At 47.3% G+C, this 70,075-nt stretch overlaps 2 protein-coding genes, 1 long non-coding RNA gene and 1 other non-coding gene across 5 annotated transcripts in view; 2 read left to right on the top strand and 2 right to left on the bottom strand.

Annotated features, from left to right (window-relative positions):
- Positions 1 to 5,535, bottom strand: part of Srsf3 (serine and arginine rich splicing factor 3) — a 7,864-nt gene extending 2,329 nt beyond the window's left edge. Inside the window, exons 1-3 of the mRNA XM_021633464.2 lie at positions 5,380 to 5,535; positions 2,120 to 2,327; positions 541 to 675 (exon numbers count right to left, since the gene is read on the bottom strand). Coding sequence (XP_021489139.1) covers positions 541 to 675; positions 2,120 to 2,325 — 341 coding nt within the window. The 5' untranslated portion in view covers positions 2,326 to 2,327; positions 5,380 to 5,535. The remainder of the gene's footprint in view (positions 1 to 540; positions 676 to 2,119; positions 2,328 to 5,379) is intronic.
- Positions 5,536 to 29,784: 24,249 nt separating this feature from the next.
- On the top strand, positions 29,785 to 68,339 carry Stk38 (serine/threonine kinase 38). 2 transcript variants are annotated; one of them, XM_021633440.2, is made up of 14 exons: positions 29,785 to 30,013; positions 35,704 to 35,836; positions 43,587 to 43,638; positions 44,725 to 44,847; positions 48,758 to 48,841; positions 53,495 to 53,618; positions 55,502 to 55,656; positions 58,007 to 58,109; positions 59,703 to 59,764; positions 63,030 to 63,147; positions 64,238 to 64,361; positions 64,529 to 64,624; positions 65,987 to 66,081; positions 66,497 to 68,339. In XM_021633440.2, exons 2-14 carry the CDS (start codon positions 35,706 to 35,708, stop codon positions 66,625 to 66,627), a joined length of 1,398 nt encoding a protein of 465 aa, XP_021489115.1. In that variant the 5' UTR covers positions 29,785 to 30,013; positions 35,704 to 35,705; the 3' UTR covers positions 66,628 to 68,339. The 2 variants fall into 2 exon arrangements, with proteins under 2 accessions (XP_021489115.1, XP_021489114.1); XM_021633439.2 differs by having other exon boundaries at positions 35,701 to 35,836.
- LOC132648323 (uncharacterized) lies at positions 30,197 to 44,729 on the bottom strand. The gene is made up of 3 exons (XR_009586694.1): positions 44,101 to 44,729; positions 39,454 to 39,564; positions 30,197 to 30,943 (listed from the first exon to the last, which is right to left on the bottom strand). It is a non-coding gene; the product is annotated as an uncharacterized LOC132648323 (long non-coding RNA).
- Positions 46,262 to 46,451, top strand: LOC132648453 (U2 spliceosomal RNA). The gene has a single exon (XR_009586852.1). It is a non-coding gene; the product is annotated as a U2 spliceosomal RNA (small nuclear RNA).
- Positions 68,340 to 70,075: the final 1,736 nt, after the last annotated feature.

Raw genomic sequence — 70,075 nt, 5'->3', positions numbered from 1 at the left:
TGGTCCAAGAATGATGTCATTTCAATCATAAAAAAAACTGAATTCTCTCCTATTTGGGAGTCAAGAACGGATGACTGGGAATACTTTTAGCCCCCTTTATTGGTCAGTGATTTAAGTTTTGTTTCAGAAAGATTTCTACTTTACCAGTTGTAACATTAAAACAGCTGTCTGTTTTGATAAATATTACAATTGTGCTAGTAGAAAACACATTTGTGAAGAGCTAGTTGAATGTAATGTTGATCATTATGGAGTCAAGAAATGGAAAAAGGCCTAAATTGAAGGGAAGACTTGGAAAGATGCAACTAGAAGATGAACTAGAAGACAGATCCAAGATAGAAGTTACTAACTACCAACATGAATACACCTACAGACAAAAGCCAACACTCAGCACAACTCACGTACCCCAAACTACACCCAGCAAATGTTTGTAGCAACCTCCGATGTTCAGTTAAAACCCACCAACAACCTTAGGAAGAAATACCTGCTCCTACTAGCTACTCCATTACACCAATGCCTTTCTCTAAGTGCTCTCTCAAGTACCTGCGCCGAGGTGGAGGACTCCTCCTACGGTAATCATCTCGAGGGCGACGACCCCAAGAGGGAGGTGGGCCACGATTTCGACTTCTTTTTTCCCCATTCGACAGTTCCACTCTTACACGGCAGCCACATAGTGTTCTAAGGAAAAGGGACACCAATCACAAAATTGCTGATGGCAGGAATAGTGATACAGGGAGCCAAGTCAAATGGAATCTAATTTGACAGTCTCAAGAGTTTTCCAGGCCTGTTTGTTCTAAGTTGTTAAATCTGTTAAAGTCTTTACAAAGTTTAAAAAAAAAAAAAAACCCAATCTTCTCAAATGTCACTTTTAAATGCAAGAAAATAATTTCACTATACATATGAACCAGTCTAGCTGGGTATGTTGACATATACCTTTAATTCCAGCACCAGGGAGTCAGAGGAAGCCTCTCTTGACTACAAGTTACAACAGTTAAAAAATCATTGGCTGCTCTTGCAGAGGGCCCAGGTTAGATTCCCAGTATGATGCCTCACAACCACCCGTTCCAGGGGATCACACCTTCTAGCCTGAGACTAGCAGGAATGTGCAAGTGCAAACAGACAGGTAAAACACACAAAGTTTTGTGTTGTTTTTTTTTTTTTTACACTGGGTTTCTCTGTGTAGCCCTGGCTATCTTGGAACTCAATTCTGTAGACTTAAATCCACCTGCCTCTGCCTCCCAAGTGGTGGATTAAAGGTGTGGCCACCATCTGACTATAAACTATACCAAGCCTGTCTCAAAACAGCAAAACAATTCTAAACCACCTTTCCTTAAAGAGCTTTAAAGTTTAAAAAATTTCTGTGTAGAAATGTTTTGCTTGCATATAAAGGCCATGTGCCACATTATATGAGGGAGGTCAGAAAAAGGCATCAGATACCCTGGGCTATGAACCACCATGAACGAGCTGGGAACTAAGCCCAGGTCCACCGAGGTATCTCAGGAGTAGGCCCCAAACCACTCTTTTTATTTATTTTTTTATTTTAAATTTATTTATTTATTATATATTTGAGTGCTCTGTCTTCATGCATACCAGAAGAGGGAATCAGATCCCATTACAGATGGTTGTGAGCCACCATGTGGTGCTGGGAATTGAACTCAGGACTTCTGGAAGAGCAGCCAAGTGCTCTTAACCACTGAGCCATTTCTTCAGCCCCTCTTTTTATTTATTTATACAATGTTCTATGTGTAGACCTGCACACCAGAAGAGGGCACCAGCTCTCATGGATGGTTATGAGCCACCATGTGGTTGCTAGGATTTGAACAACCGGCGTTCTTAACCTCTGAACCACCTCTCCTGTCCTTCCAAACCACTCATAATTCAAGTATTAAGGATTATTCTTCCCTTCAACTTGCTAGGTAAGAAAGCCTTGAACTCAAGTGCTTGGACTTGGTAGAAACAGGAATGCTGTGGCACCACTGTCAGCTAGCTGGTAGGGCTCCAGTATATAGCTGGCCATTGAGTAAACAAAACCCAAAAGCCATTCTCAGCGCATGGACCTAAAACACCAAAAAGCCACACCTCCTAGATGATTTAAACACTGGAAAGCAGGCTAACTATTTACCTTCCATCTAGCTCCCGGACAGCATCAGCAGCATCTCGGGGATCCTCAAATTCAACGAAAGCAAAGCCAGGAGGGTTTCTTGCAACCCACACACTCCGGAGTGGTCCATAATAGCCAAAAGCCCGTTCTAATTCAGTCTTGTTCCCATTGTTTCCAAGATTACCTACATAAACCTTACAGTCCAATGGACAGGAATCACGATGCATTTCTGTAATAAAAAAATAGTAATTTATTCAAGTAATCTACAGTTAAAAACAGCCTAGCACACATAACCTATTTTAAACAGCAACAAAAAGCTAAAAATGCCAGGAGAAAAAACAAAACAAAACAAAAACTACAAGCACTGCTCAATGAATGTATTCTGCCCCCCCACCCCCACTTTCCATTTATAATCCTCAGGAAACCAACATATTTTCTAAAAAGCCAGCAGGCATGAAACAAACAAAAACCCAAGGCAAGCCTACATAAGCCCCAGGCCAAGCCATGTGTGGTGACATATGCTTTAACCCCAGCACTCAAGTGTGCAGGCAGATCTGAGTTTGAGGCTAGCTTGGCCAGCCAGGGCTACAGAGACCAATACTTGGAAGACAGGCGGATCTGAGTCAGATGCCAGCCTGGCCTCATCTTCTAGGCCAGCAAGGGCTACACAATGAGACCTTTAAACAATTTTTTAAAAATTGATGAGGCTTAATACCCTGTTTAACCTCAAATCCAGTTTAATAACCCGTGCGTGCTCAGAGGTGGAAGTAGGAGAAATTACAAGACTGACACATGAAACCATCTAAAACATCAATAACCAGGGGCTGGAGATGGCTCAGTGGTTAAGAGCACTGTCTGCTCTTCCAAAAGGACCTGAGTTCAATTCCCTGCACCCACATGGCAGCTCACAACTGTCTCCAATTCTATGGATTCTGACACCTTCATACCAATGCAAAGAATAAAATTACATAAATTATTTTTTAAAAAACAACAACAACAACAAAAAAAAAGCAACCACATATGACTGTCTTTCTCCCCTCTAAGACAAGGCAACCATTTTGGCCATTTTACATTGTTTCCTCCCATGATCACACAATTAGAGCAGAAACTGAAAGATGGATGTACCTTCCTTCATTCACTCATAAAGTCCTAAGTGTGGATAAACTACCACACTTGGACCAGACAACTAATGTCTCCATATGCCAAAACTCACTACCTTCAATTAAGGTGCAAAATGTTCGCTACAAGCTTCCTTAGGGGGACTGCAGGCTAAAGGCACAAAGAACCACGTCCACCTTAGTTGAGCCACACACACTGTGGGAGAAAAACTTGTATAAATCATCTTCTGACCTATTATTATGGTGTATATACCACTCCAAACACAAAATAAACCAAAACGTTTTTTTTACAAGGCTTCCTTCCTTGTGCTGGACCTAGTCTTGAAGGTACATTCATTAAGATCACAAGTTGGAGGCCAGGCAGAGCTATAGTAAAGATCCCATCACAACACCTTCCAGGATAGACCGTCACAAAAACCACTGCCAGAATTCTACTAATACCACCTTTCCAAAAGACTTAAGACTTCCTCATGCAGTTAAAATTCTTCAAATGTGTGGTGTTGCCTAGCATGCATCTAAGACTTAATTCCCAGCAGTACAGACCCATCCAAAAAACGTAAAAGCCTACATATCTTACTACTCACAATAGTGAAAGCTGTGCCAATCTAAATGACTGCCAGGAAATGGATAGCCAAAAAGTGGCACAGCAATCAGGAATATACTGACAGATACTAAAACCAGAAAAGGGCATCACAATTAGTCCCCTGCATATGAAATGTCCCAAAAATATCTAGACTAGTGAGCTACTACCAGGAAGGGCTGTTTGTGAACTGGAAAACAGTACTTAGGTTAAGGACATCTTTAAGATGGGAGAATTTGTCGTGGTAATCCCAAGGAGAGAGGGGCAGGTGGCTTGATTACCACAGCATAGCTTGGGCTGCATAAGACCCTGTCTCAAAACACAAAAATATCAGAAGGGTGGCAGGGCATGTGGGGAGGTGGGGGGACAACTGATCTCAGTTCCAGGCCAGCCTGGTCTAAATGAGTTCCAGGCCAGCCAGAGGAATGACAGTGAAGTCAGACAGACCCCATCTTGAAACAAAACAAACCAAAACAACAACAACAACAAAAAGGGCGTGGTGGTGCATGCCTTTGATCCCAACACTGAGGGAGAAACAGGCTGCGAATTGATTGATGTTAGTTCGAGGCCAGTCTGTTCTACAAACCGAGTCCAGGACAGTCAAGGGTATATACAGAAAACATGTCTCGGGGGGGAAAAAATAAAAAAGCTACACTCAAAAATAAAGGCTGGGAAGATACAGCACAGCTACAGAATGCTTGCTTAGCACACAAAATGCCAGGAGTACGATCGCTGGCCTAAAATTTTTCCCTTAAAGTTATTTAAATAAATTTTATACAAGAATATACAGGAAACCTTAGGATACACCCAGTAAGCCTTCAACTTCACACTTCCAAAAAGGAAAAAATAAAAATAAAAAACTATAAATAGTCTTTCCTACTATATGCGCACCATAGTGTTCTAAACGCCGCTAATATCTAACTAAAATATTCGGCCCGGGCACATCCTATTTTGACATGACCCCACCCTGAGGCCAAGACATTCTGTGATAATTATAAAAGGGAGAAAGAAACGAATCCACCCACCCCCGTTTTTCACACCTGTTAACAGCAAGCGTGTCGAAGAAAAATCCGACTCAACTTGAACCACAACTCGCATCAGTGAAGAAACAAAACCTATTTACATAGGAGCTTTAGACCCAAAACCCAATCGTCGTTAGGAAACTGGAAGAGACCGCAGCGGGGTTCATTCAGCACGTGCCGAAAGGGCTGCTCTGGGTTCGCGATTGAAGAGCAAAGGAACCTTAAGGCCCTTTCCCTCCCAGGGCACGAAGGGAAAAGGAAAAGGCGCCATCACATTTGAGGCCGCGGCGCGGAGCTTTCGGTTGGAGATCAACCCCCACCTCCGCACCCCAGCCCGGAGCGACCCCCCGCCTGGGCATCCCCCGCTGGAAGGACGAAAGGCCCCGACCCGGAGGCCCGGGGGGGCTCGGGCACGGCCCGGTGGCCCCGCCGCCGCCGGGGACCGAACGTCACAAAATGGCGGCGGCGCCCCTTTGTCTCAGCCTGGCGCCGCCATCGCGCCCGGCCCCACCTCGGCCCCGAGAAGCTCCGCCTCCCTCCCTCCGCTCGCCGCTCGCTCACCGAGACCCTGGGTTCAACAAGCCGAAGCTCAAACCCCAACGCTCCGACAGGCCGCCCCGCTCGCCTCCGGCTCCGCTCCGGACGGTGCGAGATACCTCACGGCGTCCACGAAATGGCGGACCACCGCCGTCCCCTCGCCCCGCTTTATAGGGTTCCGTCGCGTCACGTGACCCACCGCGCTCGCCCAATCGGAGGCGGCGGGGGCCGTGACGTCACGGCCACAAACGCTGCGAGAAACCGCGGTTGCTGGGAGCGCGCGCCGGCCGTTCGGCCGGGTGGGTGGGGGCGCGCGCCGGCGCGAGCTCGCCGCCGCGTGCCCGCCGGGTCCGGGGGCGCCGCGCTGGGCTCGGCCGCCCTCCCCGACGCCCCTGGCCCTCACTTCCGCCCGGGCTGCGGCCGAACCGACACGCCGGGCCGCCGCCGCCGCAGGCTCGGGTCGGGGTCGAGCGTGCGTGCTTGCTCCCTCGCTGTCGGGGCCGCGGGTCCCAGCGTCGCGCCGAAGAAGGGGCCCGAGGGTCGCCCTCAAGGTCACCGAGCTGTGGGCGACCCCACGGTAGCCCAGGTTGGCCCCTCCCGGCCCCTGGGCGGGGAAGAGGCTGCAGAGTTTGCCCAGCTCTCGGTTTCCCGCCTCTCTCCCCGAGCCGCGCGCGCGGGCTCGCGGCCAAGGCGACCTGGGGAGGCGTTCTGAGAACCGCGGCAGACGGGCGCCGGGATCGCGTCCACGCGAGGACGGGGAGCGCCCGGGCCGGCTTGGCGTGTAAGCCGAGCAGATGCCCGGGGGCCGCCTGCAGCCTTTCGTTAGTTAGCGCTCTGCTCTGGCTGGCAGGCCGCCGGCTGCCCCTGGGCCTCTGCACGCGGACCCAGCAGTGTCCGGGTAGCGAAGGAGAAACCGGGTTGGGATAAGAGATCACGTCCCCGACCTACTGCGGAAATTTCGTTATTTCTGCTTCCAAGAAAAATTTAAAAAAGGAAAACCAGTGTTTGAGGCACGTAGAACGAAGGCACGCCTCAGTTCCCTCGCTGGTATGGGGTGGGAGGTCCTATGCCACAGGGAAGGTGCGGCCGTGCAGGCCACAGTTGTTAAACCAGTTTGTGTTGCGGTGTTTTATCTCATTTCCTTCTGAATTTTTTTCCTCCTGAGTTAGACACAACAGACCTCTCTGTTCTCCCTGCCCCATGCCTGTAATCTCAGCACTTGGCAGCAGGGAAGTTCAAGGTTATTGTCACACATTGAGTGAGTTCCAGACCAGAATGAACTTCAGGAGATCCTCTCTGAAAACAAAATGAACACATCTGATATATCTAAATGACTTGTCATAACTCTGCTCCAAAACTTTGTTTATTAACCAAGCAAGGTAGGCAATGGCTGGCTTTAATCCCAGCATTTAGGAGGTAGAAAGCAGGTGGATCTCTGTGAGTTTGAGGCCAGCCTCATCTACACAGTGAGTTCCAGAACACCCAGAGCTACATAGTCCTTGTCTCAAAAAAAAGTAAAAAATTAAAAATAAAGAATATTTATTGCTATTGTGTAGGCGTATGTATGAGAACAGAGGACAAGTTTGTTTTCTCCAACCTTCAGGGTTTCTCCGTGTAGCCCAGCCTGACCTGGAACTCTGCCTCCTGAGTGCTGGGATTAAAGGCGTGTGTCATCATGCTCAGCAAGATTTAATATTTAAATATCATGATTTCAGTAAAGCAAAAACCTAATAGCATGAACCATAACAGCACTTTCTTGACTACTGATTCAATCGAGGTATGTACTGAGAGGGTTAGCCATAAAAGGGATTATTTACAACAGTCTGAGGCCTGGTTAAGGGACCTGAGGACCAGGTCCCTTTGGGCTCTATGGCATAAAGAAGGCAGCAGGGTCACCCAAACAGAGCAGGAGATGAACTATAGAGGCTCAGTTTCCGAGGAGTAGGGGACTGGAATTACTCTTCTGCACTGCTCAGCTCACAAGGCCAAGGGCTCTCCCCTGGGGACTCCAGCCCTTCCTAATCCCATCTCTTCATGGTAACTTCTTTCAGACTACACCAGAGAAGCCCTCAGGCCTGAGATCTGGGTGATGCAACAGCCTCCCAGGATACGAAGCAGAGATGGCCTGGGAATTGTTTCAGGGCTGTACTATCTCACGCAATAACCATTAAGCACCCATGGCTCTTTGGTCTCAATTGAGATGTTCTGTAAATGTTAAAGGAAAAAAAAGAAATGAAAAAACTTGATTTTTGAAGGCAGCAAGAAAAAAGATGTCTTAATTTTATACTGACTCCCTGCTAGAGGAAAAGAGGTTTGAGGGATGTTTTGCTGTTTTGAGGTTTATAATTTAATTTTATTTTTTGAGACATGGTCTCACTGTGTAGCCCTGGCTGTCCCAAAACTCACTCTGTAGACCAGGCTGGCCTCACTCAGATCCCCCTGCCTCTGCCTCCCGAGTGCTGGGATTAAAGATGTGCGCAAAGCCTGGCATAGCTTGGGTTTGGGCTCTTGCTTTTGGAAATCGGCCCTTGCTATATAGCCAGCCAGTCTGGGCTACAAAAGGTACAAATAAAAGAAAGTAAAAATGTCAACTGGATATTGATTGTAAGGGTTCGAAAAGCAGGAGAGCCTGTGCCAGGGCCACGGGCTTCACCATTTCCCTGGCTTCCGAGGTGTGCTGACACCCTCCTGACGAATCTTCCCACAGCAGCAAGTAGGACAGAGGCTCTCAGAAAACCATCTGAGGCTCCTGCGTGGACAGCAGGAGCCTGAGCAGCAGCCCCCAACCAACCAGCTGCCAGGTTGCCTTTTTCTATATTGGCTGGGCTTGATTTTTTTTTTTAATGAATTTGTTTTTCATGTGTGGGTATTTTGCTTACACGTCTCTGAAATGTGTGGTTGACGTTTGTTGAAGCTCCTGGAAGTTACAGACAGTTGTGAGCTGCCGTGTTTGTGATGAGAATTGAACTGAGGTCCTCTGGAAGAACAGCCAGTGCTCTCAATAGCTGAGCCAGCTCTCCAGCACCTAATTTTTTTAATTTTTTTAAAAAGATTTATTATTTATACAACATTCTGCCTGCACACCAGATCTTACTATAGATGGTTATGAGCCACCATCACATGGGGTTGCTGGGAACTGAACTCAGGACCTTTGGAAGAACAGCTGGTGTTCTTAACCTCTGAGCCATCTCTCCAGCTTTTTTTTTTAATTGTTGAGGGGGCGTTTCAGACAGGAGGGGAAAGTGCTGCTGCACATACCAGCTTACCTATAACTTTCAACACACTTGAAGAGCCAAGGTCACGGATGTGAACAATCACATCAGGTTTGTTTTATAGTATTTTTTCATTTATTATGTATACACTTCTGCCTGCATGTACACCCGCACGACAGATCTCATTATAGATGGTTGTGAGCCACCATGTGGTTGGTGGGAATTGAACTCGGGACCTCTGGAAATCAGCCAGTGCTCTTAACCTCTGAGCCATGTCTCCAACCCCAAAGCCTTTTTATTTGTTCTTAATTTTTTTAAGCCAGCCATGGTGGCGCACGCCTTTAATCCCAGCACTTGGGAGGCAAGGCAGGTGAATGTCTGTGAGTTCGAGGCCAGGCTGGTCTACAAAGCAGGTCCAGGACAGCCAGGGCGACCTAGAAAAACCCTGTCTCGAAGAAAAAGCCAGTGCTCTTAATCACTGAGCCATCTTTCCAGAACTTTATTTGTATTTGTGTGTGTGAGTGTGTGTGTAACAAAGTTGGAATTTATTAAAATGTATATCAGGAGCATGGTGGGAGCGCCTCAGCTGAGAGTCACTCAGTCTTTTTATTTTTTTATTTTTTTATTTTTTTTTTTTATGCTGAGAAGGTGGATCTCCAGGTTTGAGGACAGCCTGATCTGCAAAGTAATTTTTTTTAAGTTGGGCATGGTGGTACATGCCTTTGATCCCAGCACTTAGAAGGCAAAGGCAAAAAGGCAGGAGGAACGCTGGAAGTTTGAGGCCACAAAGCAAGTTCCAGGCTAGCTAGGGCTGCCTAATGAGCTCCTGTCTCGAAACAGACAAAACCCCCCAACAAACCATTAAGTTCACCTGTCACTGCTGTCCATTTCCTCTCCTTTCATCATTTGGAACTGAAACTCTATGAGCATTAGGCAACAGCTTCCCCCTCCTCCCTGCAGCCTCCCAGGCAAGCAGTCTCCTGTGATTTTTGACTGTAAAGTGCCTCGCGTTTGTGGACTCACTCAATGCCTGTCTTTATTTCCATATAGTATAGTCCCTAGGGCCCATTTATGCTGTAGCACTCTGTGCATTTTTTAACTGTGTGTGTGTTTTTTTTTAAGATTTATTTATTATTTGTACAGCATTCTGCCCATAAACACCAGATCTCACTATAGATGGTTGTAAGCCACCATGTGGTTTGCTGGGAATTGAACTCAGGACGTTTGGAAGAACAGCGAGTGTTCTTAACCTCTGAGCCATCTCTCCAACCCCCACACTGTGCATTTTCACATGGTTTCCTTAAGCAGTGTTTGTTTTTGTCTTGGACCTTGTTACAGAGTTGACAATCATCAACCGAAGATCTACTTAAATTAGGTACTTTCTCCAGACACTTGGATGCGTTGGGGGAGTAAAATGGTCAAGAGACAGCGTCAGCCTTAGGGCTGTACCCACAGAGAGATGGAGAAGTGAAAGGGTTATACAGAAGGAGTTGTGAAATTAACCATGTGGAAAAATGGCGCAAGGGGGTTGGAAACCATGCCTACAGAACACAGAGAAAGCCAGGCATGGAGAATCAGAAGTTCACAGCCAGCATCACCTACAGTGCAGGTTTCCCATCAGCCCGGACTGTACCTCAGAAGCAGATCAGTGAACAAGAAGTGCTTGGGGCTGGAGAGAGGAGTTTGTGGCTAAGAGTACATACTCTTGCAGAGGACCTGAGGTTGGGTCCCAGCACCCACAGAGGTTAAAACGACTATCTTGGGACCACCAACTCACATACTAAGACACAGAGACTTTCTGTTATTATTAATAAAGCTCGGCCCTAGCTTAGACTTGTTCTCAAACAGCTCTTAAACTGCCCTCTTTACAGTGATGTACTTCCTGTCATGTGGGTCATCAGCTTTCCTCAGTTTCCTACCTGTTTCTTCCTCTGTGTCTGGCTGGTGACTGTTCCTGCCTGATTCTTTCCCAGCGTTCCTGTGTCTTCCCGGAAGTCCCTGCCTTCTTCTTCATCCAGTCGGCTCTTTATTAAACCAATCAGAAGGTATTGGAAAGAGTGTTTACAAAATATGATGCAAAGTCCGGCCTGTAGTCAGATCGCTGCCGGAACAAAAATCAGCATTTGAATATACTGAGACAATATTTACACAAGGCATAAAAAGGTCAGCTCAGCTTTAGATGGCTCATAATCACCTGTCACTCTAGGGTCTGGGAATCCAATGCCCTTTCTGGCCTCTGTGGGCATCTACATGTATGTGCTAGACACACACATGAGTAAAAATAAAAAGGTTTGTGGCTTTTTTTTTAATTTTTTGTATTGATTCTTTGTGAATTTCACATCATGCATTTATTTTGTGTAGCCCTGATTGCCCTAGAACTCAGAGATCCACCAGTCTGGATTAAAGTTTTACAGCCACCACCCAGCTTAAAAGTATTTTTTAAAGGGTTGGGCCCTTAACACTTTAAAACCAAAGCTGGCCTTCAGCTCCTGATACAAGTGAGTTTGTGGTCACACTTTCTACTTTCTGTCTTGCTGTCTGCTTCCCTGTGGGCTTATACTTGCTCTCTGAATTGAACACAAGGCTCCCAAGGCTCCACACACAGCAAACACAGTCTCTTCCACTGAGCAATCTCTCAGCCCCTGTACCGTTCTGTCTTCACAATGGGAATTAGCGTAGGTTCCTTCCGAGGAAGTAGGGAGCCAAACACCTAATACATGACCTCATCTTTTCCTTTGAAATGGTTTTGAGAGGGCTGGAGAAATGACTCTGAGGTTAGGAGCACTGACTGCTTTTCCTACAGGTCCTGAGTTCAGTTCCCAGCAACCACATGATGGCTCACAACCATCTATAATGAGATCTGGTGCCCTCTGCTGGTGCACATGTGTCCGTGCACATAGAGCACTCATTTACATTAAATAAATAAATCTTAAAAAAGAAAAGAAAAAAGGAAAATTGTTTTGAGGTTTCAAATCATTGTTCAGTAATGATCTGTTTTTTCCTGGTCTGGTGTCTCCAGTCTGTGAGTTTTCTGAAATGTTTTGAGTAATTCCACAGTCTTTGCCTCACCCCCCACTATCACATTTCCTCAGGCATAACCCCACCCCACCCCATACAACTAAATTTTTGTTTTTGTTTTGTTGTTTTTGTTTTTCAAGACAGGGCTTCTCTGTATAGCCTTGGCTGTCCTAGACTGGAGTTGCACACCAGGCTGGCCTCAGAGTCACAGAGATCCACCTGCCTCTGCCTCCCGGATTGCTGGGATTACAGGCGTGTGCCAGTGCACCCGGCTATACAACTAATTTTTAACCAAGTTTTTTCCTTGGATCTACTTGATCAGTAAAATGGAGCTGTCACAGTTGACTCCATAATACTCAAAGCCCAAGCCAGGTTGCAAAACTACTGATTCATGGAGGAGTCAAGAGCATTGTGATTCACCCTCTCTGCGGCCCAGACACCACCGCACCCCGATTCCTAGAGGGAACCTGAAGGAGCACAGGGCCTTCCTCTGCTTGGCCCCCTGAGGCTGCTTAGTTCTGGACTCTCCTAAGACTTCCGTGAGTATTGGGCTATATAACGTTTATCGTTAACCCTAAGGTTATCACGGCAGCATTATTTAACCCACTGTCATAAATAATAAGACACAGACACCTGTTAGATTTTATAATTGCCTTATTTACCTTGGACAGGGCAGATATTTCACCTCTGCTGGCTCAACTCACCATCCATCTCCCAGCCCCCACCCAATGCCATCCGCCTTAATCCTCCTCATCTGGTCTACTTTCCATCCATAATCCCAAGGTGCTTGCCTTTTCACGCCATGAGTGGAGTCCCTTTCACGCCATGAGTGGGCCTTTTCACGCCATGAGTGGAGTCCTTCCTCCCGGCCCACGAGGTGGTTCCTTTTCCACACTACCCATTGTGGTGTCCTCCTCCTTCCTCTGTCCAGTCTGTCCGTCTGTCTTCCGTGATTCTCTTGAACCCAAAGCCTGGGAACCTTAGCCTACCCCATTCTGCCCTGCCCAGGGATAGGCCGTTTAATCAACCGATCAGGCATGTCTTGGGCAGGTTTACACAACAAGGAGAGGTGTAACCAGATCCAGAGGGCCAGCGTTAGAACAATCCCCAACAATCTATTTATTGGTTTTTCAAGACAGGGTTTCTCCGTGTAGTCCTGGCTGTCATGGGACTCACTTTGTACACCAGGTCAGCTTCAGACTCACAGATATCCTCCTGCCTCTGCCTACCAAGTCCTGGGACTAAAGGTGAGCGCCTCCACCGCCCAGCTCTAACCCCTTCTCTATAGCGGAAAAGCCGTCAGCAGAGAGTGACAGCTGCTTTCTTTTTAATTTATACTCACAGGGAGTGCTGGAATTATACACAGTGACTTATAGGACAGCCTAGGCTACTTAATGAGACCTTGTCTATACATACACGCATACATACATGTACATACATGCCTCAAACTAGGTGGTACGGTGGACATCTGTAGTCCCAGCTGCTTGGGAGGCTAAGGCAAGAGGATTACGTGAGGCCAGGAGCTGAAGACAAGCCTGGGTTATACAGTAAGACCCTGTCCCCCAAACAAAACCAAGCCAACCCACAAAGAGCTGGGAAGGTACTTCAGTGGTAAAGTTTTTGTCTATGATGCACAAAGACCTGGGTGTGAGTTATTTAATTTAATTAAAATAAAATTGGGTTTCTCCATTTACAAGATGGGGAAACAGAGGGAGGTACAAAAGGTTAAGTCATTTGCCCGAGGTCAGAGATCTGAAAATCCCAAGAGCCGCTTCCACCTACTGCATTCAGGTAGCTGGACCACAGGCCATGGTGGGGTGGTCCTGAGGCCCAGCTAAGTGTCCTCCGTCCCTCCCTCCCTAAGGCTTGCCAGCTGGTTCCCCTCCTCCTTATCTGTTGCTGGCTCCCAGCTCCCAATCTCTCAGCTCTCTGGCTGGCTGTGCCAGTGTCTTCCCCTGCTGCCTGCTACTGTAGGACCCTCAAGGCTCCCCCCTGGAGCTCTTCCCAGCTGACCTGTATAGGTCACGGGTCTCAGTTCCTGCTTTATCTCTGTCTCTTGCCTCCTCAGGCTAGCCCATATACATACTTCTCTCCTTTCTTGGAAATATTTTGTGGGGAGGTCTCCTCTCATGTAGCTCAGGCTGGCCTTGAACTCAGTGTGTAACTGAGGATGACTTTGAACTCCTAAGGCTAAGATTTTGGAAAAGAGCTAATGGTCAGTTTCCTTCCTTCCTTCCTTCCTTCCTTCCTTCCTTCCTTCCTTCCTTCCTTCCTTCCTTCCTTCCTTGAGACAGGCCTTCCCTATGTAGCTCAGCTGTCTTGAAGTTGACAGATCATACTGTCTCGTTGAATAATCCTCACTATTAACGTGACTGCACCTCAGTGCCAGGTGGTAGCTGCATGACTTTGATCCCAGCACTCGGTAGGCAGAGGCAGGTAGACAGATCTTTGTGAGTTTGAGGCCAGCCCAGTCTACACGGCGAGTTCTACACAGAACTATACAGAAAGATCCCTGTCCATAAATGAACAAACAAATAAATAAATAAATAATAGGGTCACCTCAGAGAGGCGGGAAGGCAGCTCCATGGTAAGGTGCCTTCCTACTGGGTTCAATCCCAACCCAAGGATAAATATGTAAATAAGTCAAAAATATGTTTACAAATCACCTGGAAGGACACCTCAGTGAGTGTCTATAAGGCTAGATGTAGAAGCCCTGCTGAATGCAGTGCTGCCCATCCTGTGGGCTGGGGGCCCGGTACAGTAAAGGGGGAAAGCTGGCAGAGCCCGCACCCCACTCGCCCTTTTCTCTGCCTCCTGCCTGCCGAGAGCAGCTCCCTGGCAAACACTCCCATCACCAGGATACTCTGCCTCACAGGCCCAGAAACGTGCAGCCAAACTTTCAGCCAATTTAAATACGGCCTCCCTTAAACTAGAAAATCTACAGAGGAGGCTCTCGTGGGCCTGACGGAGCAGCTCTCCACCAAGAACACAGCAGCATTTGATGATTTTTAACCCTTCCCTCTGGTCCCAGGGCTGGCCAGCAGAGCACCAGCCCGCCCAAGTCTCAGCTTCCTCCTGTCTCTTCACTGTCTCCCTTTCAGATCCTCTGTTGTGGTTGCCGTTCTGGTGTTCCATTTCCTTCTGTTTTTCTGCCACTTGCTACTTTCTTCCCTGCCCTTGCTTGGAAAAGACCTGCCTAATGGTTTTCATTTCTAAAAGAAAAACCACCAAAGGAATTCCAGAAGGGTTGTGTCCTTAGTAAAGGCCTGTTGCTTCTCAGTCTTGCCTTGCCTTGTTCAGCTCCTGCCTTGCCCCTGGGTGTGCTGGGGAAGGGCGGCCAGCAGGCAGCAGCCAGAACTGCCAGCAACTTGCCAAAGGATGCTTAGCACTCACTCCAGCCACATTGCCTCTTGGGAGGTTAGAAGGTTAGCCCTTGTCGCAGTCTTAGGTTGCTGGCTGGGACAGAGACCTGGAGTGACTTCCTTATGCTCCTCATTGGAGAGGAGAGGAGTAAGATGCTTACCTGAGAATCTGTGAGAGGATGAAAACAGTGTTTTGAAAGCTGGTGATTAGCTGGGGGGTGCACCCCTGTCATCCCAGCACTCAAGAGGCAGAGGCAGGTGGATCTCTGTGAGTTCAAGGCCACTTTGGTCTATAGAGTGAATCCAGGACAGAGAAATCCTGTCTTGAAAAACAAAAACAAAAGAGAGAGAGAGAAAGAAAGAAAGAAAGAGAAAGAACGAACGAGCTGGTAATTAAAAAGAAACATTAATTCTAAAGCCCAGGGGGTGTGAGAGCTGGAGTAATGGCAGTCTCTGGGGAGGGAGAGGGAAGTCTTGAAGAGTTCCAAGCCGTTAGTGTGGAAATAATAACAGAAATATAAAACCAGGGGCAGGATGAAGTTTGTTGGCAGAGCCTGGCACACACAGGGTGTGTACTTGTGATCTCATCGCTTGTCAGTCATGAAGTTCAAGACCATTCTCTGATAGAACATGCTTGGAAAGGCAGCTTAGGTCACAGCAAGACCCTGTGAAAGGGATGGGGAGGACGGGAGGTAGCTCTCTAAAGAAAGGGGCTTGCTGCCAAACCCAGCACCCGGAATGTCAGAAGGAGAGAACCAGCCAAATGCCACCATTAGTCCTTCGACATACAAAAATGTAAGGTTCTTGATTAAAAAGAAAAGAGAGAGGACCCTAGAGAGATGGCTCAGCTGTTAGGAGCACTTGCTGCTTTTGCAGAGGACCTGGGTTCTAGTCCCGGCCCCGCATCGGACCGCTGACAACCATCTGTGACTGCAGCTCCAGCGGTCCTCCAGTCTCTCAAATAGGGATGAGGAAAGGGCTGGGGAGACGTTGGAGTGAGTGAGACCCTCTGCCATGAAACCACAGAAAAGCCCAGTGTGGCCACAAGTGCGGTAAGCCCAGAGCAGAAACACATGGAGTTCAAGAGCGCCCTGGCCACCCAGCCTGGCTGCAATAGTGAACTCTAGGCTCAAGGGAAGGAGGTAGAGAATGATAGAGAAGGGCACCTGTTGTTTTCCTCTGGCTGCACCTCCACACACAAACGTTAAATGTCACAAGTGGGGTAATGATTATGGGTGGGTTTCTGTTGTTCTGTTATGTCCAAGTCTCCAGGGCCCCAAAGACCACCAAGGAGCCGATTCCGATGCAAATGTAATAGTAGGGTCTTTTATTACAAGCTCAAGCTCAGGCCCACACTGTCACTGACCCAGCGGTTCTCAAGTGTAGAGCCCTGAGCCCAGGGAGAGAAGGGTTTTTATTTAGGGTAACACCAAGGTTCTGGGAATTCCAGCTTGGCAGTTCTACGACTGATTGACTTTTGGCAAATATAGGGCGTCTGTCTGGAAGGCGGGCCAGACCATGATTGTTTTACTCATCCTATTGTAAAGAACACCGGGATAAACTTCAGGTATTCACTGATGAGCCGTTGCTAGGGGTGATGGTTAAATATTACTGGCTTTTCTCCAGGCTATTCTTGAGTAGGGGACTCCATTGTCTTCTTCCCAGAATTGGTGACCTATGGCCTGATTCCTGGAACTGGTGACTTTTGGGGTGGGAGGGTCTGGCCTGGTTCTCTCAGTTCATTCCTTTCATTTTTATTTTTGAGACAGGGTCTCCCTATGTAACCCTGGACCTCTCCGTCCTGGAAATCTATGTGTAGAACAGGCTGGCCTCAAACCCACAGAGATCTGCCTGCCTCTGCCTCTGCCTCTGCCTCTGCCTCCACAGCACTAGCCTCAAAGGTGTGAGCTACCGGGTTTAGATTCCTGTTTTGTTGTTGTTGTTGTTATGGTAGGCAGAAGATTAAGGCTGGCTGTGGTGGCACAGGCCCATAATCCCAGCACAGTGAGGGGAAAGCAAGTGAGTCTCTTCTGAGTTCGTGTTCATCATGTGGCTAAAAAGTCATGCCCCCACCCCTGTTACAAGCAGGTTTTTTTTTTCTATTTATTTAATTAATTTATTTAATGTATATGAACACTCTGTTTTCATGCACACCAGAAGAGAAAATCAGATTCCATTGCAGATGGTTGTAAGCCACCATGTGGTTGCTGGGAATTGAACTCAGGACCTCTGGAAGAGCAGCCAGTGCTCTTAACCTCTGAGCCATCTCTCCAGCCCTACAAGCAGGTTTTTAAGTAAGGTTCTGCAATTAGAACTGTGAGCTGGGAGTGGTGGTACAGGCCTGCCTCAAATGCCAATGCTCTGAGGCAGAGGCAGGTGGATCCCTGTGAGTTAAAGGCCAGCTTGATTTACACAGTGAGTGCCAGGACAGCCAGGGCTATGTAGAGAGACCCTGTCTCAAAACCAGACAGAAGACAGACAAACAAAAGTAAAAAAGGCAGGAGAAGAAATCACTATGCAGAACAGGTTGTGGTTTTTGTTTTTTTTTTTTTTTTTTTTTGTCAGTTTGTTTATGACTTCTCCCAGCAACTCTCCTCTCCCCAGACTCCAATTATTTTGGTTTCCCTGTAGCTCTCTCTCCGGGGAGCAGACTGGCAAGAATAAGGTAACCGAGACTCCAAGGCAGATCTAAGGAGAAGCGCAGGAGCGAGCTGTCCCCGGGACCTCCCGCCACACCTGCGCTGGGCTTGGCGGTCCGGAGGGAAGGCTTTCACCTCTGCGCCACCCTGGTTCCGCGCCATCCGCCTGCTCGCCCTGTTTGTTCTGCTCTGTCCTGAGGGATGCTGTGAAAGCCCCAGGCCACTGGGAGGCAGCAGCATCTGCAGCACCCCGGGCTCCTTAGCCTCCTTCCTGCATCTTCCACCCCTCCCAGGGATTGAGACGGGGGGGGGGGGGGGGGGGGCGGGACGATGCTTCCATTTAAACAAACAAAACCCCAGGATCCTGAGTATTCCAGGTCAACCTCAAACTCACTAGATAGCTGAAAACAACCTTGAATTTCTGATCGTGGTGCCTCAGCCTCCTGCGTGCTGGGCTTCAGGCCCGGACCCCCACGCTCACCCAAAATGGAGGTATCTTCTCTTCTTCTTTCTTTTTTATTTATTTCTTTGAGAAGGCGTCCCACTGTGTACCTCTGGCTGGCCTCGAGCTCACAGAGATCTGCCTCTGCCTCTGAAGTGCTGGAATTAAAGGCAGGTGCCCTACCACCACCCAAGCTCCGAGCTTGATTATCTTTCTGGAACCTATGGCTTCTCCCAGCCCAGTTATCCGTGGGCTTTTGTTTGGGAAAACTGTTCTGTTTTATTTACATAAGCAACAATAAATGGGAATCGGAGGCACAGGAAGGGTCAAAAGACAGTAGGAGGCAATTAGACTAATTAGGCAGTGAAAGGGGCGGTGTAGGCAGTTATCCTCGGGGTTGCTAGCTGAGTTTAGGCAGAAGTGTGAGTCGTATTTTTGTTTAATATTACACATGACTCACAGGCTTCCCTCGACAGAACCTCCAGAATTTCACTCAGACATTCCTCTCCGTGAGGCTGAAAAACACTCAGGCCCTCTGCTTCTGCCTTCTGGCAAAAGGAGAGAGAGAGACCTCCCCCCCCCATTATACCTACTTGTCTGCCTCCTAATGAAAACCTGGTAGTTTTTGGATTCTTCTGTTGTCTTCAAACCTACATTTCCCTGGCTTCTTGGTTGGTGTCCCTGGGGCTGTGTCAGGAAGCTGCAGAAGGGTCTCCTGTAGCCCAGGCTGGCCTTAGACTTGATACATAGCTAAAGCTGGCCTTGGACTCCTGACCCTCCTGCCTGGAATTCCCAAGAGTTGGGATTACAGGCATGTGTCATCATGCCGGGCTCCTTCTGCGATTTAACTAATGGTTTTTGTCCCCAGGATTGTATTCTCTTTATGCGGCCCCCCCCTCAGGTAAATTGCCTCCATTTAGAGAGGCCTGCGCTGCGCAGGTGAGGCCTTTTCCGGCTTTTGTGCCGTGACTCCGAGGGGGGACCAGGCATGTGTTATAGAGATCACATGAGGCGCCACAGAATCCCCATCACCTCCGCATAAGCCTGGCCCATAACTGAGGAGGGGCTGCCTGGAGAATGCTGAACTGTGGGTTTCCCAGGCCCAGGCTGCTGCCCCCATAACCAGGCCGTCTGAGGTGGGAGTCAGGGATGCCGGCGAGAGCAGTTCCTGGCAACTGTCATCTTCAGGGATTCTCGGGAGAATGCTGCACAGAGGCCGCTGCTGAGTTGGGCACGATGGTCATGTCTGTAATCCCAGCTTTTGAGAGCGCTGAGGCAGAAGGTTTGCTCTAAGTTTTGTGGGGTTTTTGTTTTTAAGTCAGGCCGGGATACGTAGCAGGTTCCAGGCCAGCACAAGCCTTGTCTCAAAAATGCAAATGGGCTGGAGACGTAGCTGAGAAGTCGACACTGCTTCCTGGGCAATCTTTTGGTTCTAAGTTCAAACCCCCACACCCATGTAACAAGCCAGTTGTCCCCCAGAGGCCTGCAGACCCAGCTCCTGCAGGGGTTGGAAAGAAGAGCATCCTGGGCCTGCTGAGTTCAAGCCCTGCATTCAGGGAGAGGCCTGAACCTAAGCCTCTGACCCTCCCTCACGCTCAGAGACAGTGGAGGAGGACACCCAAGGCTCTCCTGTGGCTCTACTTACACACACAGGCATACACACACACAGGCATACACACACACATACACACAGGTACATGCACACACATACATGCACACACAAATAAACTAGTTTCTTTTTAAGATTTAATATTATGATTTTTAATCATGCGTGTGTATCCATGTGTAGGTATGTGCAGGTACCTGAAGAGGCCAGAGGGGTCGAATCCCCCGGAGCTGGAATTACTGATGGTTGTGAATCATCTGATGTGGGTGCTGGGAATTGAACTTGGGTCCTCTGGAAGAGCCATGCGTGTTCTTAACTGCTGAGCCGTCTCTCCAGCTTCCATAAATAAAAATCTTCAAACCAGGGTCGGGGGACTAGCTCAGTGGCAGTGTTTGCCTATTGGGTACGACGAGTCCCTGAGGCTCAATGTCCAGTAGGGGGGGCTGGACACTCAGAAACTGGGGCCTGCTTTTGGCGGCCCTGGTGTGTGGCATCAGACCCAAGGCCCAAAGCCACCTGCAGCTCCGCGTCGCTGCTCTCATGATCTTCGCAGATCACATTTGGTAATGTCCAGAAAGACAACTATTAAAAAAAAAAAGGGAAGGGAACGTTGTGGGTCCCTCTAACACACACCCGAGCAGGGAGCACTCAGCGCGCTGTGCTCCAACCCGCAGAGCAGATGGCATTCTGGGGCAGAAAGCCACCTCCCCTGTGTCTTGCACCGCAGAGCCCCCAAGGCATTCCGCACAAGCCGGGGAGTGGCCTGGGAGTTCGGCTTGCCCCCAGCGCGTCTAATTGCAATCTGCGGTAATTGCTGCCGCGCCAGGGGCCTGCGCGGACGGGTCTGCAGGGCGGAGGAAGGTAAATCAGAGGTAAGTACCGTGTTTTTCAGTGGAAAGAAAATCCAGTCCCTGGGCTAGCGATCACCAGCTGAGACATCCGGAACCATTTGCCACCGTCACCAGGAAGATGACAGCCAACGTCTGCCCACATGTGGCAAACAAACAGAAGAGGAATCCATCAGCTACCGTGGAGGGTTTTGATTCTGACTTTGTCTCGAGCAGTTGGAGGCTGGGGCGTTAAGGAGAACAATAAAAGGAAGGTGTAGTGGCACAAGCCTCCGATTCCCAGCCAGCACTTGGGAGGCAGAAACAGGCAGATTTGTGAGTTCAAGGCCAGCCTGGTCTATGGAATGCATTCCAGGCCAGAGAGAGATCTTGTCTCAAGAAACTAAAAAAAAAAAAAAAAAACCACAACACAAGAGAGCTGGGACTAAAGAAGGTGAATAAATGGAATAAATGGCTGTGGCCGGAGGAGAAAGGAGCAGCTGCTGGGGAGAGAGGCTTTAAGACGGGAGCCTCTGAAGTCCCAGAAGCATTGACAGGAAGGCGAACGGAGAGAGGTTGGGACACCCAGGAAGGATGGAGGCCCTGAGGAGCCAGGAAACGAGAAACCGAAACTGAGGATTGGCCTCAGTGGGAGAAGAGAGTACGTGGACATGGAAGCGGGCATCCATCCGCACACAGATGGCGGAAGGTGAAGGGATGGATGGACGCTCTCTGGCTCTGATTTCTGAGTGGGAGGTGAGAGGGTCACTGTTTGTGTAGGGGGCAGAGGAGCTGGGATGGCTGAGAAAGGCTGGCAGGCACCAAAGAGAGGTGAAAAACGTAGGAACGCTGACTCCATAAGACGGGTGCCAGGAGGATGATTGTCAACCAGGCGTTTCAGCCAGTTTATGAGACATGGCCGGTGGGGGCAGGCTCTGGAGCGCAGAGGAGCGTCTTATCTGAACAACAGTAATTTGTCTCTGGGGTCCTGGGAAGTTCTGACTTGTCTCAGAGAGAAACAGAAGAAGCTGGAGAGCCAAACTTGGAAGCAAAACCAAACCAAAGCCTCAGCGTCTAAAGGCCCTTGTGGAGGAAGAAGACTTGGTGATGGAGAGCTGGAAGGTAGGAAGCAGAACAGGAGAGCATGACAAGGAGAGAGAGAGGCCTTGGAAGTGCCTTGGATGGTAAAAGCTGGAGAAGGGTTCAAGGTTATCCCTAAGTACATAGTGTATTAAGGTCTACCCGGACTCTATCAGAACCTATCTAAAATAGTAGTAATAATAACAATAATGTGTGTGTGTGTGTGTGTGTGCGCGCGCGCGCATGAGCGAGTTCTTGTAGAGAATCTGAGTCCAGTTCTCAGCATCTATAAGGTGGCTCCCAACTGCCAGTACCGTCAGGATCTGGCGCCCTCTTCTGGTGTGCACCAAAAGCCTGTGGTACGCAGACAAACATGGCGCCAAAACACCCACACACATAAAGCAAAAATGAAGATTCAAAATACACACAACCCGCCAGGCGCAGTGGGTGGCGTACGTCTGTGATCCCTGTTCTCGGGGAGGCAGAGGCAGGCGGATCTCTGTGAGTTCCAGGCCAGCCTGGTCTACAGAGTGAGTCCAGGACAGCCAGGGCTACACAGAGAAACCCTGTCTCAAAGGAAAAGCAAACAAAAGCAAACTCATCCACCTTGATCTCCAGCCGCAGAGCCTCCCTCCCAAGAGTCTGTTCTGGAACTGGTTTCTTAGGCATCTTTCTGTATTCTTTGCATATACAAGCACACCCTGCTGTAATCTCCTTTTGAAAGCACCATCTGAGAAAAAAGACAGGCCTGGTCACTCCAATCCCACTGCGGAGGCTAAAGCAGAATTTCCAAGTGTGAGGTCAGCCCCAGCTACATAATGAGGTCCAGACCAGATGAGGTACAGCAGGGCCTCATCTCAAAAACAGAGAGAGGGAGGGGTGGGAGAGAATGTGAAGTGCTTTTAACTCGTGTCAGTACATATATATATATATTTGTGTTTATTTGTTAATTTTGTGTATGTGTGTGTTTGTGTTTGTACAGGTATACACCCGACCGGCAGAGGACAACTTGTTAGGAGTCAGTTTTTTTTCCTTCCCCGTGTGGAAGCCAGGGATTACACTCAGGTCACCAAGTTTGACAGCAAGTACCCATCTCCATCCACTGAGTCACCTCACCAGCCCTGAATTATATTTTTTAGTGTCTGTGTGTGCCTTATCAGTGTGCCTGCAGTGGCCAAAGGGAGTCAGGTCTCTAATTGAATTCAGGTCTTCAGGCTTTTAAGGGCTCAGCCATCTTGCCATCTTTTTTTTTTTTTTTTTTTTTTCCCCCTGATAGGGTCCCACGGAGCCCAGGCTGACCTTGAACCATCCAAGGATAATCTTGAACTCCTGACCCTCTTCCTTCCAGGAGCTGGAGTTACATCAGGTGCTAGCATGTTTACCTAGGTGGATCTACATTGCTTTACTATTTTAAATTTGTACCACATTTAAGTACTATTTAATTAATAAATAAATCCCAGCAGAGGCAAAGCATTACCCCTGAGTTCCAGGCCAACATGGGTGAATTAAAACAAAAAACAAAACAAAACAAAAACACTGTGTTTGTGTGTACGTGTGAGTTAATACGTTTTTAAAAACCTTTAAATGAGTCATTTTTGCAAGGTTCATTTGTAACACAAGCAGCCACTCCCTAATTTGCTTTGGAAATGTTGACATTTGCTTACCGGATTTTCTTAAATCATGAAAGACCAACATCTGCGAACCACACCCTGAACGCTTAAGTTTGCCGCTGACAAAACCAGCCAAGCAAGTGTGAGGTTGGGAAACAAAGCCACAAAGGTAGCCCAGAGAGGCTGAGCAGCTTGGGGGAGGGAAAGAAGGAGACACCACACCCCCAGCCTCCAAGAAGGGGCTGTGGAGCACTTCATAAATTTCTTTCTCCTTTCTTCATAAATCAGAAAACTAGCACCCAAGCCTAAGAAAAGATGGGATCATGCCTTTTTTTTTTTTTGTCAAAAAAAGGGGAGAATAGGCCTGGAGAGCTGGTTTAGGGGTTAAGAGCGCTTGCTGTTCTTGCAGAGGATGCGGTTGAATTCCCAGCACCCACATCTCTCATAACTGCCTTAGTTCCAGGGGATCTGACACTCTCTGGCCTCCACAAGCCCCTGCATGGACACAGTACACATTAACTCACACAAGTGCACACAAATGCATATACAAATAAACAAAACCTTTAATTAAAAAGGGGGACATGAGTTTCTATACCCAGTTATTGCTTCCATCTGCACAAAGATGAACAACGTACTAATTCATTCGCTAACTCCGTGGAAGGGGAAGAAAGGGATGAGGGAATGAGCCTGGCCTCGCTGGCTTATACATCCTTAGAATCCCAATACCTGGGAAATGGAGGCAGGATGATCAGGGGTTCAAAGCCAACCTCGATACATAGTGAATCCAAGGCCAGCCTGGGCTACATTAGACTTTTTCTCAAAAAAAAACAAAAACAAAAACAAAAAAACAGAAAATAACAAAAAAGTGGAGGGGGGGGAAGATTGGACAAAAGAGGTAGGAGTATGAATTTTACTTAAATTTTTTTATAATCATTAATCTATTATTTAAACAAAACAAAGGTTTTAGAAGAAGAGATGGGGGCTAGCTTCAGTTCTGTAGTAGAGCTCCTGCCTGGCATGGGCAGTGTGGCCAGCATCTGTGTCCTAGGCAAGCACCGGAGGGAGAGAGAAAGGCAGAGCACACAGCTCATCTGTATGACCTACAAACACCCCTAGGAAGGGGTGCGCTCCGTGGCTCACACCTGTAATCTCAGCGCTCAGGAAGCAGAGGTAAGCGGATCTCTGTGAGTTCGAGGCCAGCCTGGTCTTACAGAGCTAGTTCTAGGACAGCCCCGGCTACACAGAGAAACCCTGCCTGGAAAAACAAACAGACAAACAAACAAACAGGCTGGTAGGAGTGTGGCTCAGTGGTTCCCTATACATACACACAATTAAAACTGAATCTCAAAAAGAAAAGGAGCAGGATGAGGATGTCGTTCAGTTGATGAAACGTTCCTCCAGCATGTGTGTAGGCCTGTGTTCAATTACCAGCATAGCCAGGCTCTCTCCTTTAGTGCAGCACTCAAGAGGCAGAGGCAGTCTGATCTCTGTGAGTTCTAAGCCAGCTAGTGCTATGTACATAGTGAGACCCAATTTGAATAAATAAATACAGAAACAGAATGGAAGGTGGTTTTATAGATGGTTGTGAGCCACCCTGTTGTTGCTGGGAATTGAACTCCGGACCTTTGGAAGAGCAGCCAGTGCTCTTAACCTCTGAGCCATTTCTCCAGCCCCCTGGAAGGTGATTTAAAAAAAAAAAAAGATTTCTTTTTATTTATACAGTAATTCTGCCAGCATCCCAGCAGAGGACATCAGCTCTCATTGTAGGTAGCTGTAAGCCACCATGTGGTTGCTGGGAATTGAACTCTGGACCTTTGGAAGAACAGCCAGTGCTCTTAACCTGAGTTTTGTCTCCCACCCAAGAAGATGGTTTTTAAAGTCCCAGTGACAAGAAATTTCTCTTCCCCATAGGCTGGTACCCAGAGGGCCACAGTGCCTGCACTGTTTAGCATAGCTTTACCCCAATTCCTTATCCTATTGGTTCAGGACACAGAGCTTCCTTTAATTAATATTCCAGAGGGCTCAAGATTCTCCTGTCTGATCATGAGCTCAGTCCCATAGACAACTGACTGCAACTTTTCAGCTGGGAGAGCTCTGAGCTGAGCTGGGGCTTGCTGTCAACTGTGCAGGAGAGTGGCCTGGAGCCTGTCACTCACTTGTGACTCTTTGGTCTATTTTCAGTATTTGGTACACTTGTAGCTCCTTGAAAACCAGGCTTTTGAAGCCATACGAAGTCAATCAGGTGACCTTTTTGGCCCTGGTGTGTCTCCTAAACCCACATCGTGACCGTGGTCATGGTTGCCAGAGCACACATTTAGGGGAATTTTCTAAGAAAGAATTTGTTTTATTTTTCAATTATGTGTAAGTGTGTTTGTCTTATGTGTGGGTATGGACACACAAGTGCAGGTACCCACGGTGGCCAGAAGGTGGTGCTGGAGCTGAAGTTACAGAAAGTGGTGAGGTCCTTTGCAAGAGCAGTTCTTGCTCTTAACGGCTGAGCCGTCTCTCCAGCTCCTACTTTTAGAGAAATGGTAATCTCTACCAACCCTCTCAAATGAATTTTGGAAAATCCTGTGCAGTATGTGACTCTGATGAAAAGTCACAGGGCTATTAAAGGTTCTGAGAAGTCCTGCGACAAGGAAACTCACATGACTTTACTCAGCCCACCGCTTTGCTTCACCTTAGACACGGGATACACGGAGCCAAAACAGCTGTCTGTAGGGAAAGTATGAATCATTCATCAGCTGGCAGTGAAAATCGTCTCTGGTCTCTGAAAATCTGGGAAAATTTAGACGTCTTCCCCCCCAAGGAGCTGGAGGGCCTCATGATTCACACGGCTCTCCACCCCTCCATTCGAAAGCCTCAGCAACTCCCTTGTCTCCCGGGGAGGTTCCCAGCCAATAGTGAGGTCAGTGGACATCCTATCCTCTTCATTTCTGGCTTCTAGATTTCTTTTTTCTCCCGGGGACTTGTTTCCTCACTCTTCTTATTCACCAGCTAGAATTCTTTTCTTCTCTTCACTCCGAGTCCTGCAGGCTAACAATGTTGGCGTATTTCCCTCCTTCTTGTTTGTTTGAAGACAGGGTTTCTCAGTGTAGCCCTGGCTGTCCTGGAACTTGCTCTGCAGACCAGGCTGGCCTAGAACTCAAGAGATCCACCTGCCTCTGCCTCCTGAGTGCTGAGGTTAAAGGCATCTGCCACCACTTCTGGCTTAAGTTTATTTATTTTTTGAGACAAGGTTTCACTGTGTAGCCCTGGTTGGCCTGGATCTCAGTATATAAAACATTCTGCCTTTGAACTCACACACACACCCTCTCCCAACATCTCAGTCCCCACCTGCATCAGGCTACAGAACACGTCCCTCTGAACAGTGGGGTAAGCTTTCTCTCTCTTTAATGACTGTGAAATTCAGTTTCTATTCAAATCTATTCCCAATACATCCTGGTACAGGGTGTGTGTATGTAATCCAGTCCGAACTGGTTTTGGATTCCTGCCCAGTCAAACAAAATTGTCTCACCCAGTGAGCTTATAGGGAGAACCTCCTATTTACCATCCAATGTCTATACACAACCAGGGGTGCATAGGCGCCAACCCAGACGCATCATGGGAAGGGGTTTGTGCAGTAGGAAAAAAAATGGTTATATGAGCTTATCTGTCAATCAGAACAGAAAGCCACCTTCACCACACCTAGAGTGAACATTCTTCTACTGAACCTCATGAAAGAGAATCCCAGACAGTCACCATGACCCTGATCCCTTGAAGGGTTGTAGGATCTGTTATGTCCCTTTGCTGTAAGGGGTTTCCTTTCCTGCTACTCTAGCATATCCAAGTAAGAGACCAAGAACTTGGGCGCTCCCAGTTCTAACCTCATATACCAGTGACACTCCCAGGCTGGACTCGATCTAACTCAGAGATCTGTTTGCCTATGTCCCCAGTTCTGGGTTATAGGCATGAACCACCATGTCTGCTTAGGCATCCCCTTAACCCGTCCCTACCTCCAAGGCCCTATACCCCGCCCCCCACTTTAATATCTTAGAGACCTCGATTGAGGAAAATTCAGGATTCATGGCTTTGGTGTTGAAAATAATTTCAGGACTACCAGCTTGTATAAAGCAGAGTTGAGGTTTTATTAAAAATTGAAAGGTTGTTGGGGTGGTGGTGAACGTCTTTAATCTCCGCTCTCAAGAGGCAGAGGCAGGGGGATTTCTGTGAGTCTGAGACTGGTTTGGTCTCAGAGTGAGTTCCAGGACAGCCAGGGTGATACAGTGAAACACACACACGTAGGAGAGAAAGAGAAAGAAAGAAAGAAAGAAAGAGAGAGAGAGAGAGAGAGAGAGAGAGAGAGAAAGGAAGGAAGGAAGGAAGAAGGAAGGAAGGAAGGAAAAAAGAAAGAAAGAAAGAAAGGGTACTGGGTGTGGTGGCGCACACATTTAACCTCAGCCCTCTGGAGGCAGAGGCAGGGGGATCCCTGAGTTCAAAGCCAACAGGGTCTACACAGTGAGTTCTGCCAGAGTTCTCAGTTCCCAGCACCCATGTCTGGTTGCTCACAGCTGCTCCAGCCCTTGCATACAAGTGGCAAACACCTCCCCCCCCACACCCCTCCCCCCCACCACAATCACATCCATATGTCATCCCACATCAGCATCTCCCTAGCTGTGGTCTTGGCAGAGACCTAGGGCTGCTGTCCTGCTTGCTGCTCCGAGGTGGTATCTGCTGCAGCAGCATGTCCTGAGGGCCGGTGAGAAAGGCAGGGCCTGGCTTCTACCCGACCTCTGAACTAGATTCTATTTTTCCTCCTGGTGAAGTTAATCAGACCCATGCGGGGCCAGCATTCTGCCTCTGAGTTACATAACCCAGCCCCTAGAATTTGCTTGTTTTTAGAAAGAAAAATATCTTTAATTAGATCTAGTTATGTGTGTGCATGTGTGTGTGTGTGTGTGTGTGTGTGTGCGCATGCGTGTGCGTGCGTGCCCAGATAGAGGACCTGCCCAGGTTATGGACAGTTATGAGATTGTCTGCCATGGATGTTGGGAACTAAAGTTGGGTCCCCCGCACAAGCAATTTGTACTCTTAAACACTGAGCTCTCCATCTGGCCCTGTTTTGCTCCTCTCACTTATTTTTCAATTTATATGTATGGGTGTTTTGCTTGTGCATTACATGTCGGCATTGCTGGAGGAGGCCGGAGGAGAGCGTTCAGGTCTCCTGTGGACTAGAGTCACAGATGGTTGGGAGCCATCATGTGCATGCTAGGAACTGAACTTGGGTCCTCTGCAGGAGTGATATATGTATTTAACTGCTGAGCCCTCTCTCCAGCCCTGGTTGGCTTTTTTAAAAACCAGTTTTAGGGAAGTATTTGCATGCACACCAGAGTCTGAGAAGCACCAGGCTGCCTTCCTGAGCTGTTAAGGAAAGAGCATTCCGAGTGGGCTGATAGAGCTGCCTCTGTGGGTGGGGCACCGGTGTTGGGGCTTCGGCGTCTGTCCTATGAGCTCCAGCTGGTGTAGTAACCACATGTGGGTTTGAGGAGGAAGCAGGTGATGGCTGTAGGACAAGGAATGACAGGGGACAGCATTGGAAGAGAAAGTAGGCCAAGAGGTTAGAAACTGACGGGCAGATGGAGAGGACAAGCGTTAGCCAAGAAACCCTAGTCCATTGGGGGCTGAGACTCCAACCGGGTCCTCTGGAAGAGCAGCCAGTCTTCAGTCCTGTTTTTGTTTCTGATTTTTTGGACTAAAGGAGACTTGGCATTTGAAGAAGACACAGTCAAGTCTCTCTCAGACCATGAAGGAAATAAAGTCTGGGATTTCATCCTTGAAGAAAGCGAAATCCTATCATCTTGCTGGTTAAAAAAGGGTGAATCAGAACACAAAATGCTCAGGGAGTGAGTAACAGAAGGAGTGCGTTTCTGTTGCTCCCAGAGGGTCCCTTTGCACGGAGGCTGGGACCTCGTGTTACTCATTGTTTTAGGAGTTAAACCTTTCCAATCCAGGACAGCGTGCTCGGTTCTCTGGGAATGAATGAGAGCCTTTCAGGTAAGTTCTGTGCACAATGGAGAGGTCTAACGTCTGAGAGCTCACCTGATCCCAAGCAAAGCGCCTTAATCCAAAAATAGGTAGGACCAAGGGTTCCAACAGACCTGTGGCCACAATGATCTGAGGTCAAGGAGGATGGGGAAAAAGTCTGATTGAATTTCACAGAACTAAAGACATCCTCACACGCGTGCATGCCAAAAGCTACACCCCAGTCACGGTACTTGATTGCACTGGTGTAGTTGAAAAAGAGCCAAAGTCAATTTCCGGGTGTTGAGATGCCTGTCTTATGTAAGACATTGAGGGAAGCTGGGTGGGGGCTGGTTTTTACGGAACTTCACTGTTTTCATTTTGTAACTTCTGGTGAGTCTATAATTATTCCCCCTCCCCCCCCAAAAAAAGTAACAAAACAAAGGCTTACTAGCCCAGCCCAGCCCAAATACCCGGTGCCCGCCTCACATGGCTCGCCCCTGGCCTCTCTAAGACTCCCCGGCTGGGCGCAGCCCCGCCAGGGGTGAAGATGTGGGCGGGGCGCCGGCGCGCACGCGCAGCCCTGCCGCCGGGGAGGGAGGGGGAGCGCCGCCGGCGGGTGGCGCATGCGCAGTCCCGGCCGCCGCGTCCCCTCGCCGCGGTCTGAGGGGTACCGGGGAGCCTTGGCCCCTCCGCGCTGCCGTCCCTTCCGGCAGTTGGGCTTCTTCCTGTTGTCGTCTCCCGTCGCTGCTCGGCGGCCGCGCTCCCTCGGGGACCCCGGCGCTTGGCGGTCGCTGTCGGGCGGCCCGCACGCCGCGTCTGCGCCGTCGCCGCCCGCCCCGCGCCCCGTCCCCCGGGTCTGGTGAGTGTCCCCGCCGCGCGCCCGGTCCCCGCGTCCTCGCCCCAGCCTCCCGGCAGCGCCCCCTTGGCGGTCCCCCCTCTCCCCGTCTCGGTCCGCGCCGGCCGTGCAGCCGGGACGGGCAGCCGCTGTCTCTCGCCGCCAGCTTTGTGCGCCGGCTGCCGCCCGCCCGTCCCCCCTGGGACCTCGGGCGGACCCCGTTCTTCACCTTGGCCTCCCCTCCCGGGATGCGGGAAGCCGAGGGTGTGTGAAGTTCCAGGTCTCCTGGGTAGGTGTGGGACCTTGGGGGCTGTCCCCCTGATTCGCGGTTAGTTTAGCGGGCACTGGGCTACCCCGTCACCTTAAGGTCACCCCAGATGGCCTGAGGACTGTCAAGAACTGGGAGAAGGCACCGAGCTGGAGGACAGGAAAAAATGGCTTTTAAGAGCTAGAGAAGTGTGCCAGAAGGCGCATAACGGCTGCCAGCGGCGCCCCGCAGAGGACCCAGGGACACGGGAGAATCTTGTTGTTCCTCGAAGTGACGAGGAAGGTCAGCGTGAAGTAGACCCACTGCTTCCTCTTCCTTCGGCTCACCTTGGCGGTGAACTAGCCAGTACATGCGGGTTTCCCTAAACAAAAAAACCCCACAAGAGTGGCCCCCGCCCCGCCCCAAACATCAGATAGATACCGGCTTCCTTCATCAGGACAGCTCTGTCCTCCGGCTCTGCGCACCACAGCATCATGCGCCCACCAACCAACCAGCCTGGTTTTGAGACCGGGTCTCACTGTGTAAGTATGGGAGGTCTGGAATTCGATGTGTAGACCAAGGTGGCCTCGAACTCACAGAGGTCCTCCTGCCTCCTCCTCCCGAGTTGCTGGGATTGAAACCAAATGCCACTTGTGACTCCATTGTTGCGGCCTCCGCTTGAACTGTCCAGTGAAAGATCTGTTGACCTTTGGGTCACAAAGAAATGAAATGTCGGTGAAATGGTGCTATAGAGATGGCAGTGCCATTGCCAAGTCAACCAGCCAGGCCTAACTCTATGGTGGATAAACTGGTTCTCGCTTGAGCTCATTCAGAGTCCACAGTCCTTAATAGTGAGTTTTATGAAGAGTGTGTATCCTTTGCTAATTAAAAAACAAAAACCAATAACCTTCCAGACTTTCCTGCCCAACCTTCCCTAACTTTGCAGAGTGGAAGGAGACAATGAGATAGGACTCCGGTGGTGGCTTGTGGGTCAGGGCAGGAAGCTTGAATTATGGAAAGCAGTAGGGAAAGCCCTCTCTCATAAGATGCACTTGGTTGACCCAGTAAACCCGGAAATTACTATTGGGCAATATTAATTGTATCTTTTGATCAAAGGTTATTAGAATTAGGCTAAACCATTTACGAGTGGCGGTAGAGAGAAGGGTTTGAACAAAGGTCAGAAGGGCCAGGTGTGGTGGTACACACCATCACTAGGGAAGCAGAGGCAGGCTGATCTCTGAGTTCCAAGGCCACCTTGGTTTACATAGTGAGGCCAAAGGGAAAGGACAGTGGAGTCCTTAGTGTTGCATTAGGTGTTGGGGGAAAAATAGAGAAGGTTTTGTTGACTAGAATATTTGGCATCTTTGCATGTACAAAATGTCCTATTGACCTCATCTTTTAGTTTTTTCAAGATTGGGTCTCATTATGTAGCTCTGGCTATTGTAGAACTCACTCTGTAGACCAGGTGGCCTTGAACTCACAGAGACCTGCCTGTCTCTGTCTCCCAAGTAAGTGCTGGGATGAAAGGTGTGCCTCATGATGCCTAGCTTCCTGTGGGTCTTTTTATTTTATTGATTGATTGTTTTTTGTTTTTTTTTGGAGACAGGGTTTCTCTGTGTAGCCGTGGCTGTCCTGGAACTTCACCACCCGCCCTATGGATCTTTTTAAAGTGTAGGGAGTAATGTGGGTGACTTGTACCCCCCCTTTTTTTTTCTGTTTTGGGATAGCACCCAGGCCTTTGTGCATGCTGGGCAGGCACTAGTCAAATGAACAACTTCACTAGCCCAAGCCAGAGCTTTGTTGTCCAGGCCTTTATATACTGGTCTGTAAATGTTCTCTTCCTTTCCACAGCCTTGTTGACAACTAGAAATCAGGAGCTTGCTCAGCTCAGACTTACTGAGTACTCACTGTAGGAAGGCATTGCCTGACGGCGTGCCTGTCATCTTTCTCTTCTAACTCTGAGCTGGATCTTCAACCCGTACATAATCTTAGTTGTTAAAATGTAGAGCTGGATGTGGTGGCTCATGCTTGAGGATTGCCGTGAGTTCAGTGCCAGCTTGGTTCACCAAGTGAAATTGTCTTGCACTTCCTGTGTGCACGCACATGCACATACATACACATACACAGTAACTGTGTGTATGTAGACTCTCCAGAAAATTTGAGACACCTTTCACCTTATTTAAAATTTTTATTTTGTATGTGCCAGGGTGGGGTTGTTTAGAGTGAGGTGGCTTTCCATGGCAAGTGTGTGGAGGCCAAAGGGCAACTTGTGGGAGTTGGTTTTCTCCAATGCCCCTGTGGGTCCTAAGCATTGAACTCACGTCTTTAGGCTTGGTGGCAAACACTTCTAACCTGATGCCATTTTACTGCCCGTTTTTTTTTTTTCTTGGTCTGGTTTTAAGTATTCTCCCCAAGCATACTTAGAGTGCATGTGGTTTTCATTGTGGGTGGAGGGTATGCAGGCTGACAAACAAGAAACCACACCCAGACTTTATAAACCAGACGGTTTTTTTCCCCCTCTGCCGTTATTTTAAAAGCAGCATGCTTCAGTATTGGTAAGAACTTCCCTGTTAAAAAACAATGTGATATTTTAAGGTACTATTTTTAAGTAATTCAGTGTTTTGGATTTATGAATACTTAAACTTTTGCTGTCTGGATCAAAATGTTTGGCACTAAAGTAGATTGTTGATTTTGAATCTCTGAATGCATTATTGCTTATATAGTTTTTGTCTGAAAAAAACAAAAACAAAAACAAAAAAACAACAACCCCCCCAAAACCAAAAAACTACTGCCTTGTTGACAGCCAGCACTCAAACGAGACCAAGGCAGATGGGCCACTGTGAGGCCAATCAGGCCTGCTTCTGCAGTGCCAGGCCGGCCAGGGCTTCATAGCAGGGCTCTGTCCCAGAAAAACAGAACAACCCCCAAACCAAGGAAACACAAACAGCTACAGATGCGTTATTAAGCCTTCCTTTCCCCCCTCTTAATAATAACAAGTGTCTTTACATTCTTTACAAGCCTTAGTCTAATCCACGAGACAGTTGTCCAGGGAGGACCTTCAAATGTGTTTTCATAAAATGTGCCTTCTTGGAAAATGGCTTCCCGCTCCTCCCGAATTCTGCTGTGCTTTCTGTTGGGGTGAAAGGATAGAATTGGGATCACTTGGCATGGTGGTGCACACCTGTAGTCCCAGCCCATGGATGGTGAAGGATAGTGAGTTCCTGGCCAGCCTTGGTTATGTAGTGATACCCTATCAAAAAACTCCAGGACTCCAGGAGAGGGAGGGGAAAGAAGGAAATAAATCAGTTATACATCAAGAAAGCCGGCAAAGGGTAAACTGTTGAGTGCTGTTGCCCACGCTGGAACAGTCCATTAACAGTTTGGTGGAGTATGGTAATAGAGGTTATTTGGTGGGAATTGAGATTTTAAATTTAAGAGAGAAAACATTTTATGGACTTTTAGACCTGTAGAGTTTTGTTGTGTTTTAAAGTGTAAAACAAGGAAGTTGGGATTGCTGATTTTAAGGAATCTTTGAGCACTAGAGTTGTGATACAGTTTTCCTCTTTGTACTAGTGTTTTTTAAATTGTCGTAATTAAACGTTACAAAATCAAGTAGTAAACATTTATCAAATACCTATAGGTGAGTCAGAGCACATACATATCTACAGACCAGCATTTTAGTCATAAAGTCTTTTAATCGTAGAAATCAAAAATCTAAGAATACCTGGTATATCACAGAAAAATATAGTCTAGAATAAAATCATCTCATTTCCTGCAGTTAAACCACTAATAACACTGACTTCTTGTGCGTTTCTATAGCCCAGGCTGGCCTCTAACTCATGTGAGCTGAAGATGGCCTTGAACTCCAGAGCCTCCTGCATCCACCTCCCAGGACAGCAAGCCTATGCACACCTGGCCTCCTTCCTTTAAATAACTGAATAGATTTTGCCAGGGCTTTTCATACTTTAAGTCAGTTCTGTTATGTATTTATTCATATTATTTCTAGTTTTCCCGTGTAATTCAAATGTTTTATTGAGCTGGACAGTGGCTAGTCCCAGCACTGGGAGGCAGAGGCAGGTGGATCTCAGAGTTCGAGCTCAGCCTGGTTTAGAGATCAAATTCCAGGACAGCCAAGACTACACAGAGAAACTCTGTCTTAGGAAAAAAAAAAAGTTTCATGGAACTAAATATAGGAATTTTTTTTTTAAACACATGAATCTTTATGAATTGTCATTTCAAGGTAGTTTTCTAGTTGGGAAGAATGGAATTATGTATAATTGTGTGTATATATGTATATACACTTTTTGCTTGCTTTGAAATAGTGTGTTTTTTGTTTTTTGTTTTTGTCAACTTGGTACAAGTTAGAATCACCTAAGAAGAGGGAACTTGAGTTGAGAAAACACTTATCAGATTGGCCTGTGTGCAGGCTGGTGGGGAATTCTTGAATGATGATTGATGTGGAGAGGCCCAGGTCACGGTGGGCAGTGCAAGCCCTAGGTTCTGGGTATGCAAGCAAGCAAGCTCAGTAAGCCACAGCAGGCGAGCCAGTAAGCAGCGCTGCTCCATGGCTTCTGCTCTCGTCCCTGCCTCCAGGCTCTTGCCTTGAGTTCCGTCCTCACTCAGTGTGACATGGGATATGTAAGCCAAATAAACCCTTTTCTCTCCAAGTTGCTTTTGGTTTTGGTCTTTATCAGAGCAGCAGAAGCTCACAAAACCGGTGTCATGTGCCAGGATCTCTTGAGTGCTGGGATTACCGGCATCCGACACCGTGCCTGGTGACTTCGTTTTGTTTCCTTTTGCTGCGATAAAATGCCCTGACAGAAACAACTCGAGGGAGAAAGAGTGTATCTGGGTCACAATTCCATCACTGTGGCGGTTACGGAAGAACGGACTTGAAGCAGCTGTTCACTTCACACCCACTAGAGAGCCTCGAATTAAAGCTGTCTGCCGGCGCTCAGCCCCCTTCTTCAGTCTTTAAAAAGAAAAAAGCGTTCGTGTGTGGAGTGCACAGATGTGTATGTGCAGCAGGTGTAGACCCGGATAGGGTGTCAGGTTCCCTGGAGCTGGACTTCAGGTGGATTTGAGTTGTCTTATGTGAGTGCTGAGACCTGAGCTCTGGTCCTCTGCAGGAGCAAGTTCTCTGAACTGCTGAGCCATCTCTGGCTGTCTGGTGCCACCCACAGTGGGCAGTTCTTGCCACAGCAGCACAGTAATAATAATAATAATAATAATAATCCCTAGAGACATGTTCACAAGCCAACCCAGTCTAGACGTCTGTCGCTGAGATTCCTTCCCAGGCAGTTCTTGCGTTAAGCCGACAGTTACAATTAACCACCGCGCCGCCTTGCTTGCCTGGCTCTTGATTTGTATTGTTTGTCCTCCAGAAAGAGCGTACCAATTTATGTCTGTACCAAGGGGCAGGGGGTGTTGATTGTTGCCTACTGACACCTCTCTGTCCTTCTAGCAGCCATGGCAATGACAGGATCCACACCTTGCTCATCCATGAGTAATCATACGAAGGAAAGGGTGACAATGACCAAAGTGACACTGGAGAACTTTTATAGCAACCTTATCGCTCAACATGAAGAACGAGAAATGAGGTAAAGAGTTTTGCTTGAAAACATTGTATTTTGGGGCTGGGGATGTTGCTCAGTGGTAGAGTGCATACCTGTCACATACAAGGCAAAACCCCAAACAGAAACAGTGGTGAAAAACTTGCTGCGGTTACATGTTGTAGGGTCATATCTATTATATAAAAGGAGACCAGGGTAGCTATATTGTAGCCTATTTGTTACAGTGGGATGACAGTGTGACAGATTTCTAAATCTTTTCTATTACAACTTATCTGCTGCTCAATAACCCAGAATTCTATTACATTATAAAGGAAATAATTTGGTCGTCTCACTGTGCTCATCATTAAAGCAGTGTGCTCTCAGGGAGTAGCCTCTTGGGACTTTGAGCCCTGTCTTATGAGTAGCAGCTGTATGAGGCTGGAGCTTGTTTGTGAAGGTCTTTTTGGCGTGTGAGCTCCCTCACCAGGAAAGTGGGGATAACACTGTCTGGAGGGACTGCTAGGGAATTAGCGCTAACATGTGAGTACTTGACATTTTACTCACAGTGAATGATGATAGTGATAGCTGAGAGTTGTTTAAAAAAACAACCCACAAAGCCTGCTAGCTCTCACTGTGCAGCCCTGGCTGTCCTGAAAGTTCCCTTGTAGACCAGGCTGCCCTTGAATTTACAAAGATGCACCTTCCTCTGCCTCCTGAGTGCTGGGATTAGAGTCATGTACCCCCACTCCCAGCTTTACCCCAGTTAAAATACCAGCTTGACTTTTTTTTTTTTTTTTTTTTTTTTGAGACAGACTTTCTCTGTGTAGCCCTGTCTGTCCTGGAACTCAGTTTGTAAACCAGGCTGGCTTTGAACTCAGAGATCTACCTGCTTCTGCCTCCTGAGTGTAGGGATTAAAGGTTTGTGTCACCACAAGCTGTTGTCTTGACTGGTAGTGAGTTTCAGGAGTTTTTTATGTACTCCATATACGGTTTTTGTCCTGTGTTCTATAAACACTCTCCCAGTGTCTGGCTTTCCCATCATTTTCGTAACTATATCTTTATGTGAGCAGACATTTAAATTTTTTGATGAAGCCAATTTGCCTTTTTTTTTTAATTAAGATTTTATTTTTCATTTTTTAAATTTGTGTTCCTATGGGTATATACCACGTGTTTTCAGGTGCTGAGGAAGACAGGAGTTACAAGTGGTTGTGGGCCTCCTGGTGTGTGTGCTAGGAATTGAAAGTGTCCTCCACAAGGGTAGCAAATGGTTTTAACTTTTGAGCCATCCCTCCAGCTCCATTATTTTCTTAAAAAATTTTGCGTTGCATTTGTTATTTTTGTTTGAGAGCTGAACATGCATGTTCATATCATGGCATGTGTGAGGAGGTCGATGTCCTGGGTCGGCTCTAACCTTCCACCATGCATGTTGGTCCTGGGGATTAGACTCAGGCCTCACGGTGCCTCTACCCACTGAACTATCTTGAAGAGGCTGAGCCTCACAGATTTAGTTCCACGATCATAATAAATTAGTGTGTGAATAAGGGTATGTGCATGCTGTGGCTCATGTGTGGAAGTCCGATGACAACGCTCAGGGCTCCGTTCTCTCTTTCCATCTTTCCATGGCTTCTGGGCTCAGACTCAAACTGTGTTGGCCAGCTTGTACAGCAAACACTTCTACCTACTGAGCTACCTTGTCCTCCTGTAGGTGTGCATTGTATTAGGTGAGATTTGAGGTGTAATTCTTCCTTGTGGGTATAGAGTTATTTCCACCTAAGATTGTTTTTGGACATTGTAAATTCTTCACAGTTTTTTTTTTTTTTTTTTAAAGAAATTTATTTGGCTTGTCAGAGTATACAGAAAATCCAGAGATTATGATTGGAGTTATATTGAATCTGCATATCACTTTGGGATGATTGTTGTTGTGACAATGCTGAAGTTTCTGGTTCATCAACATCATATACTTGTCCACTTTATAAATCTTTTTGGGGGGCTAATGAGATGACTAAAGGGTTAAGAGTGCCTGTTGCTTTTGGAGGACCTGTGTTCAGTTCTCAGCACCTACATGGTGGCCAGCAACTTTTAACTACAGTTTCAGAGGATCCAGCTCCTTCTGGCCTCCATGGATATCAGCCATGCACATGGCGCACTGACGTTCATGCAGGCAAAAAACCCATAACTACCACATAAAGTGAAAATAAATCCTTTTTAAAAAACAAACAAAAAAACAAGATCTCTCCATGTAGTCCTGGCTGTTCTGGAACTCAGTATGTAGACCAGACTAGCCTGGAACTCACAGAGAGCTGTCTCTACCCCCATCTCCCAAGTACTAGGATTAAAGACAACACCACCACCCTCAGCCTGAAAATACATCTAAAGAGACTTTTTTTTTTTTTTAACTTTCTCAAAGCAGTGTTTAGTGTGTAGTTTCTACATATTAATTGCTTTTCTACATCTGGTATTTTTATACAGTTGCAAATATTTAGAATCTTAGCCAGGCAGTGGTGATGCATACCTTTAATCCCAGCACTTAGAAGGCAGAGTCAGGCAGATCTCTTGAGTTCGAGGCCAGCCTGGCATACCAAGTGAGTTCCAGGACAGCCAGGGCTACACAGGGAAACCCTGTATCAAAAAACCAACAAAGCAAGACAAACAGACAAATCAGAGTGCTGTCGCCCAGCCACTTGCTGCTGCCGTTTTATTGTCACTAGGCGACAGCACATCCTAAATTCCCTAAATTCGTTCATGTGCCCCAAGTTGCAGAAGTTTCAGCCCCATGCTCAGCTATGGAGAGTGGCTCTCATGGAAAACAGCAAAGTAGTGACAGGGAAGGGCGTGGGCAAGAAGCAGCGCCAGGAGCACGTCCCCAGAGCCCACCACAGTTCCTAGACCTCCTAAGAGGTAGTTCAGACCTTGAGTGCATTCTTGGAGTAGACAGTCGTTGGGTTAGAGCCCTCAGGATTTGTGGCAAATCTCTGGGCACGGTACAGACACGTAGACAGTGTCTTAAAAATCACTCTCTCCTTATAAATCTTTTTGATGACATGTTCTTCTTCTTTTTTTTAATCCAATAGTGGGTTTGGTTAGTGAGTTTTATGTTTTTGCTTGAAATAACAGTGATTGGCAAGGGCTCCCCTCAGCGAGTAACTAAGGTGACCTTGTTAGAAATGACTTTTTAACCTTTTGAGAGTAGAGGAGAATTACTACATTTTAGTGACAGTTGATAATGAGTTATTTTGAGAATACATACTTTGAGAGTACACCTAGTAATATATAAGATGGAGTTTTGAAATACTGAGTTTTGGACCAATAAATTTTGAGAGCAAATAATACAATTTTCCCTTCATACTTTGTTCCTTATCTGATACGAAAATTTAATTAATTTATAATTAACATTAATTTTGACCACTCAAATGTAATTTTTGTACTGTTTCATTTTAATAGAACACTAAGGTTTATGTTATTTCATTTATTTATTTGATACAATCTCACAGGTACCCTTGGCGGGGCTTTTGTCAATCCCCTGTCTCAGCTTCCAGAGTGATGGCATTATAGGCATGTGCTATCCCGTCCTGCTAAGGTTTTACTTTAAACAAAGAACTTACTGCATGGGGAGATATGTCTAAACTCTGGAGACAAAGGGCGAATAAAACTCATTTGGGAATTACCTCTTGTATACAAGTGAAATAGGAGTTGAGCCACTTCATGGAAATACTGTGGCAAGTTCCACAGGTTGGTCCGGAACAGTTCACTTTCTGGGCATGGTGGCCCACTGCCACCTGAGAGATAGAGGCAAGAGGGTCAGAAAGTCAAGGGCAGCCTCAGCTAAGTGCTGATTTAAGGTTTGTCTGACTACACGAGACCCTGTCTATACCAGCAAAACAAGAGTTAGCGTGTTACACTGTGCCCTGTGGGCTTCCTGGCCGCCTGCCACAGGTGCTCTGTCGTTCCTGTCGGTTGTTTGCCTCCTCTAGCCCCTTGGCTTCCAGCCTTCTCTAGAGCAGTTACGACCCTGCTCTCTCTGTGTACAGTAAGTGCCCAGCAAGTATTGGACAAGAATAGTCTGGATAATTTATAGCCATCTAATTAAAACCAAGGAAACAGGCATTTCCTCTGACAAAACATTGTCTGTTTTTTCTTCCTGAAGACTGTTGTGGGGGATTAACTAAAGCCACAAACGTAACTTAATGTAATAATGGTTGCCCATCTCCACTGAAGTGGTACTTTGCTGTCTGGGAGGGTATCTGTGCTGCAGTATCACAGAGTCTTACCCATGAACTCTCAGGGTAGTCAGTGGTAGAGCACTTGTTTAGTGCGTGCACGGCCTGGAGTTCAATCCCCAGGACTGACAGAGGAGAAGACATGAGGAACAAAGGGAAAAGAAGGAAGAGAGGAGGAGGAGAGGAAGAGGAAAAGTGGAGAGAAGAAAAACTGTTTTCTCAGGACAACTATTTTTTTCTTAAAGATGCAGTGTTTCATGTGATCTGAATCTCAGTAGAATATTAATGAAGATTCATAATCCAGGGTCACTTCTATTTAAGTCCTAGGATGTGAAGTCCAGCCCTTCTAGTGGTCTCTACTGACTAAATATCAAACTAGGGTTTGGGTCTGAAGAACTAATATATTTACATTTTCAACAGTTGCATGATATTAACTTTCAGGGGCTTTCTTAGGCATTTCCCAGTGTTGATCATGGAGATACAATCAAATTATTTTAATACTACTTTTCTTGTTTTTATCTGTCTCATCAACAGAAATTAGAAATGTATTTGTTCAGCTTTTGTAGAGTTGACCAACCCTCTTTTATCCTTACTAGCTTTGAATGGGGCTGTGCCAGGAAGGGAGCCTAGTTAGATAAAGGGAGCAGGTTATAAGTCACAAATGTGTCTGCACACTGTTGTATAATTGAGGTCCTTAAAAAGTACCCTAGAGGGGCTGGAGAGATGGCTCAGAGGTTAAGAGCACTGCTTGCTCTTCTAGAGGTCCTGAGTTCAATTCCCAGCAACCACATGGTGGCTCACAACCATCTATAATGAGATCTGGTGCCCTCTTCCGGCGTCCAGGTGTACATGGAGGTGGAACATTGTATACATAATAAAATAAAAAAACTCTTAAAAGAAAAAAAGTACCCTGGAGGTGACTCAGAGGTTGAAAGTACTGGCTGCTTTTGCAGAGGACCTGGGTTTGGTGCCCAGTGTCACATGGTGGTTCATAACCAACAGTTACTCCAGTTCCAGGTGATCCGATGTTTTTGTTGTTTTGACCTCTGAGGGCACTAGGCACATATGCAGTGCACAGACATACATCAGGGAAAACACACTCACACACATAAGTCTAAGAATTGTAATAATGCCTTAAAGAACTATCTTTATAAAGCACCACTTCTGTTGGAGATGGGCCTCCAGATGTACTCCTTTCCCTTCAAGAAACTTTATTTTTATTTGTTTGTTTGTTTGTTTGTTTATTCGAGGCAGGGTTTCTCTGTGTAGCCGTGGCTGTCCTGTACTTGATTTGTAGACCAGGCTGGCCTCAAATTCACAGCCATCCACCTGCCTCTGCCTCCCTGCGCGCTGGGATCAAAGTTGTGCGCCACCACTACCAGCTCCCCTGCAAGAAGCTTACAGTCTTCTAGAGGAATGAGCACACGTGTGTGTGAAAACCTGGAGTTCACACCTCTTGGCGAGGGCTGAGGGATCCCTGCCTGGGAAGTGGCCTGGGCTCTTGCAGGTTCTGGTTGGAACTCTGCAGCTGAGGGGAGAGTGGCTGTGAAGGCCGGGAAGCCGCCAACCTGGTGCTGCCACACAGGAGTCCTTTCTCAAGCCTCTGAGCCAGTAGGTTTCGGGAAAGCAGAGCCTTCGTGTGGTGTCTGAAGTGCTTTATCAGCTGCTCTAGACTGGATGCTCTTGCATACATCTGTTTATTTAAAAATGTTTAATTTAGTGTGTACAGCTGTTTTGTCTGCATGTATGCGTGTACCTATTGCCTGTCTGGTGTCTGCAGAGGTCAGAAGAGGAGGACATCCTAACCCCTGGTTCTGGAGTACAGGCAGTTGTGAACTGCAGTGTAGGTGCTGGGAATTGAACCTGGTCTTCCACAAGAGTAGTCAGTGCTCTGAACTGTTATTTTCAATATGAAAAAAAAATCCCAAATCAGCTGGGCAAGGTGGCGTACGCCTGTGATCCCAGTACTGTGGGAGGCAGATCTCTATAAGTTCGAGGCCAGCTTGGTGTACAAAGTTAGTCGAACAACCAAGGCTACACAGAGAAACCCTGTCTCAAGAAAGAAAGAAAGAAAGAAAGGAAAAAAAAATTCTTACATTGTTTGATTTTACCAGTGAAGACTCAGGAGCTGGGGTGAAAACCTGCTAGCTCAGAGAGGCAGAGAAAAGCAAACACCAAAATCTAAAATCTAAAATGCTTATTAGCTCAGCTGACGCCCATGAGGAAAAAGCCAAAAGCCAAAAGCTTTCTTCTTCCCCACACTGTCTTAATACTCTGCTCAAAGTTTCTCCTTTCTGCTTAGGCCCCTGTCATCTGGTTCTTGCTCTGCCTCTTGACCTAGGGTCAACTTTATTAAATCCTGTGTATAGAAGGCTCTTGGATTAAAGGTGTGTGCTAGGGCTGTGCCACAGCAAACAAGGAACAGGTTTTTACAGGTCAAAATTTCGGGGTTCACAGTGGGATCAGATATTCTGCAACTTAACCACTGCGCCCTACTCATCACTACTCTCTGCTTTTATTCTTGCTGTACTCAAGTTGCCTGCTTGTCTAAATTACTGATTGCAGCTTGTGTGCTTTCCTTCATCTTGCTGAAAACAGGATCTATAGAGTTGGTTATTAGGAATTTTACTTGGTTATTTTAGTTTTATCAAATCATTATGAAGCTGTAGTTTAAAAAAATTCTTGGGTGGATCGTGGGGTATGAGTTGTCCTGATCTCTTGATACCCAGAAGAAAAAGAAGAAGAAAATAAATCTTGGATAACTCTCTTTTTCTCTGTGTGTGTTGTTTTGTTTCTTAAATTTGAGGTAACAGAGCCAGACAGTGGTGGCACACGCCTTTAATCTCAGCACTCAGGAAGCAGAGGCAGGCAGAACTCTGTGAGCTCAGGCTAGCCTACTCTGCAGAGTGAGTTTCAGGATGTTAAGGTTAGAAACCCAGTCCAAAAAAAAAAGAGAGAATAAGAAGAAAGAGAAAAAAAATGGAGATAACAGTCTCTAAGGGCAGACTGGTCTTGAACTTACTGAGTAGGTGAGGCTGGCCTTGAACACCTGATCCTCCTTGTTTTCTCCTCCTAAGTGCTTATATTACAGTTGTGCACTACTCTCTGCCTACTTTGTTAATTTAGTCTCTTATACAGTCTTTTTAAAAATGTAGACCTAACAAAGAATGAAATTTTTTACTTGTTTAAAAATAGGAATTAAAACATTTATTAGTAGAATTGTGGGTGCATGTGTGCATGCATTGTGCCATGGCATAAGTAGAAGTCAGAGGACAGCTTTCAGGAAACAGTGCCCTTTCCATCTTGTTGGTTTTAGGGATCAAACTCAAGTCCTCAGGCTTGGTGGCAAGCACCTTAACCCAGTAAGCCGTCTTGCTAGCCCTGATTTCATTTATGAACACTAAATTCTGTCTCGTGATTATGTTTCTTGTTTATCTATGTGGTTTTTCTTAAGTACATTATAAAAATGTATTTCATGACCTTTTATCTAAATGAATACTTACAAGTGGCTAACAATTATGTTCATATAGGCTTGTCAGAATACTAATGCTGTTTTATATATCTTTTCTCATTTATTTTAGACAAAAGAAGTTAGAAAAAGTGATGGAAGAAGAAGGCCTGAAAGATGAAGAGGTGATTTATGAGGGAGATTTTCTTCTTGGGTCCCATTGTGAAAGGTGGTTTTCTTTGTCAAGTTAGCTTGGGTGCCAGGGAAGTGTTTGGCTCAGTGACAGGAATTGAGGGATTCAGTTACTCAGGCAGAGGAAGAAGTTAATTAAATACTCCTCAGGAGAGGGAGATCTCTCTAGTCACAGTTATGTAATTAATTAGCTGTAGAATTCTAAGAAAAGCTGGGTGTGGTGGAACACGATTGTAACCCGATCATTCGGGGAGAGAAAAGCAGGCAGATCTTTGTGAGGTAGAGGCCAGGCTGGTCTACAGGGTGAGTTCCAGGACAGCCAAGGCTACCCAGAGAAACCCTGACATGGGAAGGGGGGAAAAATAGAATTATAAGAAAAGATGAAATTAGGAAAACTAAATTAAAATTTAAAAGAACAAGGTAAGCATTTTTGCCAAGTTCGTGGTGCTTCGTACCTGTAACCTCAGCACTTGGAAGTTGAGGCAGAAGGATTCCTGCAAGACTGAGGCCAACCTGCAGCACAGAGAGCTCGTCTGTAGATGATGCGTGAATTCGCTGAAAAGGGTCGGTGGAAGAACAGTGCTGCTTCAGCCCTCTGCACACTGCCTACAGATGCCAGGCAACACAGCCAGTGAGCGATGATGCAGGCAGCCAAACAGCCCTGGAAATGCCTTCAGAAGCCAAGTGACACAGTCCGGGACAGCGACGGCAAATGCCCAGCCTGTGCAGGAAAAGCCGTGCTGAGGAGTGAACGCTAGTTTTGCTGGTCTCGGAGGAACTAGACACACACACTTACCCGAAGAAGGGCTTGAGGAGAACATGGATCTGTTTCTTTTCACTAGTAATGCTAGAGCTGTGGATTGTTGACGTAGTTTAATCAGAGGCCTCAGGCGAGCCCCACCCTCTTCAGTGTGCCAGCCAGGGAAGGGAGCAGACACGGCTGAAGTTAGCCTGCGAGGTGCTGTCGCGAGATTGTGGTAGACTAGTGTGGCCCTGCTCCCGGCTGTGCAAGGCAGCTAGGACGGGCTTTCAGAGTTGCAGAATTTCATCTTTCCTCCCTTTTCTTTTTTAAACACCAGAAACGTCTCAGGAGGTCAGCACATGCTCGGAAGGAAACAGAGTTTCTTCGATTAAAGAGAACAAGGCTTGGACTAGAAGATTTTGAGTCTTTAAAAGTCATAGGCCGAGGAGCATTTGGTGAGGTAAAAAAATATCCCAGACCCTCAAAGCTTCTAACACCCCAGGATCTCCTGATCGTGTTACCCAGCTTGAGTATCTGGGGTTCAGTGGCTTCACTTCTCTTGTCTTCTCTCTTTCCTCCCTGATTCACTGCCCAGATCACTTCTCTCTCTCATCAGAGATGACACTGGCACTTCCTTTTTTTGGACAGAGTCCCATTATGTAGCCCAGTTCGGCATCAACTCTATGACCCCCACCGTAGTGCCCAGAGTGTTGGGGTTATAGGCATGTGCCTCTGTGCAAGCTCCTGATGTCAGTGTATTCACTCAGCAGTTCTGTAATCATGACAGGAACCCATTTCATAGATGGTGAAGGTGAGCCTGAAGATGCACAGTGTCACACAGCTGTTGAGCAGGAGACCAGAGGCTACCCAGAGGCCTCTGCTTTAAAGCCGCTGATTTCTGGGCTGGAGAGATGGCTCAGGGGTTAAGAGCATTGGCTGCTCTTCCGGAGGACCCGAGTTCAATTCCCAGCACCCACATGGTGGCTCACAACCATGTATAGTGAGATCTGTTGCCCTCTTCTGGTGTGCAGGCACAATGCTATATAAATAATAAATAAGTAACTCTTAAAAAGAAAAGAAATAAACCCTTAAAAGAGAAGAAGAAGAGGAAGAAGAAAAAAAGCTGTGGCTTTTCCAGGGCCACAGCACTGCAAGGGAGACTGATGCTGTCTCTTCACTCCCTCCCAGGTGCTCACAGCTCTAAAGAGACGTGGTAAGCTTGTCGGCAGTCTTAGAGCTCTAGGGGCCAAGGCCAGGTTAGCTAGTCAGAGCCTGGCTTTAAAAAAAAACGTGAGCCTGGAGGTGGCAGCACAGGGCATGCCTTTGATCTTAGCCCTTGGGAGGCAGAGGCAGGTGGAACTCGAGTTGAGGCCAACTTTATCTACAAAGTGAGTCCAGTGAGTCTGCAGTTGTAGGGGTTGAATGTAGTCAGGTGACCCCTCAGCTGCATCCCAGCTCCTTAGCCTGGATCTCTACAAATGAATCCTGCTCCATCAAAAAGAGCAGTTTCTCAGGGAACGCTTGAAAGAGCCCATGCAAGGTCATTCTCATTGATGAAAAGCATCCGAAAAAACAACTACTGAGGCAGTAATTACATGGTCTTTTTCTAGAAGGAGAAGCATGATAGCCTCTTGAGAATAAGAACATGCTTTTCAAAATACTCTCCATTCAGGAAAAATGGACATGGTACTTGGTTAGAGAAACATGCAGGAGCCTGGCGCACGCCTGTGATCCTAGCACTCTGGGAGGCAGAGGCAGGCAGGTCTCCATGAGTTCGAGGCCAGCCTGGAATCAAGAACAGCAAGGCTACACAGAGAAACCCTGTCTCAAAAGAAAGAAAAAAAAAAGAAAAATATGCAGAAATACAGGGGGAAAAACACTCTTGGCCTTTTGACTCAGATCAAGTGTAGTATCTGCTCTTATCAGTTTAATATCTGATATGTCCTCCTTCTGAGGACAGTAAATAAATAAAATGACTTTCTGGAGGTGGGAGATGGAGCAGAAGCTTGTTCCATCCACTCTGCCTTCAACCTGACCTGGTAGTCTAATCAGGAAAAAAACTTAGCATCTTGGGGGATGCTAAGGATATTCACAAACTTGCCAGGTTTTTCATTTGTTAATATAGCATTAATTTTCTTTTCACAATTGTCTCATTAAAAGATTTGGAAAGAGCCAGATCTAGTGGCACATGCTTCCCAGCACACAGGAGGCAGTCAGGCGGATCCCTGTGAGTTCGAGGCCAGCCTAGTCTACAGCGTGAGTCCAGGATATCCAAGGCTGTTACACAGAGAAATCTTGTCCAAAAAAAAAAAAAAAAAGGCATTAGAAAATAGGGCCAGGGAGATAGCTTATTGATTAAAAGCTCTTCCTGCATTTTCAGAAGACCTGAGCTCAGTTCCCATCACCCATTTGGGCAGCTCATAACTGTGTGTAACTCCAGGGCATCCACCACTGATCTCTGGGGACATCTCAGTTTCCGAGCAAATAGCCACATCTAGACACACACACACACACACACACACACACACACACATAATTAAGAATAATTAAATTCTTCTTAAAAATTAGGAAGCAAGCTGGGCATAGTGGCCCAGGTCTTAATTCCAGCACTTGGTTAACCAGAGGCAGATGGATCTCTGTGAGTTTGGGTCCCTGTCTGCATAGTAAGTTCCAGGACTCCATAGAGAGACTCTGTCCTAAAAAAAAAAAAAAAAAAAAAAAACAAAAAAAAAAAAAGAAAGAAAGAAAGAAAGAAAATAGAAAGGAAACTTCTTTATCTAATAAAACATTTTAGAAAGAATTCAACAGCCTGAAAGTTGGCTCAGTGGTTAAGCATACATACTGCTGATTGCAGAGGACCCAATTAAGTTCAGTTTCCAGCACCCACATCAGGGGGCTCAAAACTGCCTGTCACCCCAGCTCCAGGAGAACTTCTTTTGGACTCCTTGGATAGCTGCACTCAAACATGTACATATGTAGATAGACAAACATATAAAATAAAAGAAACAGGTAACCTGAGCATGTGGCACATCTTTAACTTAAGCACTTAGGAGGCAGAGGCAGGCAGATCTCTGAATCTGAGACCAGCTAGGGCTACAGAGTGAGACTCTTGCCTCAGGGGTTCATAAGAACGCTCAGTTTTCCTTCAGAATTCCCACTGTCCACATGTCAGTCCACACTGCCTGTAACTCCAGTACTTGGGGATCCAGTGTCCTCTCCTGGCTTCCTCAGGCACTGTTTACATGCGGTGCACTGACATACTTGTATTCACAACACCCACACACATGTAAATTAATTAAAATGAATGATAAAAGAATGCTGGGTTAGTTTTTTCCTACTTTTTTACATTTTCTCCAAGAATAAGGTTTTACTCATGTTTTTTGTTTTGTTTTTGTTTTTTGACAAAGGGTCTTGTAGTGAGAATTCTGGAATTTTGGTTTTCTTTAAAAAAAAAAAAACACAAATATTATAAGAATGTGTTCGCTTTAATCCCAGGTGTGGAGATATGGGGTTGCTTGATTCGCAGCAGCTGACTGTGATTTGCCTCTTGCTCTAGCAGAGATGAAGTTTTGGCTGCTGCAGATAGTTTATGCAATTGTGTGACGTTTGGAATTCTCGGAACTTCTTAGAGGGTATATAAATGCTGGAGCTTTGATAGGTGGGGTTGGTTGTGGTTTTTTTAGTAGTCATTCTCAAAGGAGAAACACAGAAATTAGATTCAGGGATCTCTCCCTCTACCCTCTCTTCCTTTCTCTCTTTCCCTTCCTCCCCTCTCCCCTCTGTCTTCTCTCTCCCCTCTCTCTTTCTCCTTCTGCATCTCACTCCTTTATCCTTCTTTCTAATCTAGTGATGGGGGCAAAACTGGTGTTGGGGGGTGGGGAATAAAGAGTATGAAAAAGAAGAACCCACAAAGTAGCAACAGGGGCTCCCATAGCTAGACTAGCTTCCAATTGGTGGCAGCCTGCTTCAGCCTCTTGATGCTAGGATTACAGGTGGGTCTGACACGTTATTTTCATTTAAATGTTGTGATTATTACTTAGGCTTTCTAAAGTTGACTGTTTGAAATTTGTCATGAGTTTCATTAGGCCTTAAATTTGAAACTGAAGGTTTTTAAATTAGTTCGACTAGGAGCTGAAGCTGTTAAGGTGTAGGTGCAGCATTGGCAAGGCTGCACAACACATCATTTATTTATAACATTAAACGGCATCGTCTGTTGTTGTTTTGCTTGTTATTGCTTATATTCAAATTATAATGATTTTCTAACGTAAATAGTATTTGTGAAGCCCTGAGTTTGATCCCTGGTGCTAGAAAGATAAATCCTTAACTTGGCAGTGTGAGTTCAACTTAGCATTTCTTTTGGAACCTTCCAGGTGCGGCTTGTTCAGAAGAAAGACACGGGGCATGTGTATGCGATGAAAATCCTGCGCAAAGCAGACATGCTTGAGAAAGAGCAGGTCAGCCTGAGCTGCCGTCAGTCAGCTTGTGGATTTGTCGTCTGAATTACTTTTGTTTAGTTCTGTTTATTTTATCACAGTTTTCTCTAGTTAGTTTCCTTATGTATATGATACATCTGATCCTACTTTTTTCCCCAAAAGAGGCACTTATATGTTTAAAAGTACAAATAATGCCCGTGAGCCACAAAGGGAACGTTACAGTTGAGACTTGAGGGAAGGAAGCGGCTTCAGGCCAGCTAACCACGGATGTGCTTACAAGAGCACCTCTTTTGTGGGCACACCTGGCATGATGGGAGTTTATTAATCTGAGAAATACAAGCCCTTTGCATCCTTGGGTCGGGAGGTGGAGCTTGGTGTCACTGAATGTGCCGTCTCTTTATACCTGAACCAAAGCTGGCTCCTCTGTGACGCTCATCCGTACCTAAGAGAGACCAGCTTGCCAGTTTCTGAATTAATTTGGCAAAAATGAATGGCAGACCAAGGGCAAGTTTTCTTTAGTGGTTAAGAACACTTTCCGGGGCCTGCAACAGAGCTGGATGGTCAGGTGTTTGCCTGTGCTGTGCCAGGCCTGGGCTCTGTCCCTAGCAACACCCCACCTTATCAAATCTAAGATACATACTTAATGGAAACTCCTCAGGATTTAAATATTTGATAGCCTTCTGTTGTTGTTGAAGAGGGCAGACCTGTAGATCTGGTTTAGTTTAGCTGGTTGGCCCAGAATAGGCAGCAGTGGGTACCGCTGCAGCAGAATGTAGTGTAAGGTCAGAGGTGGTGCCAGGCAGAACTGTGGAGCCCAGCACTGAGCTACAGACGGGCTTGACTGCCTGAGAGGAGAGTAATTATGGAATTTCTTTCTGTCTACATTCAAATGCCTTCTCAAAATTCTGTGGTTTAGGGGCTGGAGAGACAGCTGAATGGTTAAAAGCACCGGCTGCTCTTCCAGAGGGTCTGGATTGAATTCCCAGCACCCATATGATGGCTTACAGCAGTCTGTAATTCTAGTCTCAGGGAATCTGACACCAGCTACGGACATCTTTGGTCAGTACGTGCAAATGGTACTTACACTATACGCGCAGGCAAAACAGCCATGCGCACAACAAGTGCTAAGTCTCTTTTTCATGTTTTACTGGGACGCCTTGGATTGTTTGTTTTTTCAAGGCGGGGTCTCTCGGTGTAGCCTTGGCTGTCCTGGACTCTGCTTTGTAGCCCAGGCTGCCCTTGAATTCACAATGATCCGCCTGCCTCTGCCTCCATGGGTGCTGGGATCACAGGCGTGTGCCACAGCACCTGGTGGCCTTGGGTTCTTCTTTGCAGTTGGAAGCAGGCCTTTGGCAGATCTCCAGCTGCTGTTATAGTGTGCAAACACCCTGGGGCGGGGCACTTTATAGCCAGGTGAATGTGTTCCCCGAAGGCCAGTGTGTGGTCTAGATGAGTGCTCCACACTGACGAGAGCACGTCAGCCTCGTGAAGGAGAGTAGTGAGTTAGGATATTTACCGGTGAGGAGTAAGTTGTTTCTGTCACTTGAGCCAGCACTCAGAACTTCTGTCAGTTCATTAGCCACGAAAGGTAGAGCGCGGTGCTGTGGAGAGGGCCTAGAGGGTTAAGGGGCTGAGCTGAGCTTTACCTGTGGGACCCACAGAGTGGAAGGAAAGAACTGCTGACCTCTACTCATACACACATGTACACACATATACAAAACATACAAAACAAACTATTGTAAAAGAACAAGGAGCGTGGTCATACACACCTTTAGTTCTAGCATTGAGGTGGCAGAGGCAAGCAGAGCTTTGAGTCTGAGGCCAGCCTGGTGTACCTAGTGGGGTCTAGGATCGCCAGGGCTATGAAGAGAGACCTTGTCCCCCCAAAAAATAAAAATTAGAAAAAATGTTAAGTAAGATACACAATGACTGCCAACTGTTAACTGCACATAGCAGGTGCCAGGTGCCCAGCGTGTAGAATTTTAATTACGCTTTCTGCAATGTTAACACCTACAATTTTCTAAATGAAATTATCAATTACAATTAGAATTTTTAAGTAGTGCATCGACCAATGCCTTAAGTGGAACGTTAATTATTTAGGTCGGCTTAGGTGGACCCAGGCCATCCTTTGATCTCAGTAGATGGCCAGCCAAGTCCTGAACGGGCATTCAGTGCTTATGCTAGGGGAGCAGCAGGCCGGTACAGTCCTCAGTTTTGGGTAGAGCTGACCTGTTTTATACTGAGAATCTCAGTTGTGCTGTAGGTGCTGTTCTTTTACACTTCCAAACAGAGCACGGTTTAGAACAACCTCCTGAGAGCTCAGGCTGTGAATTCGCCCACAAACAGGAGGGTTCTGTTACCTGGAAACCTTTGAAAAGATAAGACAGCAGCATTGGCTAGTGCCAGGCTTGTCTTCTCCAGTGAGGCTGATGCTGTCGGACTCCCCGGAAAGCGAAGACTGGCTAGAATGTCAGCTTTCTGGGGCCTTAGATGTTAGGGATAAGGACGAGAAGCTGCTGGTGTCAGTGCACTCTGGCTGGGAATTCAGCCGACTCCATTTCTAGATGTCCCCGCCTCTAGCTGCCGCGTCAGCCCTCAGGGAGAAGATAAGGTGGGCTCCCAGTGGTTAGCTTCCCTCTTGACAAACAGGAAATGTTACAGTCACCATTCTGTCCTCCAAGCTGAGTGACAAGTGATAGCACTAGAGCCTTCTCTTTTCTCTGGTTCCGTGTAGTAGGGAGGGAGAGACCCAGGAGAGGAGAGGCCACAGTTTGCTGGCTTCATAGTGACGAAGGCATTGATACAGCTGCAGGTCAGCAAGCAGCAGTAAATTTCCACAAGCATTTTTTCTGTTGAAGGCAGGTAAAGGCAGGTATTTGACTTGTCTTGTGGTTTCATAGTACTGTTCTCACCGTGTGCCATAAATAACATTTAATAAAAACCTAAGATTTTTACACAATGAAGCTATCAAAGAGTTCTCAGCTGAACCATGTTAATGGAGACTGAGAACTCAGATATGTAAATTATCATGCCTTCAAGCCCCACAGAGCTTGGAAGTCAGGAGACAGTATTGTGTCTCCAAGTGAGTAACGTAAGGGCATGTGGTCTTACGATGGCCTAACAAAACAAGCAGCTCATGAGGACCACAGAAGGGCCAGCTTGTGACATCTTCACACGTCTGTGACTTTGGAACCTATGAAAACTCAAGGTCAGAGCTTTCATTACAGGCTTGGACTCAGTGTTGATGGACTTAGATTTGATTCAGCCCATCTTTGGACCTTGTGACACTTGAGAAAGGAGGAGTGAGATCTGAGAATATGCAGTAATGCTCTGTTTACTAGTATTTATTTATTTATTTATTTAGTTAGTTAGTTAGTTAGTTATTTTTGGCTTTTGGAATCAGGGTTTCTCTGTGTAACCCTGGCTGTCCTGGAACTCACTTTGTAGACCAGGCTGGCCTTGAACACAGATGTCTGCCTGCCTCTGACTTCCAAATGCTGGGGTTAAAGGGGAACGCCAGCCTGGCACTATTGCATATTTTAAATAATGTAAATTTGATATATAAGCATCGTTTTGGGACAAGGTGTCTGGTAGCCACGGCTGCCTTCAAACTCGCTCCGAAGTGGAGTACGATGACCTTGAACTCCTGATCCTCCTACTTCTGCCTCTCAAGTTCTAGGCGACCAGGCATGTACCCTAGCCCTCCAACCCCGCTTTACATAGCGCTGGGGATCAAACCCACGGCTTCGTGCAGGCTATACAAGCTCTTTACTAGCTGAGGTACATACACCCCTGCTCATAAAGCGTTATATTTTAGCAAAGTGATTCTCCAGTTCTCCCAAGCTGCCTGTAGCTCAGTGCTTTTTAGCTAGATATTGCAGCAAATGTAGAAAACTAGAATGCCATGATTTTGAATCTAACCCCAAAAAATACTTTTTTTTTTCCCCATATTGCAGTATAGTGCACAGCAGTGAGCTAAATGCTGTAACGGCATGGTGATTTAGACCTGTCTCTCGGGGCTTTTGTTATTTTTGGTATCACCATGGGGCCTTGTAGCCGAGTAGCCCATAACAGGAGCACCTGTGTTTGTATGACATGACAAGGTCCTGGGTTCTACCGCAAGCACTGCAAAATGAAACCAGACAAACCAGAAAGCTCACACAAAACCAAGTTGACCTAGGCAGTGCAGACTGAGGTGGGTCTCGCTCTGGGGACTGTCACCAGCGCGGTGGGCTGGGTGGGTGGGGGTGCTCCTAAGTGCTGGCTTAGCCCTGGTGTAGTACTCTCGCCACGCACACCAATGAGGCACACGCCTGTAACCAGCGCTGGAGATGGAGGCAGGAGGATACGGAGGTAAACCTTGGCTACACGGTGATTATTAGGACAAGTGTATTTCTAAAAGAACGGTAATTTTAGCTAATCGCTTTACCTCACAGCACTGCTGTAGTTGCTGTTGTATCGAAGCCATTCAGTTTTGCCGTTTTAAAAGCTTTCTTAGCAGGTTTCTGTCCCTGAATTCCTTCAAGTCAAATGTCAGTTTCAAGTTGGTCACTTTGTGTTAGCAGAACTTTTACTCATCACAACTGAATACGCAGAACAGTATTTAACTTGTTTAAACAGATAGAGTGTACAGCAGAGCGCGGCTTGTCATTAATCAAATGCGTATACCTCCAGGTTGGCCACATTCGTGCGGAGCGTGACATTCTAGTGGAGGCAGACAGTTTGTGGGTTGTGAAAATGTTCTATAGTTTTCAGGATAAGCTAAACCTCTACCTAATCATGGAGTTCCTGCCTGGAGGTAATTACTTCACAATGAAAGGTCGATTTCCCTTGTGTTCTGTGGTTTCTCTCTCACATCAACAATTAACCCTCCTTTCTACTTGTAAATGTGCTCACAGAGTCCTTCTGTATCTGTTTGCGGTCTGTAAAGGAGGTCAGCAGCCAGCCTTGTGCTGGGTGTGTCTCTGCTGTCTGAGTGCTGCACTCACCGTTTCCGATGGACGAGCCTTCCTGTTTTGTTTTCTCTTAAACACAGAGAGAGCAAGTAGGGGGCTCTGCCCGCTTTGCTGCTGATGGGAGCTCGCATCAGACTGAAGCTGCAGAAGTGTCTGCTTCAACTTTGCTGGTCTCTTTCCCTGTGATTTATTAGTGAACAGTGACTCTCTTCACCTCTGTCAGTATCTAGAGTCCACTTTTCCTTTCTGAGATTTTAAGTTGGACAGCTAACAAAGTAAGCTAGCGCAGAGCATCTGCCTGTCTCAGGGAGAGTCTCTCTCCTGCTGAGCCAGTGGAGTCTGAGGAAACGAAAGACAACTTTATTTTTTGATTATTATTATTTTTTTTAACAAAGCAGCTGTAATTAATTGGCTAGTAGAATGCCCTCCCTCTCTTTTTCCTTAAGCATTTGCGTGCCAGCTCTTAAATAGTAAGAGCAGCCTGGCCTCCAGCTCCTTACCATGTGTCTCCCTGGCCATTCCCGTACCTGTTCCCTGGCTTTTCATGTCTCTTGGACCCTGCCCTTCATATTTGTTGATGCTGGCCCACAGAGCCATAGACCAGCTAGCCTGAGCGTTCTCATGGTGGGGGCAAACCCACACAAGTGAGACCATTCTGCTCTCCTGGCAGTGAAAGAAGGCTGCACCGGACTCTAGGGTTGGCTTCCCGGACTGTGCCTGGTCTCGGGTGCTGCCAGGGGTGCTGATAAGTCACAATTTTCAAGTCTGGAGCTTTTATTTAAGTCATGATTTAATTTTTGTCCAAGGGAAAAATTCTCACCAAGAATACAAATTGTTATGAATGAAATGCCACTCAGCAGGCAGCACAAGGCTCTAAGATCAGACATTTCTCTCTCTTTCTGGTTTCTAATGTAAGTAGCTTTACATGAGGTGGAGCCTGAACCTTCCTGTTTTGTTTTTAAGCTTTTTAGCTACTTTACATATTTTCTTTGCTTTTGTTTAAGTGCTGAATTTTAAGATTCTCTGCTTGGGAGAAACTAAGGAGTTCCCCAGCGAGTAGTCATGTAAGGTGTCGGTGTGATTTAATACCTCTACTAAGGCAGGAGGAGACCTGCTGGCCTTGAGCCCCCAGCCTGCTCACCTGTCAGGCCGTTAAATTCCGGTGTAGAGGAGGGGCTCAGTGTCTGGGCTGATGCCTGGCTGCACACGCCTCCCCATTGGTTCTCCCCCATGGGAGCGGGAAGCCTTGTGTAAGTCCCCCTAGATATTTACATTTTATGTGGTGTTTCACTCTAATGACAGCAGTTCAGCCTGTGTGGGATTGCCGCTCCCAGATCCCTGAGCGAACAGAGAGTAGATTTCTCCCTGTCGTGAGCAATACAGTGTGTAATTGTGGGAGGAATTCTCGCTTCTCTGAAGAGGGAAATGAAAATGGCGGTGCAGTGCTCATCATTACCTAGCTTAGGTGCACGGTGCCTTTTTCTCTGCGACTAAGATTTTTATCCTTGAAGGAGCAGACACTTGCTGTTTTCTCCCATGTTAACACTGTGGGTCAGTCTCTGGGACACAGCACAGTTGGGTTAAATTGGCTTATACTGGCAAAAAGGAGCACATATCTGAAAACTGGTTCTTACTCATATTTTACGCGTGTGTGTTTGTACGTGTGTGTCCATGTGTATATGCATTGTGTGTGTATGGTGGTGGCTTTGTATCTTTCTGCTTCCAGGGGACATGATGACCTTACTGATGAAGAAAGACACTCTGACAGAAGAGGAGACTCAGTTTTACATAGCAGAAACAGTATTAGCCATAGACTCCATTCACCAGCTAGGATTCATCCACAGAGACATCAAGCCAGACAATCTTCTCTTGGACAGCAAGGTATGTGGGGGCCTTGCACCCTGAGCTGGGCAGTTCTGGCTGTAATGCTCGCTTACGGGCAGTGGTGGCATGGGAACAGGGATTATGTATGTTTGTCTCCTTTTACAGGCAGGTTTGCCATCGTCACAGCCCGTCTCTGAATCATGATTCTGTAGCTTAATTGAATGTTCTTAAACATACAGAACAGCAGGGCATGGTAGGGTATGGTTTTAATTCCAGCATGCAGAAGGCAGAGCCAGGCTGGTGTGCATGGGGAGACCTAGGCCAGCCAGGGCTACGTCTCAAAACAGAGCGAGCAGCCAGGCATGGTATGCCGGTGCTTCTAGCATTTGGGAGGCAGAGGGAGGAGGCTAGAAATTCCCAATCTACCCGAGTAACAAGACCTTGTCTGCCAACAACACACACAAAACCAAATCCGTTTGTAATAAGCGGAGACAGCTGTCTTCCTTGGGCATCTGGCGCTGCACGGCTGGTGTGTGGGCTGGCTGGCCTTCCTTTCGGAAGCCCCAGGAAGTAAGGCGGCGGCAGCGAAGGCCGGCCACAGTCCAGGCCCCGTCGTATGCATCCTGCTTCCAGAGGAGCCCCCGGCCTCCGTGCAGCCCTGCTTGCTTTACCTCTGTGGTGCAAGCGGCGCTGCTCCCAGGCCAGCGGGAGTAGAATGTGTGTGCTGACTGTACTGTGTGTTACTTGGCATTTGCATTCACTGGTCTGCGAGGACAGGTGTGGTGAGGCATCCGTGTCCTTCAGCTCGAGAACTGTAGAATGTCACACTTGCAGCACAGGCGTTTTGGTCTGTACTGAAAGTGCCCTGTTCCTAGTGTGGCGGCCCCCTGCTGTAGCTGCTGCTTTTCATGCAGGGTTTCTCTGTGTAGCCCTGGCTGTCCTGGGACTTGCTCTATAGATCAGGCTGACCTCAAACTCAGAGATCCATCTGCCTCTGCCTCCTGAGTGCTGGAGTAAAAGGTCATCACCCTGGGCAGTCCCTGCAGCTGCTAGTGTTAACTATTCAGGTGTCTTCGAAGGGTCTGAGAGCCTTGTCTTTCTTTGAAGACTTTAGTTATTGTGTCATGAGGGCAGATAGTGTCATCTGTTAGCAGTTCTGTTCTGTAATTGGATGATACTAGAAAAGGTCATCCGGAGTGAGGTAACACAGACCCAGAAAGACACACATGGTATGTACTCACTTATAAGTGGGTTTTACAATGCACAGACCCCAAGAAGATAAGCCCGCTGGGCATTTTGGGCTTCATGTGGGCCCACTAGTTAGGGGAGTGGGGCTATCTCTGCACAGACTATGCTTCCTGCTTCTTGATCACTTCCCACTGATGGGACTTCCCAACCAGGCCACAGGGGAGGAAGATGAACTAGTCCTCATGTGAATAGATGAACTGGGGTGTCTAGGGGGGCTCCCCTATTCTGAGAATTAGGGGAGAGGAGATGTGGGAGGGAGGGTGGACTGGGAGGAGAGGAGAGGCCTTTGACAGAGATGTAAATTGAATTAATTAATAATAATAAAAAAGAATAATCATATCCAAGTAGAGGGGAGACAGCCGACAGCAGTGGCTGCATATGGTTCCATTCATCTTGTACATGTATGAAATGTTGGAATGAAGGCCATTATCTGTATAAGGAATATATGTTAATAAAAAGGAGACAGATGATCTCATATAATAGAAAATTAGAACAATGCACAGTCACAAAGAAGAAAAGCAGCTTACAATCTCATAACTGAAAAATGACCTCTGGTGTCTGTGTTGTTTTTTGTTTTGTTTTGAGACAGGTCTTAGTATATAGATCATGCTGGCCTAGATCTACCTGCTTCTTTCTCTAGTGTTGGAATTAAAGGTGTGGGCACCATGTCTGGCTTCAGTTTTTAGCTGATTTCTCCGTGTAGCCCTGGATGTCCTGGAACTTCCTCTGTAGACCAGGCTGTCCTCAAACTCAGAGATCTACTTGCTTCTGCTTCCCAAGTGCTGGGATTAAAGACTTGTGCCACCACACTTAGCTAGAATGCTGGGTTTTTTGGTGTTTTTTGTTTGTTTGTTTTTCGAGACATGGTTTCTGTGTATAGCCTTGGCTGTCCTAGTCTTGCTTTGTAGACCAGGCTGGCTTTGAACTCACAGAGATCCGCCTTCCTCTGCCTCCAGAGTGCTGGGATTACTGGTGTGCATCACCACATCCATCTTGGAATGCTGTTTTAATAGTTTACTGCTGTGTTTTTCCTTGTGGTAAGATAGGTGGGAGCAGTGAGTTGACTGACATGTAGCAGATGCTGGAGGATAATGTTCTCTCCCTGACCAAGAGTGTCGGTCCGGTCCATCCATCCACCTTGTTTCTTTTTCCCTCACAGGGTCATGTGAAACTTTCTGACTTTGGCCTTTGTACAGGCCTCAAAAAAGCACACAGGACAGAATTTTATAGGAATCTGAACCACAGCCTGCCCAGTGATTTCAGTAAGTGTTAGCCGTGACATTAGCCACCCTGTTCCTTCCTGTGATGGGTAAGAGTCAGTTCCCTGGTGAGCAAACTATGCCGGAAACATGAAAGATGATCCCAGCATGAGTTTTAGAGAAAAGATACAGGGCTTTTGGGTATTGCCTGTGCTGTCTGACTAGGCAAGGCGGGTGCTTCCAGCTGTGCTGAGGCAGATGTCGATAGGGACGTCTGCAAAACTGCTAGGAAGGTGCTAGGAGTGAGCACAGGGCAGCAGAGAGGATGATGAGCTCTCAACAGCTCCAGACTGTACTTGTTCTGGGTGTTCCTCTTCTTCATCTTTTTTAAAGGTTTGATTAATTTTTATTTTATGTGCATTAGTGTGAAGGTGTCAGATCCCTTGGAATTGGCATTGTAGACAGTTGTGAGCTGCCATGTGGGTGCTGGGAATTGAACCCTGGTCCTTTGGAAGAGCAGACAGTGTTCTTAACCACTGAGCCATCTCTGCAGTCCCCATTCCTCCTCTTCTTGAGCAGCATCCAAGCATGGGAGAGCTGATACTGAAGTTACAGTCACGTCTGTGAGACTGCTGGGGGGGAAAGTCTTGCCCTAGAATGCATGTAAAAAGCCAGGCGTGAAGGCACTTGGCTGTAACCTCAGCATTGACGAGGTGGGGATGGGGGGAACCTGGGGCTAGTGGCCAGACAGCCTACCTATCTGGCAAGTTCCAAGCCAGTGATAGACCCTGCCTCAGAAAACAAAGTAAGAGAGGAGAAAAGAAGAAAGGTGGGTGGCATCTAAGCAATGACATATGAGTTCTTGTGACACATACCATCCATGGTACACGTGTGCACCTGCACAGACATGAACACAGGGATCTCAGTCCATCCCAGAAAACCCACAGTGCACCCCAACTCTGGGAGTCTGCTCACTGCTCTTGGATCTTTGATGGCAAATTTAGAAGTCGTGAGTGCTGTAGGTCAGCGTGCCTGGGTCAGGCCCACCTGCCCAGATTCAGGCTGAGCTAGATCTTTTGGAGTGCCACAGCCAGGTCTGAATAAGGGAAAACTGAACTTCTGGACCTCAGAAGTAGGGCTAATCTGAGCTTCCCATGCACGTGGGGCTGTAGCTGGGGAGTAGGCTGCCCGCCTGCCATGCAGAAGGCCCTGCATTCCTTCAACAGTGCCACCACCCCGAAAACAAGAGCAAGAGATAAACATTTGCCCTTTTCCACAGCTCTGATAAGGCCCATGTGTCTCCTCTGGCTACACAAGCCACATAAAACTGCTTACAACTCCAGTGTGACTCTCCAGCTGCAAGGCTAGAGCTTCGTGGTGGGGCTGATAGAGTGAGTCAGCCAGAGCTGATAGTGTGTGTGTGTGTGTGTGTGTGTGTGTGTGTGTGTGTGTGTGTGTGTTGTGTTGTTGCTTTTAGATAGGTCTCTTTGTATCCCAGGCTGGCCTAGAACTCACAGAGCTCAGCCTCCCTCTGCCATGCCTGGCCTCACTGAGTGTTTGATGGGGGTGTGGTATGACTAGTACCAGAGCCCCCCAGAGTAGTAAACTTTTTTTTTTTCCTAAAATTTGGTTAGGACTTGATTTCTTTCCTTTCAGCTTTTCAGAACATGAATTCCAAAAGGAAAGCAGAGACCTGGAAAAGAAACCGACGGCAGCTGGTAAGACTTGGGCAGCAGCACTGCGCAGGGCGCCCCGGGGGCTTCCACAAGGGAGGGGGGCAGACAAGTGTTTAAGGCATTGTCTATTTTTATTCATTTATTTTTGCTATAAAGTCTCCTATAACCTAGGCTGGTCTGAAACTCATCATATAGCTGAGGATGACCTTGAACCCCTGATTCCCCTTATTCCAGCAATGTGCTAGCGTTGTAGCTGTACCGCCACACCCATCTTATGGCACTATTTCGCAAACTCAATGAAATGCTCATTCCCTTAGGCGAGTCAGAACTCCTGTGTATCTGCTTACCTTTTTTTAGGATTGATTTATTATGTATACAGTACTCCGCCTGCACGTGTGCCTGCACACCAGAAGAGGGCATCAGATCACATTATAGATGGTGGCGAGCCACCATGTGGTTGCTGGGAATTGAACTCAGGAAGAACAGTGGCTGTTTGGAAGAACAGCCAGTGCTCTTAACCTAAGAGTTGTCTTTTGAGCCCCCTGCCTTGCCTTTTCTTACTTTATGGTAGAAAAGTTCTTGGTAATCAAAACTAGAGAGGGGAATTTTAAAAAACTTGTGTTTGACTATGCACACATTCAAAATTATGCCCCATCTGCTTAAAAGTAACTTTATTGCATTTATCTTGATAGTATGTTGAAAGCAATTTAAGTAGTGTAAATTCACCATTGAAATGTTACTATCTAGGAAAACTTCAATCTTCTTCCATCTGTGTGTGTAGGTCAGAGGGCAACTTGTAGAAATCTTTTTCCCCCTCTATGGGTCCTGGGGCTCAAACTTAGGTCATCAGTCTTGATGGCAAGTGCTTTTTCCACTTGAGCCATTTTGCTGGTCCAAAACTCGTATGTGTGTTTATCTTTCATGTTTATGTGTCTGAGTGTTTTGTCTGTATATATGTCTGCATACCATGAGTATGTTGGTGACTTCAGAGGCCAGAAGAGAGCATAGGATCCCCTGGAATGAGTTACAGATGTTTGTGAGCCCCTGTGTGTGTTCTAAACCCAGGTCCTCAGCAAGAGCGGGCAGCATGCTTAGCCGCTGAGCCATCTCCGTAGCACAGCAGCATTCATTCATAATAGGTGATTTATGGGTTTGTTCATATATGAAGACTGAACATGTTACATGTGGTTCATGTAGAAAGGGTGGCTCTTTGCTTGTCACATAGTAACAGCCTGGTAGATCTGTGTTTTATAGGTCACATATAGGCACATTTCTCAGTGAAGGACTGACCTTTTCAGTACTTTTGTTAACATGTCTCGACAGTAAGTGATGTACGTAGGTAGGTAGGTCAGTGGAGTGGAATAGGGACCCAGAAATAAAATGAGAAAGCCACAGCCACTTAATTTTTAACAAAGGAGGTAAAAACACATATTAGAAAAAGGATAGCCTGTTCAACAAATGGTACAGGTCTTTACCTGCAGAGGTTAAACATGGGTTATACTTTTGTATGAAAGTAGATTCTTATCTTTCATCTTGTACAGAAATTCAAAATGGATCAAAGACCTTCATTTAAAACCTGAAACAAGAACAGGCATGTTGTGGAACGCCTTTAATTCCAGCACTCAGAAGGCAAGGGCAGGCAAATATGTCTCTGTGAGTCCAAGGCTAGCTTGGTCTACATAGCAAGTTCTAGAATAGCCAGGGAGACCTAGAGAGACCCTTCTTCTTCTTCTTTTTTTTTTTTTTTTTTTTGAGACAGGGTTTCTCTGTGTAGCCCTACCTGTCCTTGAGCTTGCTCTGTAGACCAAGCTGGCCTCAAACCCACAGAGGTCTGCTTCCCAAGTACTGGGATTAAAGACGTGTGCCACAACCACTCAGCTGAGAGACCTTTTTTAAACAACAGTAATAACAAAATCCCTGAACCAGTCAGAAAATACAGAGTGTTTTCAAGATGTTGGGGTAGGCTGGACTTTGTGAGTAGAGCACCTACAGCACTGGAGCTGATCCAGGTATCAACAGGTGGGGTCACAAGAGCATAAGCATTGGTACAGCAAAGGGAACAGCAGCGCAGACAGCCCAGAGCAGAGCAAAGCTTTACTGGATATATTTTAGACAAGCAGCTGTTGTCTAGAACTTACAATGAATTGCAGAAATTAAATACCAAGGGAGTAAAACTGTCAATCAACAAATGAGCAAGTGACCAGAAAAGATAGTTTTCAAAGAATCAAACATACCAGCCAATAACTATGTTTAAAAGTGTTCGGCTGGGCTTGCTGGTGTATGACTTTAATCCCAGCACTTGGGAGATAAAGAATGTGTGTGTGTGAGGCCAGCCTGGTCTACATAGTGAGTTCCAGGCCAGCCAGGGTCTCACAAAACCAAGCCAAACACAAATGCCCAGTGTACCTAGCCATCAGGGAAATGCAGGTTAAAGCTACTCTGAGGTTAACACCTCGCTGCATCAGCATGGCTTGGGGCAGCAGCTCTGACAAACGTTGGGGAATGTGGACAGGAGGGGCCTGTTCTGTTGCAGAAAGGTGCAGCTCAAGGAGCCCCTGCTGCGCTGTCTCCCCAGCCGTGCACGACAGGCCGCCAGAGCTGCTAACCTCCAACGTGGGCTCTCAGATGAGAACCCACAGCTGGATTCTCATTTCAGAGGCTGCCTCACACCAGACACACCCCACCAGGCAGGCTCTGGCTGTATGTTGGCCTAGGTTTTCAGCCTAGTGTAAACACGAGTATGGAACTGGCGTCTGTGGACGTTCCTCTTGCTCCTCACAGAAGTGGCCTGCGATGTAGAAGAGCCTGTAAGGGTTTAGCCCCCAGGACCTCAGTTCTCACTAACAGACTTTCCTTTTGTGGTACTCTCGGGCATACAGTGTGTCTTGGAAAGAGGCATGATTTGGAGCAAGACTTATCTCCAAACTGGGCTGTCTCTTCACTGGGTCTCAGGCCTTGAGTCATGAGTTTGGATGTCAGGTTTTATCTGCAGCGTTGGGCTAGACAGCTCTTCCTTTCAGACATCTTGGCAGAATTAGGAAGGCTTATTCAGGACAAAGCCTGGTTCTTCATGGTGATCAGTCCCTTCCGGTGTGGCTCTGGGTGTGTGTGTGGGGTCTCTTGCTGTATTAACAACGCGTCATTGTTTGAAAGTCCTGCAGCAGGTAAGTAAGTTCGCATTAGGCTTGGGCTGCCCTGCAGGGCTGGTTTGGGGTGCCCCAATGGAGCGCGAGGCCTTTGGCTCTGGAGTAGCATTCTAAGTGACGCACTCCCAGCCGGGCCTCCCTAACGTGTATACGCATTTCAGGCCTTCTCCACAGTGGGCACTCCGGATTACATCGCTCCCGAGGTGTTCATGCAGACGGGGTACAACAAGCTCTGCGATTGGTGGTCGCTCGGGGTGATCATGTACGAGATGCTGATCGGTAAGTAGCTTCCTGGGGGCCTTTTCTGTGCCCTGGGAAAGACACCATGTAATGGATAGCGCTTTCAATTGGGTCCTGCTGTGTTCACGGGTGCCCTGACATCCTATGTTGCCTGTGCTGGTCATGCATTATCTAATTTATTGTGTCCCTTTCTCTCCATCTAGCCCTTTAAACACACTCATTTATCAAGCACCTATTGTGTACAAAGAGCTGAGCCAACACAGTGTCTCTGAGCTTGCACATTGTGGCTTGCCTCCTCTCTTGAAGCTTTTTTTTTTTTTTTTTTAAGATTTATTTGTTTGTTTATTGTGTATACAATGTTGTGTCTGCATGTACACCTGCATGCCAGCAGAGGGCACCAGATCTTTTAGGTGGTCGTGAGCCACCATGTGGTTGCCGGGAATTGAGCTCAGGACCTCTGGAAGAGCAAGCAGCCAGTGCTCTTAACCTCTGAGCCTCCTCTCCAGCCCTCTCTTGAAGATTTTACAGCGTGGAACCTCTCATTCTCCCTTGTATTTGAATGGTGTGATTCTGTGTTAGGGGACACACCTATGGCCTGGCCAGATGCCATGGAGTACTAGTAGATGAACCTGTGGGTGACGGGGTGGGTTTGGAGTCACCTGTCCAGTCATCTTGGGGAACACGATATGGATGTGCGCATGGCGGGCCACAAGGGACGCGGGTGTCTATTCTCTTGCTTGAGCTTCCCAAAAGGGCTGTGGTGGTCCCTTCGAAGCCCAAGCTTTTTGCTTACTTAACATTTTACCTACATGAGGAACTCTTCAGAGTGAAGTTCTTTTTTTTTTTTGTCCCTTTATTTCTTCTTCTGGCATGCTGATTCCCACATTGTGACTGCTTATGTCCTTTCTTTCCTGGCTTCAACTGTCAGCTGGCTTTTTAGTAGTATCAGAGGTATAACTTCACTTTGAGTTGGCAAAAAATGAAAAACGAGTTTAGATTTTTTGGGCCAGTGTGGGGAGGAATGAATGTTCGGAGTGTCAAGTTGCTGTTAGACGTGGGACCATGCTGAGAACTGCCTCAGGTGTGCTGCGCTCTGTCTGGTAAGCACCATGTTTCCTGCTTGTTACAGGCTACCCGCCATTCTGCTCTGAGACCCCTCAAGAGACATACAAGAAAGTGATGAACTGGAAGGAAACTTTGACCTTTCCCCCAGAAGTTCCTGTCTCCGAGAAAGCCAAGGGCCTGATTCTGAGGTAGCAGAACATCTCCCACGCTCAGCCTGTGATAGGAATGACCCCCGGGTGTTCCTGCTTCCTCCTTCAAGGGCTCAGGGGCTGTGGGAAGAGCATGCAGGAGACTGCCTATTTCTTTTTCTGAAGAAACCAGAGTGTGCTGAAAAGACCATTTTTTTTTTTTCCAGGTTCTGCTGTGAATGGGAACACAGAATTGGAGCCTCTGGAGTTGAGGAAATAAAAAATAATCCTTTTTTTGAAGGTGTTGACTGGGAACATATCAGGTATACACCCAAATTACAGTTTCCAGGATTTACATGACTTCTGGTTGCAGGGGGAGGGGTCTGCATGCCACGGTTTGTGAGTGAAGGTCGGAGGACAGCTCCACGGAGTCCATCCTTCCCTTTAACTGTTCCATGGTTCCGGGGATTAAATCAGGTGGCCAGGCTTGTGTGGCAAGCACCTTTCCCCACTGAGCCATCTTGCTGGCCACAGACTGAGTCTCATGTAGCCCAGGCTGCCCTCCTATGAGGGCAGAAGATCTTGAACTTCTGGTTCTCCTGCTTCTTCCATGTGGTTGGATACAGGCATGTGTCACCATCCATGGACTTGACTTCCTTAATACTAACTCAGAAAGACTATCAGCAAGCTAAGTAAAGGAAGAGAACCCTTCAGACAGGGCATTTTATTCATGGTGAAAATGAGGATCAGACTTGTCTACTGTGTGCCACAGGACTCTGGACCCAGCAGGTCCAGATAGTAAAGTGAAGGTCTGCCATGAGGCAGGGGTGTCTAGGAAGCATGCTGTCTTTGCTCTTACCTAACCTCTCTGTGGCTGAGGCCCTCCAGCAGATGCTGTTACCGGGAGACTGAGAGCCAGTGAGTAGAAGGGGAAAGGGTAGAGCAGAGGGCAGTGGAGAGGGAAGGAGAAGGAAGCTTGCTCAGAGGGCAGGGAGGAGGTGTGCCCTGGGCAACGAGAGACTAGCTGCTGAAGCTCTAGTTGTCAGCGCTCAAGGATTGTTAAGCAGAAAGTGGCTTGCCATTTTATATTATAAAATTTAGATAATTAGATCCTTGTTTTTGAGCTGGCGTCACTGTGTGGTCCAAGCTAGTCTGGGACTCACAGTCAGCTTTCCTTGGCCTCTGCTATGGCCAGCATCCTGGCAATTTTTCCCTTTCCAGTGGAGTTGGGGTAGAGTGGAATGTGGGCTGTTTAGAGGTGTTTCCCTTCTAAGGGGCTTTTATTAGGCAGATGGGTAAACTGACCCGGGCTATAGCGCCAATGTGCTCCTGTCTTTCTGACTGCGTGCTTGTTTGGTTCTTTTTTTTTTTTTTTTTTTGAGACAGGGTCTCTGTGTAGCCCCAGCTGTCCTGAAACTGTTTACAGGCTGGCCTTGAACTCACAAGAGATCCGCCTGCCTCTGCCTCTTAAATGCTGGGATTAAAGGCTTGCACCATCATGCCTGGCTGAATTACCAGTTTCTAATGATAATTTTGCTTGGATGCAGTCAATTGGCTAATTTAGCATTCAGAGAAAAAAATGCTGCCTGCCAGTGATCAGTTTCTGTATCAGCCAGGGAAGAGGGCCCTCCGTCAGTACCCTCAGGATCCTGACTGGTGATCTGGGCTGTTTCTGCTCTTGACAGGGAGAGACCAGCTGCGATATCTATTGAAATCAAGAGCATCGACGATACCTCAAACTTCGATGACTTTCCAGAGTCTGATATTCTTAAGCCCACAGGTAATCCCACTGCTGCTGCGGCCTGAGAGTTGCACCATCCCTGGCAACTGTAGGTGTTTACAGATCAGAATGTGGAGGGGAGCTTCCGAGCCTGTGCAGGCATTTATCGTGCCAAACGAGGAATGCGACCTGAATAGGAATCCATGTTTAGACTCTGAGCTGGTTGAGCAAATCACAAAACTGCTGGTTTGTTGCTCATTAAATTACAGGTTAGGTAAACTGAAATGAAAGGTGTGAGAAAATAAAACTTAGAAAGTATTTGTGCAGAAATAGGAAGTTCAGGGAACATAGGTGAGCAGATAGAAATTTGCACGGTGAAAAAGAACCCTTTCCCAGTCAGCACTGTATTGTTCTTCAGGGGCTGAGCTGTCCTTGCACAAGAATAGTGACTGTCTTACTTCTGTTTCTTTGCCAGTGACCACGAGTAATCATCCTGAGACTGACTACAAGAACAAAGACTGGGTCTTCATCAATTACACATACAAACGCTTCGAGGGCCTAACAGCCAGGGGGGCCATACCTTCCTACATGAAGGCAGCAAAATAGGCCTGTGCTGGAGCCCTAGGTGGGCAGGGTTCTCTGTACAACATTGTGGTTTTCCTCTCGCGCTCTTGAAAGAACTTCCAGGAAATCTGTAGAACTCATTACTATGTCCTAGTCAAGTCTCTGAAATGTGTAAGTGGATATTCCTCCACAGTGCACGGGAAGCTGAGAGGGCAAAGACAAGCGTTTCTCCACCGGCTTCTTTAGAAGCCCTGTGAGTCAGTTTGCTAGGTGTTTTAAAGAAAATTTGCATTTCCCAAGTCCATCAGAAGGAAGGGGAAAAACAGCCACCCACCGTTACCAAGATGATACACACCGAGTACCAGCCACTGCCTGTGCTGGGTGATAGGCACCCGCCAAGCCCACCAAGTATTTTTCTCTTTATAGCTGGAAATTCTGTAGTAAAGAAAAAACGCAATAACGCAAGTCTGTGTGAAAAGCCAACAGTGGAGCTGAAGGAAGGATCTCCGTCCTGCAGGGCCGGTAGTTCCTCCCCGCACCTCGGCCTGGGCGCGTGGCTTCCCACAGCCTCATTCATGGTGCACTTTACTTATGGTACTAGGGCAAAGCCCCTGACTCACTGACCTGTCTCCCCATCCAAAGGCTCATGCTGCTCTTCTGAGTGTTGGTGGGGGAGGTACTGGTGTGATCCTTTGTTGCTTTTAGAAAGCCCACAAAGCCACTGGGCACTGCCAAGGAGTTCTGGACCATCGGGACAGCCCTCACCTCTCTCTCCACGGCTCTCTGAGCAGATGCCGAGACACAGCTGTCTCCCAGCAATCCTGCAAGTGCTGCTAGGGCAGCTTGTTCCCGAGAACGTAGCAGGGAACTCCGTGGAGGCGCAGGTGCGGCCGTGCCAGATCTCACACCTTCCGTGCGAGTCAGGGGGGAACCAGCCCGCCGACGAGTCCTCGAGCTAATTCCTCAATCCATGGTGCAACTGTGTTTGTCTTGGTATTTCCATATCCCAAGTTTAAGTGGCCATTTTGCCTTGGAATCATGATTAATTTTTCCTTTGCAGATGCCTTCCCGGGGCATATTTGCCTCTCCACCCAAAGGGGTTGCCTGCAGCGTGGGCTGGCCTGGCCTGGCCTCTCCGCTGTGCTGTTCTCTCCTGAGAAACACTGAATTTAGCACAAAGTGCCTTCTCTGTCAGCTGCTGCCACCTTTAGAAGACTATTGCTGCGTCAGAAAAACGTGGAGGTTCCGTGTTAACGCATCATTAGTTTGGTTTTACGTGTTAACTGTTAAAGCGTTATTTGCTCCTGTGTAGAAACTTGCAGTGTCATGGCCAAGCTGCCACCGGACGCACTCTGCCAGTCTTGAGGTTGTGAAGGTCAGCTCTGTCCTAGCTCAGCCATTCAGAGAACAGAATGAAACAGAAATTGTAAGCAAAACCGCTTTGGGTTTTCTTGTCTTAGATGAAGAAAAAGGAATGTTAGAGAGGTCTTAACTCTGGGTAAGGGTGACTGGTGGGCTAGCTCCTTAATCTTGTAGTCAGAGCCTGCTAGTGCAAAGGAGACGGAAGGTCCTACGTGCAGCTTCGAGCTCTTTGTATTACCAAACAGTCGGGGTCCTAGCCCGTTTGCATGTGTGTGGTGAGCATGGGAGGTGGAGGAGGGTAGCGGTAGAGCCTGTGTGCTGGGGATGGTTCATTGGGGAGGAAATACCCACATTTTAACTATTCGACTTCTGAATAAACTGTGAAAACAGAACACTGTGGTTCTCTTTGTGTTGGAAAGTGACTGTGGTTTGAAGCTGCACAAAACAAGCAGAGCTCGGGTGACCCTTCCCAACCGTTTGTCCAGAACTGGAGCAGCTGTGCGGAGGCAGCTCGTTTGCGGGAGCTTGTCTTCTGCATTGGCTGCGGGAGAAGAGACTGCAGAGGCCTCGCCTCCCTAGGTTCTCCCTCCGTGGGGCGAAACAGTTGCTGGACAGGTATCGCTGGGTCGTCTAGGAACCCCAAGCTTACAGTGGGGGTAAGCTTCCCAGCCTTGTGTTAAAAAAATCATTACATTTTTCCTTTGTGTAACATGCTCGTGTGTGTGGTGGTCACAGGATTTGTAGAAGTGGCTTCCTGTCCGTTACAAACCTGGGCTTGCACAGCAAGTGCTGTTACTCTGGCCTGGCATCTTGTCAGAACTTTTAAAAAGTGACTTATATGTGCAACGTGTTTTTGCGGTGCTCAGGGAGGCTACAAGGACCTCAGCTCCTGAAACGAGTTTGTTAGGAGCTGCGGTGTGGGTGCTGAGAACCAAGCCCTGGTCCTCTGCAAGAGCAGCCAGTGCGCTCTGCTGTAGAGGCGGTTCTGCAGCCCCGGTTAGTTTTAGATCCATCTGTGTGGTACACCAGGTGACCACTGGGTTCTCAGAATCGTCTCTCTGGAAAGCACATTTTCTGGATCCCTTGTCCCAGGCCTCTCCCATGGGCTTCTCCGTGTAACCCATGTGGTTTCAACTCCGCTCAGTCCTCCGAGTGGCACTTTAATTCCTACTTAGCATGTTTCCTTAAAATGCCCAACCGTGAAGGCTAATGCCGGCATAAAAATCAGACTCTGCTTTTTTACTCTGCTTTTTCACAGCGTTGCAGTCCCTCCTGCAGAGCCCCATGCTGGGTGCTTCAGAGCCTCTTAGGGCTGCACTGCAGATGAGCTGCTGCTTCGTCAGTAAGTGCAAAGTACAGACAGCAGGCCAGCACACAGACCTGCGGGAGCTTGCGGAGTTCCTCAGCAGGGACCAGAACATAGCCAAGAATGGGTCCACTGCTCACCGCACTCCTCCTGCGCACCTGAAGCCCACTCCAGGCTGCTCTGTGCTCATCTGTGAAATGCCGTTATCCCACACAGACACCCACCATGGAAGCTCAGACTAGTTTTGAACTTGGTCCATTCTACTAGCGTCTGCCTCTTACTTCCTCAGGCCACTGTGGAGATCGTGAGCCACCCTTGTGTCTTGTCCTTTCTCTTTTGAACTTTTTCCCCTTGCTACTAAATTCCCAATCTGTCCCAATGTGGTTAATAGGACTCCTGGAAGTCCTCTGTGAACTCAGTAACAGAGTCCAGCTCTGGCTCATTTCCTGAGTAACCTGGACCAGAGGTCTCTGCCCACACTAAGCTTTTGCAGGGGAGGACCTATCCTAGTGAGCATCAGCTGAAGCCAAGCAACATCTGGCAGAAAACCCACCCACCAGGCTCCATGTCATCAAGGGCTAACCTCTAGGTGGGGCTGGGCACTGGGTGAGCCAGGAATAGCCTAGCAGCACTGCAGCCCCTGCTGCTGTTCCTCACCTGATCTAGTCCAGTCCACGGAGGTCTGTGAGCTGAGCTTCTAATTTTACATGTGGCTGAGGGTCAGGATTAGATGGGTGTGTTAAGGTCTCCAATGGCAACTAACCTCGAGAAGGCAGCTCTGGAGAGGAAGGAGCAGTGCAGGCTTCTGATGAACCCATGTCC

The sequence above is a fragment of the Meriones unguiculatus genome, chromosome 16 (genome assembly GCF_030254825.1).
Source record: "Meriones unguiculatus strain TT.TT164.6M chromosome 16, Bangor_MerUng_6.1, whole genome shotgun sequence".
NCBI lineage: Eukaryota > Metazoa > Chordata > Mammalia > Rodentia > Muridae > Meriones > Meriones unguiculatus.
Note: the sequence above shows the minus strand (reverse complement) of the source record. Positions and strands in the feature narration are given on the sequence as shown.

Coding starts and splice junctions, on each gene's coding strand:
- Stk38 (XM_021633440.2), top strand. CDS start 35,706: ATGGCAATGACAGGATCCACACCTTGCTCATCCATGAGTAATCATACG. Junction 53,619..55,501: donor CATGGAGTTCCTGCCTGGAG/GTAATTACTTCA, acceptor TTCTGCTTCCAG/GGGACATGATGACCTTACTG. Junction 63,148..64,237: donor CATGTACGAGATGCTGATCG/GTAAGTAGCTTC, acceptor TGCTTGTTACAG/GCTACCCGCCATTCTGCTCT.